This window comes from Aethalodelphis obliquidens, unplaced genomic scaffold, assembly GCF_003676395.1.
Source record: "Aethalodelphis obliquidens isolate GAN/ISIS:26980383/991018 unplaced genomic scaffold, ASM367639v1 scaffold9, whole genome shotgun sequence".
Taxonomy (NCBI): domain Eukaryota; kingdom Metazoa; phylum Chordata; class Mammalia; order Artiodactyla; family Delphinidae; genus Aethalodelphis; species Aethalodelphis obliquidens.
Genome location: NW_020837953.1, coordinates 43000095 through 43062734, shown reverse-complemented (window position 1 = coordinate 43062734; position 62640 = coordinate 43000095). Strand labels below are relative to the sequence as shown.

Here is a 62640-nt window from a genome sequence, read left to right as displayed (position 1 = left end):
AAAAAAAAAAAAAAAAAAAAAAAAAGAATGTATTGTTTGCTCACATATCCCCCGATCCCGGAATGATACTTGGCACAGAACAGACACGCAATAAAATTTTGTTGAATAAATAAGTGAGGGCATTTGTTTAACCATTTCTCTATCGTTGGACATTTAGGTTATTTCCTATTTCTGTTGTCATAAATTACACAGTGCTATGAGCGTCCTGTAAGCAGAACATACGCTGTCCAGCTGCCCCGAACCCCACTGCTCCCATTGCCCCCAATGCTGAGGTCATAGGCTGCTGCTGTTTTTCATCACATGTGCGCTAGGGTTTTTCTTAAAGAAATATTGTTCTGCACCTATTCTCTGTCAAAAACAGAAACATAAAAGTAGGACCGAGGGAGTTGCCTGTTCCTAGAAAAATGGGAGTAAGCAAGCTCCTTGGTGAAGCTGATGAGATCTTGTGTACAAAGTGTCCTTGTCTTGTACCCACTTGCCTTGCCTGTTGGCATATCGCCCTTCTTTACCTGCAGGATCTGAGCGAGTATCCTTCATCTACTCGGTGTGGGAACGCACCTGTGTAACCAACGCCCGGTTGAAGAAGAAGAACGTGACCAGCATCCAGAAGCCAGCATTGTGCACATTCAAGGGTTAACATCATAGACTGGTCTTACCTGTTTGAACTTGGTATAAGTGGAAGCATACGGTATTCATTCTTTTGCAAAAACGTTGTGTTTAGGAGGTTCATCCACGTTGTTGTAGTTTGTCCATTTTCATTTCTGTGTCGTATTCCCCTGCATGGATATACGGTAGTCATCCATTTGACTCTGGATGAACATTTGGGATTTTGTTTCTAGTTTTGGCCTATTACAAACGATGACTTCAGGGACATTTTTTTTTTTTTTTTTTTTTGGGGTACGCGAGCCTCTCACCGCTGTGGCCTCTGCTGTCGCGGAGCACAGGCTCCGGACGCGCAGTCTCCGCGGCCATGGCTCACGGGCCCAGCCGCTCCGCGGCATGTGGGATCTTCCCGGACTGGGGCACAAACCCGTGTCCCCTGCATCGGCAGGCGGACTCTCAACCACTGCGCCACCAGGGAAGCCCATGGGACATTTTTATGTCTTTTGGTAATCACCTGGATACTTTCTGTTAGCTGTATTTCTAGGAATGGAATCGAGAATGTTCTGCTATAAAAGATTCTGCCAAATGGTTTTCCAAAGTGCTTAAGTCTGTTAAAGTTTTATTTTTTTTTAATTTAAATTTTTTTTTTATTTTTCTGCACTGCATGGCTTGCAATCTTAGTTTCCTAACCGCGGATTGAACCTGGGCCCTCGGTGGTAAGAGCATGGAGTCCTAACCACTGGACCACCAGGGAATTCCCTATTTGAAGTGTTTTAACATTGGACATTCATTTAGTTTTGAGTATTATTAGTGTCCCTTTTTCACAGATAAGAAAACTGAGGCTCAGAGAGGTGAGTTAATTTATCTTAGTTCACACAGCTGGTCAAGGCTGGAGCTGGCTCCAGAGACCTCACTCTTCAACACCACACTGTATTGTTTCTCATGGAGTTCCAACCAGATTCCTATACAATGTAGTGTCTGGGACATAGTAGGAGCTTAGTAAGTATTTGTTGAATAAATGGGCCAATGAAAGAACGAATCCCTCAAAGAAAGGGCTGAGGGGTCCTATCAGTGTACTCTCTGGACCAGTGGTTGATTTTTAGGGAACATGACAGTTTGGATTTAGAGTCCCAGAAGTGCTGCCATTGCTTCTGCTTCAACCTTTCGAAGAATTTTGTCTCTTAAATAATAAATCATCGCTACTGAAAAATTAGAAAAATTGATAGGTAAAAAAGATAAATGTCACTCCAAGTCCCTTCACCCAGAGATAGCTACTGTGAACACATGACCAGTTACTTGCATGTAAATAAATACTATTATGCCATGGAAGTCATCAATCTTCTCTTTTGTGATTTCTGTATTTTGAAGCATAGTGGAAATTTCTTTTTCTTTTCCAAAGTTATAAGAAAATTCTTCCATATCTTCTTCTGGTGGTTTTAGAATTTTTGTTTTAAAAGTGTATAAATTTGCTCCATTGGAGCTTACCCTGGTGTACAGCATTCAACATGGGCTCAATTTTATTTTTTTTCACTTAGCTACCCAAATGATCCCAGATCATTTGTTTAAAAGCACATATTTACCTTATTTTAATTATGAAGGTTTTGAAATATGTTTTAATACCTGGCCTGGCCAGTTCCCTCCTATCTTCTTTTTCAGAATTTCCTGGAAAGTTTTGCTTCTTTATTTTCCACTTGAGATTCCATATCAGCTTTTATAAATTTCAGGGGGAAAAGTATATCAGTCTTTTTGTTGGAATTTTATTAAGTTTAAAAATTATACCAGAGGAAATTGGCAACTTTATGACATTGAGTCTTCCTATCCAAGAACATATTTTATAGTCTTCTTTTGTGTTCTTTAGTAGTATTTTGGAGTGCTTATTGTAGATTTTTTTTCACACATTTCTTATTAAGTTTACCTCTTGGTTGTCTTTTTCTTGTTGCTGTTATAGAGACTATTTTTCTATTGTATGTTCTAACTAGGTGGGGTTTTTTTTCATATGTAAGTGCTACTAATTTCTGTATATCATTCTGTACTCTGCTACCTTACCATTATTGTTGGTTGTCATTTTCCTGTTGATTCTCTTGGATTTTCTAGATATACATTTATGTCATCTGCAAAGTAATAACTTTATTTCTCCTTCATTCCAATTTTCATGTCTCTAATTTAAAAATTCTTCCAAAGTTGCACAGGCTAATCCTTTGAATGCAAGATTAAGTAGAGGTGCAATAATGGGTATTCTTATCATGTTCCTAATTTCCTAGATGTGGGAATACTTCTAATATTTCTCCCCACTTAGAAAAATCTTTTTAAAGAAGTATTTGCTGATTTCTCTTTTATTAAATGTTTTATGAAAAATGGATATTAGGTTCTATTAATGCCTCTTCAATAATTTTCTTTTGAGATCTTTAATATGTAAATTCTGTTAATAAATTTCCTAATATCAAAGCCCCTTGTATTCCTGAAATAAATCCCTCTTGGTCATGATGAATAATTATTTTAATATGCTCTTGGATTCTATCTATATGAAGTTCTGGAATAGGCAAAACTAATTCATGGTGGAAAAAAATCAGAACCTCTGGGTAGGGTGGGAGAAAGGATCGATTTGGAAGGAACATGAGAAATCTTTCTGGAGTGATAAGCCAAACATAGTAAAATATTAATTGTAGAATCAATGTAGTGAGAATACAGACGTTCATGGTAAAATTCTTTCAATTTTTCTGTCTGCTTGAAATTTTGTATGGAAAATACCTGATTAGAAAAAACAGTTTAGGATTTCTGCTTCTAACCATAACAGGATAACTGGTAATAGAATTACCTTCCCATGGAAAACAAGTCTAGGCAACCCAGGTCTAGGCAGCCACTAATCTACTTTCTGTTTCTATGGGTTTGCCTGTTCTGGGCATTTCATAGAAATGGAATTAGACAACATGTGATCTTTTTGATTGGCTTCTTTCATTTAACCTGATGTTTTCAAGGTTCATCCACATTGTAGCATGTAGCGACACTTGATTCCTTTTTATAGCTGAATAATATTCCATTGTACGGATATACATTTTTTTTTGAAATTTAAAATAATTAATTAATTAATTTTTGGCTGCATTTGGTCTTCGTTGCTGCGTGTGGGCTTTCTGTAGCTGTGGCGAGCGGGGGCTACTCTTCCTTGCAGACTGCGGGCTTCTCATTGTGGTGGCTTCTCTTGTGGAGCACAGGCTCTAGGTGCATGGGCTTCAGTAGTTGTGGCACTCAGGCTCAGTAGTTGCGGCTCGTGGGCTCTAGAACGCAGGCTCAGTAGTTGTGGCACACGGGCTTAGTTGCTCTGCTGCATATGGGATCTTCCCGGACCAGGGCTTGAACCCGTGTCCCCTGCATTGGCAGGCGGATTCTTAACCACTGCGCCACCAGGGAAGTCCCTATCTATCTTTTTTATTAATAGTCATCCTCTTGGGTGTGAAGTGGTATCTCATTGTAGCTTTGATTTCAATTTCCCTAATGTCTAATAATGTTGAGGATTTAACATACACTTATTGGCCATTGATATATCTTGTTTGTATCTATTCAGGTCATTTGCTCATTCTTCTTTTTTTGGCCACACTGTGCGGCTTGCGGGATCTTAGTTCCCTGACCATGGATTGAACCTGGGCCCTGGCAGTGAAAGCGCCAAGTCCTAACCATTGGGCAACCAGGGAATTCCCAGCCCATTCTTAAATTTGGTTATTTATATTTTATTATTCAGTTATGAGTTCTTTATATATTCTGGATATAAGCCACTTAGATATATGACTTGCAAATATTTTCTCCCATTTTGTAGGTTTTCTTTTAACTTTCTTGATGGTGTCCTTTAAAGCACAAAAATCTAATTTTGATGGAATCTAATACATCCATCTTTTCTTTTGTGCTTTTGATTTTGTGCCTAAGAAAGCTTTGCCTAGTCCAAGGTCATGAGGATTTATTCCTGTTTTCTTCTTAGAGATTTACAGTTTCAGCTCTTACTTTTAGGTCTATGATCCATTTGGAGTTACTATTTGTGTATAATGTAAGGAAAGGATATAAATTCATTCTTTTGCATGTGGAGATACAGTTGTCCTGCTACCACTTCTGGGACAATTATTATTCTTTACCCATTGAATTACCTTGGCATTCTTGACAAAAATGCATTGACCATAAACGTGACAGTTTGGTTGTGGACTCTCAATTCTATTCCATTGATCCATGGATCTATCCTTATTACGTCAGTACCCCAGAGTCCTGATCTTATTGCTTTGTAGTAAGTTTTGAAATAGGGAGTTCTGAGTTCTTTTTTCCAACTGTGTTCTTTTTTTCAAGATTGTTTTTGGTATTCTGGATCCTTTATGTTTCTATATGAATTTTAGGATCAGCTTGTCAATTGCCGTAAAAAAAGACAAGCTGGGGTTTTGATAGGGACTGCACTGAATCTGCAGATCAATTTGACAAGTTTTGTCAAACAACATTGTTGTTGTCAAAACAACATTGTTTTCCTCACCATAAACAAGGGATGTCATTGTATTCACTTAGGTCTTCTTTAATCTCTTTTTAAAATTTAATTTAATTTTATTTATTTTTGTCTGCATTGGGTCTTCGTTGCTGCGCCTGGGCTTTCTCTAGTTGCGGCAACTGGGGGCTACTCTTTGTTGCGGTATGCAGCCTTCTCATTGCAGTGGCTTCTGTTGTGGTGGAGCATGGGCTGTAGGCACGTGGGCTTCAGTAGTCGTGGCACACAGGCTCAGTAGTTGTGGCTCATGGGCTATAGAGCGCAGGCTCAGTAGTTGTGGCGCACAGGCTTAGTTGCTCCATGGCATGTGGGATCGTCCCGGACCAGGGCTCGAACCCATGACCCCTGCATTGGCAGGCAGATTCTTAACCACTGCACCACCACGGAAGTCCCTTTAATTTCTTTCAACAGTGTTTGAAGTTTTCAGACTACATGTTTTGCAACCTTTTGTCAAATTTATTTCTAAGTATTTTATTTTTTTTGATGCTATTGTAAATGGAATTATTTTCTTAATTTTGTTTTCAGATTGTTCACTGTTTGTTATAGAGATACAATTTATTTTTGTATATTGGTCTTGTACCCTGCCACCTTGTTGAATTCATTTATTAGTGCTAATAGTCTTTTTAGTGGATCCTTTAGGATTTTTTTTCATTGAATTATAATTGATTTACAGTGTTGTGTTAGTTTCAAGTATACAGCAAAGCGATTCAGCTATACATACATATATGTCTTTTTTCAGATTCTTTTCCCTTATAGGTTATTACAAAATATTGAGTATAGTTCCCTGTGTCATACAGTAGGTCCTGGTAGGTTAGCTGTTTTATATATAGTCGTGTTGCAGGAAAGAGAGTGGGGCACAAGAGGATGGTCACGTCCCAGGTCTCAGGCGAGTCCTAGGGATGGCTGCCAAAGGTGGGCTCTTGGGTTTGTGCAGGAAAGAATTCAAGAGTGAGCCATAGTAAAGAGAAAGAAGGTTTATTCAAGGAGATACACACTCTGAAGACAGAGCGTGGGCCATCTCAGAAGGCAAGAGAGGCACCAGGGTATGGGGTTGTCAGTTTTTATAGGGGCGGGTCATTTCATAGGCTAATGAGTGGGAGGAGTATTCCAGTTATTTTGGGGAAGGGGTGGGGGTTTCCAGGAATTGGGTTACCGCCCACTTTTTGACCTTATTGGTCAGCCTTGAAACTGTCATGGCATCTGTGGTGTGTCATTAGCTTGCTGATGTGATACAATGAGAATACACTGAGGCTCAGGGTCTAGTGGAGCCGTCTGGGACCTAGGTTGTTCTAATCGGTTTATGTTGTGTCCTTGGGCTATGTCATTCTTTTAAAGGTTATGCCCTGCCCCCTTCCCTCCTGTTTCAATAGAACAAGCTGGGAAGTGTTCCTTCCTCTTCTAATTTTAAGAAGATTTTGTGAAGAACTGGAATTAATTCCTCTTTAAGTGTTTGACAGAATTTACCAGTGACACCACCTCTTTCTGTTGATCATACTTAGAGCTTCTTGGATGTGGATAATGTTTTTTATCAAATTTAGGAAGCTTTCAGCCATTATTTCCTTGAGGATTTTCCTGATGGTTTTTCTCTCTTTTCTCCTCTGGCGTTTCCATTACATGTATGGTAGTGTACCTAATGATGTCCCACTTTTCTTGGAATTCTCTGTTCATTTTTCTTCCTTCATTTTCTCTCCGTTCTTCTGATTGCACCATCTCTATTAGTCTACCTTTAAGTTTGCTTATTATTTCTTCTGTCAGCTCAAATCTACTGGTGAGCCCCTCTAGTGAATATTTCATTTCGGTTATTGTACTTTCCAATCCCATAATTTTAGTTTGGTCTTCTTTTTTAAAAAATATTTTTTATCTCTTTGTTGGTATTCTTTATATGAAATAAGGTCATCACATGTTCCTTTATTTCTTTGGCTCTGAACATATTTATTGTTGCTGCTTTGACATGTTTGTTAAGCCTGACATCTGGGTGCTCTCAAAGGCAGTTTCTCTCGCCTTTTTCTTTTTTTCTTCCTTATGGTCACACTTTCCTGTTTCTTTGCATGTCTCATAATTTTTTTTTTTGTTGCTGTTGTTGAAAATTGGCGATTTTAGATATTACATTGTAGCAATGCTGGATATTGATTCCTCCCCCACTCCTCCCTGGGCCTGTTGCTTGTACTGTTTGCTTATTTGTTTAGTGACTTGGATGGATATTCCAGTAAAGTCTGTTTCCCTTAGTGTGCAGCTCTGACTAAGGGGGTGCAGCCTCGGGATGACTGTTTTTCTTTAGGGCCCTCTGACTTTCCCTCATCTCTCTGCTAAGCTATCTGCCTCTGTTGGTGCTACACCCAACTGTTAGCCTGATTGCAAGGTAGGCGCTTTTGTTTTCAGCAATGTCCTGGGCCACAAATTGCTCCACCAGCTCCTCTAGGCGCAGCTCCTGAAGTATGCATGGCTTCCCTAGACCTCGGGTCCTGCAGCGTGTATGATTTTATCAGCTCCAGCTCCTGCTGTTTGGATGGCATCTCTTGTAGTAGCTTTCCCTTCCAGGCCCCTTGGGTAGTTTCACTGCAGAATGCCTCCAGCCAGATACTTTCCTGTGAATGAAGGGCTTTTAATAGCACCCAGGAGTGCAGATTTCCAGCAAATTTCTTTGGGTGAGGGTTGGGGTAGATGCCATCAAGTCCCACTGGTACAGCAGCAGAGCAACTACTAACCAATTCAGTGAGGCCCTCCCCAACAAGCTCTGGACCTCAAGCCAATGGGGTGAGAGGTGGGGTTTTTCCTTTGGGTGCGCTATCTCAGCCCTATTACCAATAGCTGTTCAGTATATCTGCAATTATTTTGAGCTTTCTTTACTTCTTGCTTCTTCTCTTGTGAATCCCTGTTATGGTTAATAATTCCTTCTGTTGCACTTTTCCTCACACGGTGCAGAAGCTGGGTGCTGGCAAAGCCATGTGGTCTGCAGGATCCTGCCGTGTGAGTACCTGGAACCAGGAAGCAGAGCCCTTCTCTCCTGAGATGTCTTTCCAGTACTCTTACTTTTTTTTTTTTTTTGGTACACGGGTCTGTCACTGCTGTGGCCTCTCCCGTTGCGGAGCACAGGCTCCGGACGCACAGGCTCAGCGGCCATGGCTCACGGGCCCAGCCGCTCCGCGGCATGCGGGATCCTCCCGGACCGGGGCACAAACCCGTGTGCCCTGCATCGGCAGGCGGACTCTCAACCACTGTGCCACCAGGGAAGCCCTTTTTTTAAAAAAAATTAATTAATTAGCTTATTTATTTTTGGCTGCGTTGGGTCTTCCTTGCTGCACTTGGGCTTTCTCTAGTTGCGGTGAGCGGGGGCTACTCTTTGTTGCAGTGCGCGGGCTTCTCACTGCGGTGGCTTTTCTTGTTGCGGAGCACGGGCTCTAGGCGCGCGGGCTTCAGTAGTCATGGCTCACGGGCTCTAGAGCGCAGGCTCAGTAGTTGTGGCGCTTAGTTGCTCCACGGCATGTGTGATGTTCTCGGACCAGGGATTAAACCCGTGTCCCCTGCATTGGCAGGCGGATTCTCAACCACTGTGCCACCAGGGAAATCCCTCCACTACTCTTTCTTGACAATGCTTTGGTGCCAGTGGACAAAGGAAAGACGTTGAAAGGTTCCAGCCCATTTTCACAGAGCAGGCAAAAATTACGAGTTTGGAGCTAAGAGGCAATGCAGTGATAACTGGCAAAAACTCAAATGTCCTTCAGCAGCAGAAGGACAAATATACCACAAATATACCAAATATACCACAAAAGTCGTGGTATATTCATACAATGGAATGTGATACCAGAATAAGAATGAATGAACCGATACATACACCACGGAAGATACATACGACAGTGTTCAGTGAAAGAAGCCAGACATAAAGGAGCACTCTCTGCATGATTCCATTTGCATAAAGTTCAGAAACCAGCCAAATGAGTCTTGGTTGTTAAAGGAAGGATTGTGGTTACCTCTGGTGGATGTATTAAATGGGGGAGGGGGCGGTGGTGATGTGGAGAAGATGCTATTTCTCCTGGTTTGGGTGCTGGTCACTTGGGTGTTTTTGTTTTGGGAAAATTCCTCAAGCTTATCCTTATGATTTAAGCACTTTTACATATGCACATGTATGCATGTATTTATTTATTATAGCTCAGCAAAATTGACTTGAAAAGTGAGAGGATGTTTACACACCCAGGTTCATTGCAGCGCTATTCACCATTCCTCAGTTAGGTTCTCTAACTATCTCCTTCTTACAGGAGAGGAAATGGACATGCAGAGAACAGACATAACTTACCTAAGACCACAGAGCCAGTAAGTGGAGAAGGCAGGATTCAACCCAGGTGGGCTCGCTTCCGAGTGGGTCCTGTTAACCCTGGGCTCCGCTGCCGCTCCCCAGGGGGACTGGAGCATCAGAGGCGGGTCAGGACAGCCGACTGGAATAAGAGGCCCTTTGCCCACCTCGACCAGATGCACAGGAGGAAGCCTGGCCGGGTGTCTCCTATTTTACACTTGAAACTTCAGGCCAAAGACTCCTGTGCAGCTCGCATGAGACCTCTCCCTTGGTGCCCAGCTGCGGGTTCTGTTTGAGCCTGATCTCTGCTGAGCCTTTGGGAAGGCTATCTCCCAAGACTCCCCCTGGTCCCTGTATTCCTTAAGGAAGTAGGTCCCTCCAGCTCCCACTGGTCGTGTTGTGTTTACGTTTAAGAAGCCAGGTCAGGTCACAGGTCAAAATTAATCCAAAAAGAGTGGGAGGCTACCAAACGGAAAATAGATAGCTAGTGGGAAGCAGCCGCGTAGCACAGGGAGATCAGCTCGGTGCTCTGTGACCACCTAGAGGGGTGGGATAGGGAGGGTGGGAGGGAGACGCAAGAGGGAGGGGATATGGGGATATACGTATGCATATAGCTGATTCACTTTGTTATACAGCAGAAACGAACACAACACTGTAAAGCAATTATACTCCAATAAAGATGTTAAAAAAAAAAAAGAGTGGGAGGGAGGAGACAGCGATATGACCAGCTCAAGTCCCACTGACAGAAGTTCCTAAGCTCCTCACGGGCTCGGGACCATGGCTGTCCCGTGGCTGTGCTTCTAGCTGCGCTGTGCACCTTTCTCCTGGGGGTCTTTGTCTGGGCTGGCTTTGAGCACTTCCTCACCACAGGTGTCCCCTCTACTCGGCAACATCCTGCCAGGTTCCGATTTCTGCACTGCATGTTCCTCTACATGGTCACTTTGGTGAGTTTGCACTCAGGCCCTGGCATGGGTTGGGGCACTCTCTCTCTCTCTCTCTCTCTGCCTTGCCCCTCCTTTCCATCTTTCATTTGCCTTCCCTCTCTCTCTTCAGACTCCCCCAAGAAAGACAGACCTTGCTATAAAGCGGACTCTGCATGTCCGGGGTCCTGCATCCACGGATAGGGGGTCGACTGTACGAGATCGAGCAATGAAAATGTTGGTATCATGGCGGTCCTGGAGCCAGTCCTTCATGGACGCTGAGGGACGGATGACAGTCCTCTCTCTTGTGCCTGCGATTCTGTTTCTCTCCTTCTTCTTGTCCTTCATCTCACCTGCCCCCCGCCTCCTTTCCTTCCTTCAACAGCAAATATTTACTGAGTGCCGATCACCAGGCTCATTTCTGAGGATTCCCAAACGGTTCCAGACCCAGCCTCTGCCCTGAAAAGGCTCATAGCCTGACAGAACTTGAACTTCTGACAGAAGTCTGTCAGAAGCCTGACAGAACGAACTTGCTTCGGCCACTGTGTCTCCCCCCTCATGGCACACAGGCGTTTCTCTGCTGCTTAGATTGCAAGCACCTGGAAGGCAGGGACCACCTTATGCATCTCTGCAAGCCTAGCCCCAAGCCCAGGGCCTGGCACCTAGCAGGTGCTTACTTAACCATTTGCTGATCAATCCACCAGGGAATTCACCCAGCATTTCAGAGTGGCCACACCAGCCAGGCTCTGAACAGGGGTTTGGGATTTGGGGTAGGACGGTGCATGCCTAGAACAGCAGATTTGGAAACAGTTTGGCACTAAGAGGCAGGCAACTTGATTTAATCCCAATGTCCCAACCCTGGGTGGAGACCTGATGGCAGCCAGACAGTTCACAATGATGACCTGTGGGGAGAACAACTGTTGAAGGAGGTGAGGAGGCCACGCTCAGCTCTGACAGCCGCTCCCTGGCTGTGTGATCTTGGGCAATTTACTTCACCTCTCTGTGTCTTGGTTTCCTCATCTGCAAAGGGGGAACAATTGCATTGTTTCCATCAGGTTGGTAAGAGGATCAAGATGACAGGTGATAAGGGCTCATTTGTTTGCTGATATTTGGTAAATAAGTAAAATATGTTTCTGTGCTGCTGGAATGTTTCACCAGGGAAACGGATGACTTTCCGAGAAATGAACAAGTCTACGTCATAATTATATGAACATCACTGCCCCAAAGAGACAGGCTGAGGATGTGGTACTAGGACCTCTCTTATTAATCCTGGTCATGCACTTTGCTGGAGGTCAGGCTGTCTCAAGCCAGTGGCTGCAATCCTTATGGAATTATAGGCTAGTTTGAGGCCCTAGGGCTGAAAATGAGGGCCTCAGATGTCCAGGTGGCCCAGAAAACCCGAGACCTTTCCAACCTTCAGTGTTTCTCCTCAAGAGTAGCCCGCAAGCCAAGCATCTCTGATGACAGCTGCTCACGGGACCCTCTGAGATGGGCCATGGAGGGTGAATTCAGCTCATGATGTCCCATCCTCGTCCCCCCAGCACTGAACCCTCCTAGGACAGACGGCTCATCACAAGGTGACTATGATGAGGATGATGATATCCAAGTGGTCACTTGGTTCCAGAAGACAGATAAGTACAGGAAGGATAAGAATTTTAAGGAGAAGGAGACAAAACCTAAAAGCTTCTATGGCCTAGAGATCAGGTGTCTAGTTTTGGTATCAGACAACCTTGGGTCTGAGACCTGAATCTTCACTTGCTAGTTTTGTAGACTAATGTCTTTGAGTCTCTGTTTTCTGCTCTGAAAAATGCGGACAGCAAGAGACGCTTTTTATAGGTGTGAGGTGGAGATTGAATGAGAAATGCATTTAAGGTGCAAGGTACAGTGCTGGGCACTTAGAAAGTACTCCATAAAAATAGATTATTATTAGTATATATATCAAATCTCTGAAGGCAAAGACACAGCATTTCCTAAAATCATTATTGATTTAAAAGCTGTGATGAGTGATTTCAGCCTTACTAAAAGATATAATGACTAATATAACAAATGCTATAGATTTTATTTTATTTTTTGTTTTTGTTTCATTTTTTGACCTCTTCCCAGGGTGTGTAGGATCTTAGTTCCCTGACCAGGGATTGAACTCGCGCCCCCTGAGTTGGAAGCGTGGAGTCTTAACCACTGGACAGCCAGGGAAGTCCCTAGATTTTATTTTAAAGGGCAAACTCTGCTAGAATATTTTGTGAAAGAGTTTCAACATCCATCTAAAGTTCTGGATCTCAGGCGTTCCTAAACTAGTGATGGTCCCCTTTATACTACTACTAATGCATTCTTATAAATAATATCAAAATATTATATTTATAATACTTATATATGCACATTATAACATTTATGCAAATAATCTAGAAATATAATATGTATACATACAATATATTTATAATATTTATATATAAATAATATGTATTTATAATATTATATAATAATATATAATAATCAATCTTCCTTATTTGCCTCTGTCCTAAATTACCAGCTCTGACAAATGTGGACTCACTGTGGGAAAAAACAAACCAAATCTAACTTCCTGGCTATATCTAGTGACCTTTTAGAATGTCGCGCTAAGAGACGTTTATCACCACATTGCATCGTTCAAAATCCCTGAAACTTTTGCTCTTCTAGATGCTGGAAATGGATTCCTCAGATGTGGGCTAAGTGGTGGGGAAAGTAGGTCATCTCCACCGCGTTGGTCACCCTGCTCCTGCCTCAGGCCGGGAAATAGGGATTTTGTTGGGAGTTCCCTTTTGAGAAGCCTAAGCCTTGGCAATGGGGCAGTGGGGACGGGGGTGGGGTCGTCTCCATGGAATGAATGCACTGGGTCATCCCGTAAATCTGGGGCAGGACCCAGTATGAGCTCACACTTACCAGGACCCACCAGTGACACACTCCATATGGGTGGTTGCATCCTCAGGGACTGTAGACTCCATTCTTCTATTTTATAAAATGAGGAAAACTGAAGCTCAGAGAAGGTAATGCTCAAGATCTTTCAGTGAGTCGGTGGTAGTAGAGCTAAGTCTTGAATCCAAATCTGCTGGACTTAAGAACCCAAGCTCTTTCTAGTTTCGTTCTGCATCTTACTTGTTGACAGGCAAGGCACTTGACCTTGGCATGCCTCACTTTTCCCATCTGTGAAATGGAGCTTATAATTGTGTTTGACTTAAGAGGGTCTCTGAGTAGTTTAAGCCAGTTAATAATCCAAATCGCTTGGACCAGTATTGGCATGTTGTAGGAGACTAATAAGTGTCAGCTGTTCTTACTATGTTCACAATTATCCCGTGCTGTTTTCTTTATGACAAAGACGCATATTCCATGCGAGGTCCACGGAAGAGATGATCCATTATGGCTGAAATGCATTTAGTACATGAGATATGATACCATGTAACTATATTTCATGAAATATTCAGATATTTTGCTTGTTTATAACTAGAGTGACCATATTAATTTAAAAACAATGGACTTCTTTTCACATTCGGCAAATATATAGCCTTTGTGCCATTGCCCCTTCCCCCGAGCCCATGGCAGACATCCTTAATTGATCCCATGACTCTTTCCTGTTGAACACAAATGAGACCTAAGGGTCTGTCATAACCCAGAGAGGCAATGATGGTGCTGACCCAGGTGATGGACCGTCTTTGCCGTCTTAGGCTGGGAGCCAAAGAGAGCAAGGTTGCCAGCCAGCTGCTTTGGACATTGGCTTTGATCAGTTCAATGCCCAACCGCTCAGCCCAAACGTGGGCTAGCTCTTTGGCAAATTCATACCACTATTCAACCAAGAGCTTTTGGGAGGAGATTCTGAAAGCCCAATGCTTTATCTGGACATACCCTAGAGCCTGATGAGCCCTAGGTTCATGGCTTTGAGGCAGATAAGAAACTGCAGAAACATCCCCGCAGTTACAAGGGGCAGGAGTCATCCACCATCCAGGTGGATCCTAACCTCTCCTAATATCTCCCGCTCTTTCTCTTACCTCTAACAGGGGAATATACTTGAGAAATTGAGGATTTGCTCCATGCCCAGATTTATTCAGTTTTTGCACAACCGCGTGAGAATCAAGAAGGACCCTGGGCTTGTGGTAACCAACCTGCGTTTTGGAACCATACCCATGAGGCTGTTCCAGCCCAAGGTGGCCTCCCCCAGCCCGTGGCGAGGCATCATCTTCTTCCACGGAGGGGGCACCGTATTAGGGAGCCTGGGTAAGATGGTCCTTGGAGGTTTTGTGAAGGAAGAGCCTCATCTTCATGCAAAGCTCTACCCACCCCTCCCATGGGAACCTTGTTGGAGTCCCTCCAAGGAATCAGCAGCTGGAGGTTTTTATAGGGAGCCCTGACTAAGGGCTTTGGGCTCAAGTCAGCAGGTGGTGTGAAAACGTTCTTTTTTATACTATGATACTCTTGGTCAAGGAGAGGGTGGTGAAGTGGCCAGGGCTGGAGTGGGGTGGCGTTTGGTGTTTATGGCCCTGCAGTGTTGACTCTTCTCCGCTCCCTCACTACTCACCAGCCATTGACCAGTCCTGTCTGTTCTCACCCCACAGTATTTCCCAAACCCGTGTGTTTCTCTCCGGCTCTGCAAGACCCCTGTGATCCAAAGCCACCTTCTCTTGCCCGCATCCCTTTATCCCTACATCCCAGTAACTGCTCTCCCCATGTCACCCCTCACAGTCTAATCCTCACCCAGCAGCCAGAAAGAACCCTTAAAAATACGAGTCGGAAATTGTCAGTCTTGCAGTGAACACTTCCTGTGGCTTTACAGGGTCTTCAGGTGAAATTCCAACTCCTCCCCACAGCTGGTGCTGGCCCTGCAGACCTCTCCGGCCTGGTCACCCGGGTCTCCCACCTCCCACAGCGATTCGCTCTGCTGCAGCCATGCTGCCTGTTCCTCTGGGCTTTGGACACACCAGGCTCCTTCTCACCCTGAATCTCCTACACTTGCTGTTCCCGAGTCTTGCAAAGTTGTGTCTCCCCTCACCGCTGCTTTGCAAGACGGGTGCCCCCTTCTTCATTCTTCCAGTCTGATCTCAAATGTCTTTCCGCAGAGTGGGCTCCCTGGACGTCTTATCTAAAGAACTCTCCCTGCCCACTCTAGTGCCCTACCCTATGCCCGCCCCCCACCTCCATCCCTGACATCATCCTTTAAAGTTTTCTTCATGGCACTTGTCGCAATCTGAACTTATCTCATTCCTCCGGGTGTTTCCTTATTTACCGTCTGCCTTCCCCAACTAAAAGTGGAAATTCCAAGAGTGCGAGAAAGTCTTCTATTTTGCTTGCTACAGGATCCTCAGGGCCAGGCCTGTGGTTTTAGTTTTTGAATGGATGTATGAGTGCATGAATATATAGATGGATGGATGGGCAAATAACTGGGTGAAAGGATGAACCAACGAACAAATGGATGGATGGAGGGATGGCCACACAGGAGAAAAAATTTTTTAAATTAATTTTTATTGGAGTATAGTTGATTTACGATGTTGTGATAGTTTCTTGCTGTACAGCAAAGTGAATCAGAAATACGTATACATATATCCACTCTTTTAGATTTCCTTCCCATTCAGGTCACCACAGAGCATTGAGTAGAGTTCCCTGTGCTATACAGTAGGTTCTCATTAGTTATCTATTTTATACGTAGTAATGTAATATGTCAATCCCGGTCTCCCAATTTGTTCCACCCTCCCCTTCCCCCTTGGTAACTATAAGTTTGTTCTCTACGTCTGTGTCTCTATTTCCGCACAGGAGAAAATTTGCCCTTGTGAAGAGGTGGGCTGTTTGCATTACCTGTTCCCTGAGGTTAGGGTGTACTGCCACCTGGTGGTGAAAATACAACATCTGAATTTGCTGCCCTGAAGCTCTCCCCTTTTCAGAAGTTAATTATGAATCATCTCCCATCTACTGGTCTCACCCTTGTCCAAGATCACTCTTCCCTTTCAGAGACCCCCGGGAGCACCCTCATTCATTGGCTGGGTCTGTACCCCTTCCTCTGTGGAGGGATGACGTTATTTCCAAAAGTAAAACTGGGGCTCACTCAGCAAATGTTTACTGAGCACCTACTTTGTGTCAGACCCTCTTGGAGGCACGGGGGACACTGTGGAGAACAAGAAAGGTCCTCATTGGAGCCCACTCAAATGAGGGGGCTGGACAGTGAAACAAATGAGTAGGCTAATTTCACATCGTGGTAGCACAGAGCGATGGAGTAGAGAATGACTCAGGGAGCAGATTTAATTTTTCCTATCAGAGGACGCCTCTCCAAGAAGGCAAAGTTTGAGCTCAGGATCAACTGATGAGAATGAGCCGGCCCTACAGGGGCCGGGAAAGAGAGCTCCAAGCCTTATGGGAATGGGGTGAGGCAGGTGAGGCACCCTCCGCGGCCTCCGTATTTAAAGGGGCACCCAAAACCACAGTGATCCAGATAAATATATTTTTATGCAATATTAAAAATATCAGCATTGATGCAGAAAACTAAGATGAACAACATACCAACGTTTATATAAAAGCAGGATGCAAGAGAGCTGGGTAAGTCGTGCAAAAGCAAAGGAGGATTCTATTTAAAATTTCGATATGTTGTTCATCACGGACGTTTCTGGCATTAATTTTGATTCCTTAACATATTGCACCAAACTATTATTTATCTCGGATAATGAGTGTTTGGACGCTCCCTTAGTTTTGCGCCCAAGGCGAGTGCCTTGCTTCCCTCACCCTAGTCCCTGCCCTGTTAAGGGAGAGCAAGTGCAAAACCTTGGGTGCTCAAGAGAAAGAAGAATGTCGGGACCACAGAGTGGGGGGCTGAAGTGGGGAAGGTCGGCAGGACCAGGTCGTGGCTAGCAGTCGTCCCCACTCTAGCTGCATACACTTTAGAACCCCCCGGGGGCTTGAGAGTCATAGTCACACCCAGCTCCTACCCCAGGCCGACTGTCAGTCTCTGGGGATGGGATCCAGCATCAGTATTTTAAAAAAGCTCCCAGATGACTTAAGCCAGGTCTGAGACCTCCTTAGGAGCTGCCCACTCTGAATCGTTTTGACCCTTCTTCTGTCACCTCCCCAAACCGTGTTAGCAAAGCATGTACCCGCCCCATTGTTGCTTCTCTCTGCCAGATGGTCAATCACCACCTCCCCTGACACTGGAATTGCCTGGTGGGATTTGAGAAATCCTGTCGCCTGTGCTCCCACCCTAGAGATTCTGATTTGGTTGGTCTGGGGCTCAGCCTGGGCCTCAGAGTGTGTAACCCCACCCCCCACCCCCCGCCCTGTACTTCTATAAACAGCCAGGGTTGAGAACTGCTGAGTTAGACGTGGTTCATTTGGTACAGATTCTGTGTCTGGCACTGTGCCCGTGTGGTCGATGCATTAATGATCAGGCTGCTCTCTGAGAACCTCAGACATACTGCTTGACTCATAGAAATGGCCCGTGCGACCACTGCTTACTTCTTAATAACATCTGTACATATATATAATTATTGTTCATATTTCAGGGCAGACACGCCCACCTTCCCTCATCTTGGCTTTGTCGGTTTCAAATCACCAAGCCTTCTAGGTCCACAGTTTCCTCTACTGTAAAAGAAAACGTTGCAGCTGGGGAGCCCCAAGGCACATCTGAGCCCCGATATTCAGGAGATTGGGGTGGACTCAGGCGTCTGACTTGGCTTTTTGTGTTGTCCCGGCAGAGGTGGCCAGAGTCACTTCACAGGAGCCAAGAATAGGAAGAAAGGGAAGATGTCACACTCAGTGCCAGCACTGTTGGTAGCTCTTCTTGGGGGCTGGGGAGCAGTGCTGGGCCCCGTGGGGCACCGACCTCCCTACAGGTGGCTGCTGATGTGTCGGTTTTGTCTTGCAGACATGTACCGCGCCCTGTGTGGTTTTCTATCCCAGGAGACCGACTCTGTGCTGCTGTCGGTTGGGTGAATTGTTGGAGAAAGTCGGTGGGTGTTACCTGGGTGACAGAAGGGAGGGGAGAGGCCTTGGATGATTTGCAGAACAGAGGGAGAGGAGGTCCTAGGCCCCGAGAGACACTCTTGCACATGCATCCACGGAGACAGGCGCAGCATCGTTCAAAACAGCCCAGACCCGAAACAACCCAAATGCCCCTTGACGGGGAGTGCATGAATCAACTGTGATAGTCAGTGGTATATTGCACAGCTATTAAGGCGTTATGGGATATGACATAGCTGTTCAAGTAAGGCATACCATACTGTGGATGAATATTGACAGTATAAAACTCAGTGAAAAAATTTTCAAAAAATTACATAAAGCCAGATAATTTGTCTACAAAATTAAAAACAATTAAAATCATAATAATACTTTTAAGGAATATACATAGATACAATGGAACTATGTAAAAAGGAAAGAAAAGGAGTGATGGATACAGGATTCAAGGTAACCGTTCTCTCAGACTGGGAAGGCAGCGAGGTGGGATGGTGGTGGGGGTATTAAGGGCTTGTCTGACGGTTCTGGTCAAGGTCCTGGCTGTGGTTTGGGGCGATGATGCTGTAGGTGCTTTTTGTTGAAACTAATACCTTCAAGTCCCAGTCTGGGTTTAGGCTGGGTTCGAGTCCTGGCACGTGGGTTCAAGTCCCAGTCTGAGGTGCACGGTTTCAATTAGGCCTGGGACAAACTTTAAAATATTTGTTTCTAGGCTTTTTTTTTTTTTTTTTAGCTTGGGGCCATTTTGACTTAAAAAATAACTTTTTAGCTTTCCTTTAATGTTATTTGAAATAACTGAACAAAAAACTCGAATTAATTAATGTTTAAACGTGTCTTTGGGAACTAAATAAATATTAATATTATTAATATTAAAAAACCCCTAATACCTAATGGACTTATGAACTAACTAGCTAACAAATTAACTGCTGGCCATGCAGGGACCAGTGCTGGGAGCGTCTCAAGAAAACCATGACTCAGGGCACCTGAGGTTTTTGAAAAGAGGAGAGGGGGAGCTTTTTAGTGGATGGAGGGGGCCGTGGGTACCACTCACCAGAATTCCGGGTCTTAATCCAACAGATTACAGCAATTCACAGGGAAACAGTTTAGAGAAGGCAAGTGAGAGGAACTAAAAACTGCCCTTTTAGGTTCAACCTCTAGAACAAGCCCCCTCATACAACTTACTTAAAGTAACTTCCTTAGCATCTCTGGTTTCCTTGATGAGACTGAGGAAGACAGCATCTTTCCAGTATCCATCAACGTACCTCCCAGCCGGCTGAGCCTTGTGTCTGAAATTCCACCATCAGCGTTTCCGCCAGACCCTACATCTCTGAAGGGTGATAATAAAAACATCTCTTGAACACATAAAGGTGTTAATAAGCACCTCTGTTAATACCCTGTAGGAAATTGTTGAGGATATTGTTATTCTAGATAGTTGAAAAGACCTAGCACGCAGGCCAGACTGGTTTTGATCGACAGGCTGGTGGAGGAAGAAAGGCAGGTAAGGTTCTGCACGCTGCCAGGAGGCTGCAGGTGGATGATGCCTGTGAGGAAATGCCCCGAGAGCACTGTACAGGGGGAAATGGTCAGGAGCTGGGTGCCCCCTGATTCCTCATCAAGACATAATGGGGTTTCTTAAGTAAGCTCCTGGAGGAGATCAACCTTTCAACTGTTTGGTTCTGCAGAGCCTTCACCCCTGTGGTGGATGGGCAAGAGAGAGTCCAAGGAGGCATGGGCATTTCTGCTTCCTTCCGGCAGGTCTGCGGTGTGATCTGCGGAGACAGTGCTGGGGCAGGGATTGCGACCTTGACCTCTCAGACCTTGGTGGGCAGATCCGGTCTTCCTCGGATCAGGGCCCAGGTCCTGATTTATCTCATTGTCCAACTCATTAATTTTCGGCTGCTATCCTTTCCGCAGAACCAACACGTCCAGTTCCTCACCTGGAAGTTCATGATGCGTGTTCAAATACGTGTTTATCGACTTCTCTGGTGGGATGCCATCTTGAGTGGTGCTTTCATTCCCCCGGAAGTCTGGAAGAAGTACCGGAAGTGGGTCAGCGCGGACAACGTACCCAGGAGTTTCAAGAAGACAGACTACCAACCCGTGTTTCCTGCCCCTTTCAATGAGGCTGCCTATCTAGAAAACAATCCCTTGCTGGATGTGGAACATACACCCCTCATGAAGGATGAAGAGACCATTGCCCAGCTTCCTGAGGCCTTCCTGGTGAGCTGTACGACATCCTCCGTGATGACATCTTTCTCTATAAGAAGTGCTTGGAGGACCAGGGGGTCCCCGTGACATGGTTCCACGTGGAGGATGGCTTTCACGGATCTCTGATATTATGTGATTGGAAGCCTTTCTCTTTCCCATGCTCCCTGAAAATTGTGAATGCTATAGTCAGTTGTATAAAGAGCACACTGTAACCCTGGGGCCCTGAGTAGGGCATAGCAAGTATGGTCTCTACTACATGCTGAGTCCTTTGATGAATTGTATTTTATTGATTAAGGAGATGCTAAGTCAGGGCTTACCCTGCAGGGGAAGAATGAGAAGTAAGCTAAGAATAGTCTTGCCTAGTGTTTGAGAAAATCCAAACTGTATCTGTTTCCTTTCAGTGCCAACAGTGTTCAATTCTGGATCTAGCAACATTCTCTAACACTCTCATTCGGGTGAAATAAATAGTCAATGGAGAAAACAATGCCTTTAAAATTTCTCAAAGCTCTAACACACAAGGCCTCTGCAGAATGAATGCCAACAGCTGGCCATACTGTCCGTCGTGGGTATATACCCATAATGCCGAAGCATTGCTTGGGGTCAGGTGTCTGTTGGAGGAGGGGGCACCTAATTGCTCCTGGGGCCAAAGGTCACCAGCCAAATTCCTGCAGATTGATTACAGATTGGTTCCAGTTGGCCTGAGAAATGCTGCTGCAGTGGATCTCTGCCCTCAGTATAGCCACATTTGGGCTGGACTAAGGGGAAGTTTTGGAGGAGATCACTGGAGAGGGAGATGCAAAAAGAAGCAAGAGGAAGGCGGTGAGGAAAAGGGTGGGCTCTGGGGGCTGGGGACTTTTCCTGGGCTTAAGTCTTTAATCTGAATGCCAAAATTAGATCACTGGTTACCAAGAGGCAGGGTCTCAGAGGCAAGGCTGTCTTGGGAATCTCTGGGTGCCATCTGGGATACGGAAACTGCATTCTCTAAAGCAGTAAGGTGTCAGTTTTCCTCGGTGCACTTATATATTGGTCCCACTTTTACAAAGAACCTTGCCTTCACTTAGCCCACACCACTCTCTCTGCTCACAGAGCAAAGGAAGAGAATAATTGTATTGCATGCTGGGGGCAGTCCACATTAGCTTTTGCATTGGGCCTGTGTTTGCTAGATACATTTGTAGTAGCACTGGGCCTCTCTGCTGCCTAGTCCCACCCAAGTGCTAAAGTTGGAGAATCTCTCTTCTCTGCAACCAGAGCATTTCTTGGTGCCAAGGACCTCACCTATGCCTGATGGAGGAGGGAGTCTTGGATCCTTGCAGAGGGGACAGATATCTACATAAGCAGTTTGGACTGGGATCCTGGGAGCATGGACAGGCATCATGATCCATGTGTTATATGCAAGCAGCTTTGATGGAAAAGTTTGTTAATTATCTATTGCTGTGTAACAACACTACCATGAACTTAGTGGCTTAAAACAACACACATTGATTATCTCACAGTTTCTGTGGGTCAGGAGTCTGAGAATAGCTTAGCTGCAATCAAGGTGTTGGGGTTGTTGTTTCATCTGAGGCTCGACTGGGGAGGGATCTACTTCCAAGCTCAGTCAGGTTGTTTGCAGAATTCAGTTTCTTGAAGTTGTAGATGGAGAGCTTCAGTTCCTTGCTAGCTGTTGGCCAGAGGCCTCTATTGGCTCCTAGAAACCACTCACAATTTTTTGCACGTGAGTTTTCCCCACATGGCTGCTTTCTTCCTTAAAGTGAGCAAGGGAGAAAGACTTAAGCAAGCTAGCCACTAAAATCTAAAGTAATTTAATCACAAATGTAATCACATATATGCCAACACCTTTGCCTTATTCTGTTAGTTAGAAGCAAATCACAGGTCTTGCCCGCACAAGGGGATCACACAAGCATGTGAACACCAGGGGGTGGAGATCTTGGGGGCCACTGTAGAGTCTGTCCACCACATAAGGTGTCTCCAGAAGGGGATGGGAAGAACAGTCAACACAACTTCTCTGCCTAAGAAATACATTGGCTTGACTTTCTGGAGCTAGTGATGATAGTTATGGGCTGTACATTGAGGCTCTTCCCCATAAGGTCCCCCAGGAGAGGTCCTCTCATCTCTCCCCAGTCCTAACTCCCGTCACATCACCATCATCTGGTTTCCCCAGGGGGCAGGAATCTGGACCTTCCTCTAGTCTCTTCCCAGTCTATTTTTATGATAAACTCTATGCTCTTGCATTAGTCAGGGTCCAATCGGGAGAAGGAAATCACACCACTCGTCTTCTTTTTTCCTTTGCAAGTCTTTATTAGCCTCAAGTACAATAACATCTTCTGAAGACATTTTCTGCCTTCAAGGATCTACCTAAAAATTACATCCAGGAACACTTATAGGAAATTGTGGACACACAAAGTATCTGGACAGCTAAATGTACCACAATAGAAGATTTGTTAAGTAAAAAGTCAACATTATTGATGTTTTTTAAGGGCTGAACAAAGACATAGGGCTCTTCTAGTCTAACCGATCATTAAAAAAATTTTTTTTATTGTAAAATAGTTGATTTACAATGTTGTGTTACTTTCTGCTGTACAGCAAAATGAATCAGTTATACATATACATATATCCACTCTTTTTCATATTCTTCCCATATAGGTCATTACAGAGTATTGAGTAGAGTTCCCTGTTTTATACAGTTGGTCCTTAATAGTTATCGATTTTATATATAGTTGTGTGTCTATGTCAGTCCCAATCTCCCAATTTATCCCTCCCCTCCTCTCCACCCTGGTAACCATAAGATTGTTTTCTATATCTGTGACTCTATTTCTGTTTTGTAGGTAAGTTCTTTTGTAGCATATTTTTGGATTCCACATACAATATCATATGATATTTGTTCTTCTCTGTCTGACTTACTTCACTCAGTATGATAATCTCTAGGTCCATCCATGTTGCTGCAAATGGCATTATTTCATTCTTTTTATGGCTGAGTAATATTCCATTGTATATATGTACAACATCTTCTTTATCCATTCCTCTGTTGATGGACATTTAGGTTGCTTCCATGTCCTGGCTATTGTAAACAGGGCTGCAATGAACATTGAGGTGCATGTCTCTTTTCAAATATGGTTTTCTCTGGGTATATGACCAGGAATGGGATGGCTGGATCATATGGTAGCTCTATTTTTAGTTTTTTAAGGAACCTCCATACTGTTCTCTATAGTGGCTGCACCAATTTACATTCCCACCAACAGTGTAGGAGGATTCCCTTTTCCCCACAACCTCTCCAGAATTTATTGTTTGTAGATTTTTTGATGATGGCCATTCTAACTGGTGGGAAGTGACACCTCATTGTAGTTTGATTTGCATTTTTCTAATAATTAGTGATTTTGAGCATCTTTTCTTTTCTTTTTTTTTTTTGGCCATCTGTATGTCTTCTTTGGAGAAATGTCTATTTAGATCTTCCACCCATTTTCTGATTGGGTTGTTTGTTTTTTTGTTATTGAGCTGCATGAGCTACTTGTATATTTTGAAGATTAATCCCTTGTCTAACCCCATCATTTTGCAGTTGGGGAAACAGCTGCTCCAAGAGTGAGATGATTCACCCAGGATCACCCGGGGATACTCGAGGCATGAATGGGGGAGTGGCAAGAGTGTCTGAAAAATCAGGCGAAGTATAGCTTGCACAGGCTTTGTAGGCCATGTAAAGAAGTTTAGAGTTTAGCTTAAAGCCTTTGGGATACTAATGTTTTTAATCGCAGAAGCAACATGATTAGATTTATATTTTAGAAAAAGTGTCCTGGAGGAAGTTGGGAAACATGTTGCAAAGGACTGAATGGTTAGTTAAAATGCTACAACAATCCCCCATCCCTTCTGCTCTCCACAAAAGCAAAAACAAACAAACAAAAACATATACACACACACACACACACACAAACCCCCAAACAATCTACTAGAACGGAACAAGGGATGGAGGAATGGGATGACAATATTGGCTGGAGGGCTAGAGAAGAGAGAACAGAGTTGCATCTTATTAAGGAGGTAGAAGGAGACTCAACAGCAGTTTGTGACCAGAGTAGATGGGGGAAAGTGTCGAGGGGTGAGCATAGTGCGTAGCATGAAATGACTAGGCACATGGACACTGAATCCAGTGAGTTACTTAACCTTAATGGAGCTGGTAAGCATGTAGTTTAGAATACCTTAGTGAGACATAAATAAAGTGGGGGGTGGGACATGAACCCCTCAACAATCAAGGAGGCAACCATCCTAGTGAAATTTCCAGGGGTTCAACTCCAAGATAAGAGAGAAGTTGCTGCCCTTGTATCACCTACTATGACAAATGCACAATGCTCATTAGGCATTTCTGGATTTGGGGGAGGCAACATGCTCAGCTACAAAACTCCTCATAGCCTATTGCCTTTTTTGAGTGGAGACCAGAGCAAGAGAAGGCTCTGTAGCAACTTCAGGCTGTAGTAGAAGCTGCTCTGTCACTTGGAAACCCTACCGCATATGACCAGCCAGTTACTGTCAACCTGTATCCTACAACTGTTGTAGGTCCCACCTGGCTGACCCCAAAATCGTAAGCCATATTTTCTTTCCAGGGGCACCGTGTGTTCCCATGGGGCCATACTTCTTGTGTGGAAGGTGCATATTAACTTGCGTCCCTCCCCAAAATACAGTGACTTGTACCTCCCAAGAGGTGAAAAACCTCATATGAGGTCTTCGAGTGTTTAAGGAAACATCACCTTGGCTCTAACATACATTCAGATAAGCCCTGTCTCCCTGCCCAGGGTTATTGCAGATGATAAAATTGCTTTCGTTTCCCTCCTTGTGGGATGAGGCAGAGTTTGCACAGTTGTTAATACATCCTGCTGTACCTGGATTTATGCTTCAGGTCCAATAGAAAAATCAATACAAAACTTAAGAGAAAGCCACTTGCCTTTCCAAGGTAAATCCTGATGGTTTATCAGAGTTTTTCACCTGCTGCATCTGCTACATGTTAGCCTGATCCTAATTCTTGGGGCCCTGTAGAAAGTACTGCTAATCAAATACTATGTAAGATAAACTAAAGATTTCCCCCCTCCTCCCAGCCTCTGTCAGGTTAATTGGAGTGGCTGAAGGAGAGGCATACTCATGGAAAAATTTGCCAGAAGCCAAGACCATGTGGAAATGAGGAAATATTTTTGGGAGACGATTCTCCATGGGTCTTTCATGTTTCTGTACTTCTTGTGAACAGGCACTGGTAGCTTTTGATCCAGACTGTCTTTTCAAAGACATTTGTAGAGTAAACAATCCTGGAGGACAGAGGTAGTGTTCCGCACCCCCCAACTGTTTCCAGAAGAGGGCAGCTTTGTTCACTATCTGGTATAATATAATAATGGGGAAGTCTTAGGCTGGCATGTAAGGAGCTTAGAAGTTGTCGTTCCATTGTAACAACAAGGCGAAGCTGGACAAGCTGAAAATTAACAACCCTTCTTCTTAGATCCATCAGGGAAGTGAGGACACCGGGAAAACCACTGCCTTCCCCAGCCCTCACCCCCCTCAAAAAAGTTGGTGAGACATACAGGCACATGCAGAGGATTACAACTTACTGGAGCAGAAACCGAGGAGCAGAAACTTCCATAGGAACCAGTGCCAAGGTAGGAAAACCTGAACTGTAACTGTTCATTGCTGGAGGACAAGGCTGGGGGTTAAAAACTGCAGGGGCGCCTGTCACTGGGAAGCCCCCACACTTCTGTGAGTTTTGTCTCCAGGAGTTCTATCAGATTCTCACAGTGAATATTGGAGAAAAATTCCCCTCATGCTTCTGGCATGCTTCCAGAGGGGAAAAGGAACCCTTTTGAAATATGTCAGAGCATTCTGTTTTCCTTAACAAGGCCCGCTCTCAGGAGAACCTATTTTGCCAGGTCCGAGTCTGCTAGAGAATCTATTTTATCAGAGCCTAACATACCTGGGGAAGGGAAATACCCAACCCCAGCCCTCTGCAGCCATCTTGTCCCATGTAACGTGAGGGGAGGGGAATTTGGGGTTGAGGAGCATTGGTGAAGTTCACAGCCCTGGATGCACAAGCTCACTAAGATACTGAGACCTAATCATAGGACTATACAATGCTTCCTCTCCCCCCATACCTTACTGCTACATTACTAAGAGCATATGTACCATCATTCATTCTGTTCAGTACATCATGTCTACCCTTCAACAAAAAATTACAAGGCATACTAAAAGACAAAAGCCACATGTTGAAGATACTGAATAAACATCAGAACCAGAGTCAGATATGGCAGGAATGTTGGAATTATCAGACTGGCAATTTAAAAAAACCAAACAACTGAGGCTAATATGCTAAGGGTTTCAATGGAAAAAGTAGACAACATGCAAGAACAAACAGATAATGTAAACAGAGGATAAAAATTCTAAGAGAATAAAGAAAAAATGCTAGAGACCAAAAACACTTACAGAAATGAAAATTGCCTTTGATGGGCTCATTAGGAAACTGAACACAGCTGAGGAAAGAATCTCTGAGCTTGAGGATATGACAGTAGAAACTTCCAAAACTGAAAAGCAAAGAGGAAAAAAAAAACAAAAGACAGAATATCTAAAAACTGTGGGACAACTATAAAAGATGTAACATATTGGGTTGGCCAAAAAGTTGGTTTAGGTTTTCCTTATGGAAAAACCCAAAGGAACCTTTTGGCCAGCCCAACATATGTAACAGGAATACTAGAAGGATAAGAAAGAAAGAAAGGAAAAGAAGCAATATTTGAAGCAAAAATTTCCCCCAAATAATGTCAGACACCAAACCACAGTTCCAAGAAGCTAGAGAACACCAAGCAGGATAAATGCCCCAAACCTACACCTAGACAGATCATAGTCAAACTTCAGAAAATCAAAAATAAAGGAAAAAGTCTTTAAAGAAGGAAGAGGGGAAAAATGCCTTACCTATATATAGAGGAGCAAAGATAAGAATTACATCTGATTTCTCCTCAGAAACCATGCAAGCAAGAGGAGAATGGAATGAAATATTTAAAGAATTAAGAGAAAAAACCCATCAACCTAGAATTCTGTACCTGTTGAAATTACCCTTCAAAGGTGAAGGAGAAATAAAGACTTTCTCAGACAAAGAAAAAATGAGGAAATTTGTTGCCAGTAGACCTGCCTTGTAAGAAATGTTAAAAGAAGAGTTTTTGTTTGTTTGTTTGTTTGTTTGTTTTTGAGAGAAGGAAAATGATACATGTCAGAAACTCAGATCTACATACAGAAAGGAAGAGATTAGGAGAATGAATAAATGAAGGTAAAATACTTATTTTTCTTTTCTTAGTTGATCTAACAGATAACAGTTTGTTCAAAATAATAAAAGCAATAATATATTTAATTACTTGTGCTTATGTGTAAGTGAAATGAATGACAGCAATGATACAAGGGACAATAGAGAGTAATTAGAAACATTTTGTTATTGTAAGGTACTTGCACATGGAACATTCACCAACATGGTCTAGGTCCTGGGCCATAAAACACACCTTAATAAGTTTAAAAGAATAGAAATCATACAACATTTGCTTTCAGACCACAATGGAATTAAACTATAAATCAATGATGGAAAGACAGCTGGAAAGTCCCCAAATACTTGGAGATTAAAGACGCACTTCTAAAGAATATCTGAGAATGGTGGGACAACTGTAAAAAGTAATATATGTGTAATGGGAACACCAGAAGGAGAAGAAAGAGAGAGAGGGAAAGAAGCAATATTTGAAGTAATAATGACTAAAAAATTTTCCAAAATCCTTTGACATGGGTCAAAGAATCAATCTCAAGGGAAAATTTTTTTTAAAAAACCATTGAATTGTACCCTTTGTTTTTATTTTTTAATAATTAATTAATTAGGTTACACTCAGGCTTAGTTGTGGCAGGTGGGCTCCTTAGTTGTGGCCCGCTGGCCCTTAGATGTGGCATGTGAACTCTTAGTTGCGGCATGCATGTGGGATCTAGTTCCCTGACCAGGGATGGAACCCGGGCCCCCTGCATTGGGAGTGCAGAGTCTTAACCACTGTACCACCAGGGAAGTCCCTCAATAGAAATTTTAAAAATATTTTGAGCTAAATGAAAATGACAATACAACATCAAATTTGAGGGACGCAGTGAAAACAGTGCTTAGAGGGAAATTTATACCATTGAATATGCATATTAGAAAAGACGAAAGATCTAAACTCAATAATCTAAGATTCCACCTTAGGAAACTAGAAAAGGAAGAGGGAATTATGTCCAAGGTAAGGAGAAGAAAAGAAATAATAAAAATTAGAGCAGAAATAAGTGAAATTGAAAATAAGAAATCAACAGAGAAAACAAAAAACTGGTTCTTTGAAAAGATCAACAAAATATATAAGTCCCTAGCCAAGCTAACTAAGAAAAAAAGAGATAGGACACAAGTTCCTAACATCGGAAATGAAAGAGGGGACATTATTACAGATTCCATTGACACTAAAAGGATAATAAAGGGAAATTACGAACTACTATATGCTGACTGATTTGATAACCTTGATGAAATGAATGGAATTCCTTAAAGACACAAGCTGCAAAAAACCCCCACACAAAAAAATAGGCGATCTGAATAGGCTATTGATAGATAGAAATTGAATTAAATTAATTGAATTAAATTAATAAACTTTCAAAATAGAAAGTACCAAGCTCAGATGGGTTCACTGGTGAATTCTACCCAACATTTAAGGAAGAAATTATACCAGTTCACTTCCAGAATATAGAAGCAGAAAGAATACTTCCTAACTTGTTCTGTGAAGCCAGCATTACCCTAATACCAAAACCAGATAAAGACATTACAAAAATCCCCCTAACCCCACCCCAAACAATGGACTACTATCTCTTATGAACGTAGATGAAAAAATTGTCTACAAAATATTATCAAATTGTATCAAAAATATATTAAAAAATTATGCACCATAATAGAGCGGGATTTTTCCTAGGTGTAGACGCTAGCTCAACATCTGAAAGTCAATTAATGCGATCCATCAGGTTAACAGGCTAAATAAGGAAAATCACGTGATCATATCAATAGATGCAGAAAAAGCATTGGACAGAATCTAACACTCATTCATGATAAAAACTCAGCAAACTAGGAGTGGAGGGGAGCATCTTCAACTTGATAAAGGACATCTACAAAAAACCTACAGCTAACATTACACTTGATGGTGAGAAACTTGAAGCTTTTCTGGTAAGATCAGAAAAAGGCATGAATATCCCTTCTGACCACTGTTATTTGACATTGTACTGGAAGTCCTAGCAAATGCAGTAAGATGATAAAAGGAAATAAAAGGTAATTTGTGACCGCCTGGAGGGGTGGGATAGGGAGGGTGGGAGGGAGGGAGACGCAAGAGGGAAGAGATATGGGAACATATGTATATGTACAACTGATTCACTTTGTTATAAAGCAGAAATTAACACACCATTGTAAAGCAATTATACCCCAATAAAGATGTTAAAAAAAAAGGAAATAAAAGGTATATAGATTAGGAAGGAAGAAACAGAACTGTCTTTGTTCATAGATGCCATGATCATCTATGTAGAAAATCTGAAAAAACTGACCAAAAAACCTCCTGGAACTAATAAGTTATTATGGCAAAAATGCAGGATACAACATTAATATATAAAAGTCAGTTGCTTTCCTATATACCACAATGAACAAAGAGGAATTTGAAATTAAAAACATATACCATTTAAATTACTCCCCATGGGACTTCTCTGGCCATGCAGTGGTTAAGATTCCGCCTTCCAATACAGGGGACACGGGTGCGATTCCTGGTCCGAGAAGATCCCACATGCTGCAGAGCAATTAAGCCTGTGCACCACAACTACTGAGCCTGTGTTGTAGAGCCCGTGAGCCACAACTACTGAGCCCGTGTGCCACAACTACTGAAGCCTGCATGCCTAGAGCCTGTGCTCTGCAACAAGAGAAGCCACTGCAGTGAGAAGCCTGCGCACCGCAACGAAGAGTAGTCCCTGCTCGCTGCAACTAGAGAAAGCCTGTGCACAGCAATGAAGACCCAATACAGCCAAAAATAAATAAATAAACAAATAAAAAATGTTTAGAAGACTAAATAAATTACTCCCCCCCATTTTAAACCTTTTTTTTTTTTTTTCAGTACGTGGGCCTTTCACTGTTGTGGCCTCTCCCGTTGTGGAGCACAGGCTCCGGACGCGCAGGCTCAGTGACCATGGCTCACGGGCCTAGCCGCTCTGTGGCACGTGGGATCTTCCTGGACCGGGACACGAACCCATGTCCCCTGCATCGGCAGGCGGACTCTCAACCAGTGCGCCACCAGGGAAGCCCAATTTTTTTTTTTTCGTAAATATAAGCTTTGACATGAGAATGATACCATTTATTTTTGCCCTCTTTTCAACCATACAAATATTTATGGAGTGTCTGTGGTATGTCAGATACTGTCCTGGCTCTGGGATATAGGACTGAGTAAAATCAGACTGACTATATTGATTTTCCTTTGTTTTCCAGAGTTTACATGAGCTATGTGGTTACTAAGGAGCGTGACTCTCTACTTCTGTCAATTGGGTAAGAGAGAGAGTGCACTGGGTGAGATGCTGATGGGCAAGGAATGCATGGCAGCGAGGAGGGGTCTCAAATCTTCTTGTTTGGGTTTCATGCTGAGTTGAACTGACCTCCATACCCTGGAGTCAACCGCAGCAGACCAAATCATCAAGAAAAGGAGGAAATTAGGAAGGAATAGTTAGGTCAACTCAGAAAGAAAAGAGTAAAGAAGAGGGATTATTTCCTACCTGGTAGTAACAACATACTACAATGCAAAGACATAGTCACACTAGCAGCATGATGCCAACACAGGAAATGACAATAGGCCCGCAGGGCAGAATAAAGGGCTCAGAAACAGACTTGTTAGGTGATTGGTGATACCCCAAGTCAGTGAGGAAAAGATGGATTGTTTAGGAGATGGTGTTGCGGCATCTCATTCAAGGCAAGGGGAGACATAAGGATTGGCTGGCACCTTACACTACAGACACTGTATAGAGGCGGAATCCAGACGGCCTCAGAGCCAAAGCAGGAGAGGTAAAACTATAAATCTACCAGAAGAAAATGTAGAAAGATATTTCTATGGCATAGAATTGGCAAACAACTTAAATAACATACAAAAAGCATAAATCACGGGGTGAAAAATGGTATGGATTGGATACACAAAACTTAAGAATTTCTGCTCAAAAGAGACACCATAGAAAAGTCATCAGAAAGATGATAGTCTCAGAGAAAAATCATATGATGTCTGAAAGTAACAAGAGATGTCCAGAAAACACAAAGGATTCCTGAAACGCAGCAGAAAAGACAGAACACACCTGCTTAAAAATGGGTAAAGGATGTCAAAAGGCAACTCACAGAATGGGAAATATAGCTGCTATGTGGATATGAAAAAGTGTTCCAATCCACTATAAATAAAAAAATGTAAATTAAAACAACAGTCAGATGTGCCTTTGTAATCTGTCAGGTGGGCAAGAGTGAGAGAGGGCAGTTGCTGCTGAGGATGTGGGGAAATGGAAATCTTTGCTTGCTGCTGCCTAGGGAGCTGGAGGCATCTGGGAGATTCTGGCAAGTATTTTTTTTTTAATTAATTTAATTAATTTATTTTTCGCTGCATTGGGTCTTCGTTGCTGCACGTGAGCTTTCTCTAGTTGCGGCGAGCGGGGACTGCTCTTTGTTGCGGTACGCAGGCTTCTCACTGCGGTGGCTTCTCTTGCTGAGGAGCACGGGCTCGAGGCGCGTGGGCTCAGTAGTTGTGGCGCGTGGGCTCAGTAGTTGTGGCTCGCGGGCTCAGTAGTTGTGGCGCACGGGCTTATTTGCTCCACGGCATGTGGGATATTCCTGGACCAGGGCTCAAACCCGTGTCCCCTGCGTTGGCAGGCGGATTCCTAATCACTGTGCCACCAGGGAAGGGAAGCCCTTTCGCAGTATTTAGTCTGTTAAGCATGTGTCTACCCGAAGGCCCAACCACCCCTCTGCGTGGGTATTCCCGATAAACTGTCACCCAGTGCTGTGACATACATGGCATACATCAGAGTGCATACAGAGACAACCTGTTTCCACCACTAGGAAAACAATGAGTAAAACGGCTTGCATTGATATTGTGGAATACTGTTTAGTAACTACAAAGAACACACAAGATGTAGACACAGCAACGTAGATCTTAAAAACTCAGTGAGAATTAAAAAAATATAACAGACAGAATGAAAACAACAACATAAAATTTATGTTAATTAGAAAACACACAAACAATACAATGTGTTTTATAAGACATGTATATTCACAGACATGTATCAAACATACTTGGGCGGGTGCCTATGGGATAGGAAATAGAAATGGGGAATAGAAATAAAAGGAAGTAAATTAGTAAAACAGGAGTGGGACCGCATAAGGACTGATAATGGTTTGCTGTGAGCATGAGCTCCAATTGAAAACATTCGCTAGATGGAGCAAGCAGGAAGCTGAGCTCGGTCAGGGGCACCGGGCTTTGAGCAGGATGGCCAGCCGTAGGGGGGAACCTGGGGCACGTGAATGGGATTGCATCAGTTATGGGATTAATCAGGGGTTCTCAGAAACTGCTTGGTCCAACTCCCTTATTTTCCAGGAAGGCGTCTGTGATCTGGCGAGTTATGGGTCCTCAGAGCCATGGGTGGCAAAGGTAGGACCAGAAGCCACAGTTTCTGCTGCCCCCTGAGCGCAGGGATTTTCCTTCTGCACTTCATCTCTTCGGCCACGGGGAGGCGCCTTCACAAGGGCGGAGGCAGCAGGGTGTCTGGAGGCAACTCTCTGTGTCCAGATTCTTAAGGAGGGTGGATAGATTAGCCACATAGATAAAACCTTACCTGCTGCTCCGCCCCTCCCTGCAGGCGACGCAGCTTCCCCTGCAGCACTTCCGCTCTCGGGGAGGGAGCCGGAGGGGGCTTTGGAGGCCGCGCGCAGGCCTGTTCGGCTGCGCGCGGCGTCGCTCTTCTAGTAGAGCGGCAGCAGCAGCCGCGGCGGCCCCAGGGGCTCACGCCTCCCGCAACACCTCGGGGGAGCCGAGCGCGCCTCTCCTGCGAGCCCAGCACCCCCAACCTGCTCCCGGCGCGCAGCTGAACCGCCGCGTGGGACTCGCCGCCCAACATGGATTTCCTCCTGGCGCTGGTGCTCGGGTCCTCGCTCTACCTGCGGGTGGCCGCGGACTTCGACGGGAGGTGGCCCAGGCAAATAGTGTCGTCCACTGGCCTGTGTCGTTCTGGTGGGAGGATTGACTGCTACTGGGGCTGGGCCCGCCGGTCCTGGGGACAGTGTCAGCTGGCTTCCAGGAATGAATGCAGTAAAAATAGGAAAACAGAATTAACAAAGGCTAGAGGAAGGAAAAAGGATAGAATAAAAGCCCATGTATTTTAACGATCAGTCAGCAGTTGATAGAGTTGGTACCCAGAAGCACTGGGAATGGAATACAGATAGGTGTCTCCACCAGTATCCAGTATTAGGATCCGGTATTAGGAGGCTCTGCAAAGAAATCAGTGTGAGAATTTTTTGTATCAAATTTGTATATTATTATTTTTGTATTCATTGAATATCAGTATTAAAAGTCATTACCATAAAACCCCACAAAAAAACCCATATCTGCTCAAAAAAATAACCGGCAATGGTGAGACGGGCTAATAATTCTCCACGGAATATAAGCAAAGCAATCAATGGTATCCATTGACGTAATAGGCACGCAGAGAACATCTTTGCTGACCAATCCTTACTGAGACGTGGCACGGTGGAAAACATCCTGGCTACACTATCCATGCAGGGCAGGGTTCAAGTCCTGGTTCTACCGTAAAACGCAGGTGGCTCTGGGCAATGATCCACTTGGCTCAATAATGTTTACAGAATACCTGTCACCCGCCAGATACTGTCCTGTCATGTGGAATACACCTGTGAATGAAACAGACAAAAACTCCTTCTTGCTTCTGAGAGGGTTCCCATCCTAGTAGGTTCCTGCACGGTTGGTGCAGCCATCCCAAGTCTGGGATAACTTCTTAAGCTTTAGGCGTGGACCTTGAGTATCTGGAGGTGTCCCCTCCACCAGACTCTTATGGGATACATGGCAATGGTTCCGATTTGCGTGGCTGCAAGTGACCCTAACCACAAATGCTTTACAAATGTGGTCCCAGGAGTTGACTTCTCTGTTTTTTTTTGGCCATACGTGAAGCTTGTGGGATTTTAGTTACCTGACCAGGGATCGAACCCAGGTCCCCTACAGTGGAGGTTCTGGGTCCTAACCACTGGACCACCAGGGAATTCCCAGGAGTTGAGTTTTCTTTTCTTACTTGACAACACCTAGTTTCATGAAGACGTTTGCTTCCCCAAACCTGCAACTTCATTAACTTGGACACACTTGTTTCCTCCTAGGTTTTGGCCAGCTTGCCCGGGGCTCACCCAGCCCTTTGGGGTACGTTTTGCAGCCATCCCCAGTCCTCTGACTTGGGGCCAGTCAGTCCTCTTCTTTTGTTCCAGTCAAACAGTTCTTCTTCTGATGTTTCTCCTTGCCTGTTTCCTTTGAAGAAAGACACCTCTGTTAAGTCATTATTTGAGCCAGAAGCATGCAATTTGTTGGCCCTGATCACTAGACTTCCACCATGGGAGGTAGACGGTTGGTTCTGGGAGTCTAGTTTAGGATGAGAAAACAATGCCTAACATTGTACATGTTCAGTTAAGTGTCAGAGTCATCAACTGACATCATCGTTAAACTTGGACTTGCCCTTAAATTCATTAGGATATTTATTGTGTTTATATTAGCGAAACCAGACAAGTTCCAGGGAGTTTTAGATGTTCCAGGGTCTCTCTCTCTCTCTCTCTCTGTTTATTCAGATGGAAAGTGCAGGACCTTCTATAGCCCTGGTCCTTACTCCTAGTCCCTCCTTCTAGCACTTTTCTGTTGTTGTTAGGGGTCTTCCATGTCCTCTCCTTCCTTTCCAGCCTCCAAATTCTTGTCCTTCCCCCCTCCCTGTCCCGCACACCACCCTCCATAGAGTTGGGTCAACAGGGATAAGTTAGTATTTATAATTTTAATAATTGTAATAATAATTCAAGTATGGAAAGACAACTTCTGAGAGGGATTTGAAACATAGTAACAGTTCCTTTTAAAATTATAGCATCTTTTAAATAAATGAAAATGTATGTGGCAACCTGATGTATAAAACAGAGAGAAGCAGAGTTGTCGGGTTGAAGTAGAGAGAGGAGGTCTATCCACTTAGCCTCTCCCTTGAACTCATGGTCTATAGTCACCAAAAACATCTGGACAAGCTGAAGCTAGTGGCACTCAGTTCCATTTCTACTTATGGAAGAGCAAAATTCTTTTCTGTTTAAGTCTTAGGTCCTTGTCTTTGGGTTTTCACTGCAACTACTTTCTCTACAACCATCTAATCACGTACTGGCCAAGAGTCCCTGTGCTCTGCGCTTAGATCCCGGGTCATCTCCCTCTTCACTCCTTCATGGATGGAAAGAACAGACACAGCCGCACTTGAGACTTGACTGCCACTTGGTGGCAGCATACTCAAAACAATAGGTTTACATTTCCAAGAAGCACTTGTTTTGAAGGTTAATGCTTTAACCTCAAACTAGTGGTAATAGCGGCAAGATGATAGATGAAATGGGACACAAAGCAGACAAGTTTTGGCAAATGAGACAGTGTATAGAGGAAAGAAAATTTCATCACCTGAGGAAGGAGCCAATTTTGATGAAGGGAATCCAGGTGACTATGGGGCAGCATACAAGCGTAACAAAGAAGGCAAAAGGTCATAGATAAGTTTCTGATTCACAGTTTTGTTCAAGATCAGCCATGTGCGCTGTGGGTTATTACACTGATGCAACAGTAGCCCCAAATACTACCAGGCAAGGTATTCTGAAGGTCACTGAACAGAAAGGCTCACAGACCGAATTAAGATGGTCTAATCACAAGGCTTAAGTCCATTTAAAAAACAGCAAGAAGCAAGGGGAAAAGTGATGAGTAAATTAGCCCATGTAAAGTAAGGTGCCAGGGGGTGGAAGGGTCATACCTGCTCCATATAGGAAGAGGCAATATTAACATGTCCTCTCTCCTCTGTTGCATGCACCTTCCCCTCTGTTGGTGTGTTTAAGAGGACTAGAGTGGTTCCAACAGATGGAGCGTGTCTGGAACCAACACACATGCTTACTTCATCAGAGAGACACTGGAGCAGGTACACCTGGCCACAGCAGCAGTTCACCTATTAGCCTGCTGGGTATCTGTGAATTTTATCTGCATTCTTTGGGAGACGATGCCTAGGGCCAGAATGGGGCCATACTGGGTGTTACCAATGGTTGGCCAATTTAGGATGACATGGCTATCAAGGTACACGTGGCATGCTCATGACTTCTGACTTAATCTTTCCATTACTTTCTTTCTATAAGTGGTACTCTTGTTTGTTTCACCAAATATTGTTTCATAAATACTCTATTTTTAATATTGTGTGCTGTCACTATCTTACTGTATATCTTAATGCATGATATAATTTCTTTCTTTTATTTTAACATCTTTATTGGAGTATAATTGCTTTACAATGGTGTGTTCATTTCTGCTGTATAACAAAGTGAATCAGCTATATGCATACGTATATCCCCATATCTCCTCCCTCTTGTGTCTCCCTCCCACCCTCCCTATCCCATCCCTCTAGGTGGTCACAAAGCACCGAGCTGATCTCCCTGTGCTATGCGGCTGCTTCCCACTAGCTATCTACTTTACATTTGGTAGTGTATATAAGTCCATGCCACTCTCTCACTTCGTCCCAGCTTACCCTTCCCCCTCCCCGTGTCCTCAAGTCCATTCTCTACATCTGTGTCTTTATTCCTGTCCTGCCCCTAGGTTCTTCAGACCATTTTTTTTTTAGATTCCATATATATGTGTTAGCATACGGTATTTGTTTTTCCCTTTCTGATTTACTTCACTCTGTATGACAGACTCTAGGTCCATCCACCTCACTACAAATAACTCAATTTCGTTTCTTTTTATGGCTGAGTAATATTCCATTGTATATATGTGCCATATCTTCTTTATCCATTCATCTGTCGATGGACACTTAGGTTGCTTCCATGTCCTGGCTATTGTAAATAGAGCTGCAATGAACCTTGTGGTACATGACTCTTTTTGAATTATGGTTTTCTCAGGGTATACGCCCAGTAGTGGGGTTGCTGGGTCATATGGTAGTTCTATTTTTAGTTTTTTAAGGAACCTCCATACTGTTCTCCACAGTGGCTGTATCAATTTACATTCCCACCAACAGTGCAAGAGGGTTCCCTTTTCTCCACACCCTCTCCAGCAGTTATTGTTTGTAGACTTTTTGATGATGGCCATTCTGACGGGTGTGAGGAGATACCTCATTGTAGTTTTGACTTGCGTTTCCCTAATGATTAGTGATGTTGAGCATCCTTTCATGTGTTTGTTGGCAATCTGTACATCTTCGGAAATGTGTCTATTTAGGTCTTCTGCCCATTTCTGGATTGGGTTGTTTGCTTTCTTGATATTGAGCTGCGTGAGCTGCTTGGATATTTTGGAGATTAATCCTTTGTCTGTTGCTTCATTTGCAAATATTTTCTCCCATTCTGAGGGTTGTCTTTTCGTCTTGTTTGTGGTTTCCTTTGCTGTGCAAAAGCTTTGAAGTTTCATTAGGTCCCATTTGTTTATTTTTATTTCCATTTCTCTAGGAGGTGGAACAAAAAAGAATCTTGCTGTGATTTATGTCATAGAGTGTTCTGCCTATGTTTTCCTCTAAGAGTTTTATAGTGTCCAGTCTTACGTTTAGGTCTTTAATCCATTTTGAGCTTATTTTTGTGTATGGTGTTAGGGAGTGTTCTAATTTCATTCTTTTACATGTAGCTGTCCAGTTTTCCCAGCACCACTTACTGAAGAGGCTGTCTTTTCTCCATTGTATATTCTTGCCTCCTTTATCAAAAATAAGGTGACCATATGTGCGTGGGTTTATCTCTGGGCTTTCTATCCTGTTCCATGGATCTATATTTCTGTTTTTGTGCCAGTACCATACTGTTTTGATTACTATAATTTCTTTCTGTGTCTCCAAACTCCGTTTATTCATGATCTGTATTTGATACTTCCTATGTGTTTTGTCTATGTCTTGAGCTACCAGCTTACTTTACTTCTATGCTTAACACTTATTATGAGTTTCATTCATCCTGTTTTTCTTTCTTTCTTTTTAGGATTAGAATTGAATATTCTTAAGTAATAAAGCAAGCACCCATTACCTCAGACTTCTGCTTTCCCATCTTTACAATGAGTAAGAATTTTTGCCCCATCTGTCTCTCAGGAATGCAGCTTCAGGTATTTTCAAGAACCATATGATTGGAAATCATTAAAGTGTGAGTGGGTCAAGAGACGCAAAGGGAGAGATACTCGGGGGTTGCTATAAGCTTTGTGATATGTGGACTGTGGTGGTTTGTTGACAAGGGATGAACTTGGCCTTGGAGTCAGATTTGAATAGACTTGGATTTAAACAAAATTGGATTTGAGTTGAATTGAATTAGAACCCCAGCTCTGTCTGCCACTGAATGTGGGCAAATTGCTTAATTAAATGCAGCTTCTGTTTTTTCGTCCATAAAAATAGAATTAATAGTGTTTATGTTTCTGGAACTCTCCCTACCCAGCAGTCAAGTGCTCTTTGGGACCTGGGATAACATAGTGGAGACAGAGGCTGTAGAATCTGAAGAGATTGGAGTCCAAGATGGTTTTAAAGAAATAAACTTCACACAGATGTCATGTGTGTTTTCTCCAGACTTTTTGCAATTCCATCCCCTCTCATTTCCACCAGCACATGTAACCAACAATACACACAACCAAAGCAGCAAGAGAACGAGTTGTCTATATTACCCTTGTGAAAAAAATGAATACACAGAAACCTCAATTAAATAGAGTCAGGAGACCAGAAGGGGAAGCTCTCACACCCTATGATGATAGTAGAGCCCAATAAGAAGAAGAAGGAGTGCTTTTCTTTCCTGGCAACAAGCCATAGACTCTTTGTTTACTATAGCCTTCCCAACTTCCTTTTCCCTGCTGTAAAATTTTGAGTTCCCTTTCCCTTGTCGTATGGAGTTTTTCTCATGGCTCACCGTGGTTACAGACCCTGAGTTGCAATTCTTTGCTGATCCTGAATAAACCCACTTTTGCTGGGGAAATAACTGGCAGGCTATTTATTTTGGTCAACAGTTTGGTGGCCAGTACGGGGATCCAGAGAATACCCCTGATGATTCCAGGGCTGGTGGGTAAACTGGTGCAGTCCCCACACTGAGCCCATTGTCGCTCTCTGCTTTTGTCACCAAACCTGGAGGTGGAATGCTACTCTTTCTCCTGAATCTGAGCTTCCTCCTTCTTTGTGTTTGGAACCTCTCCAGTTTTAATTCGAGATCTATTTTAAGATTATGTCTTTTCTGGTTAAGGTCTTGTTCTGTATGCAAGTACTTGTTTGGCACTTGGGTCTGATTTTGAAATCAGACTATTTCATTGGAACTGGCTAGCCTTTGACCCATTCCTTCAGGAACAGGGGCTGTTTCATTGGAACTGTGCCGGTTCAGCCTTGGGCCCATCCCTTTGGAATAGGAGCTGGTCTATGGGAACTGGGCTTAGAAACCTTCAGCCTGGCTCCTCAAGGACCATGTTGTTCCCTTAGAACTGGCTGGTATTAAGCCTACAGTTTGTTTGAGGTATTTGAGCCGCTGGAGTTGCACACTATTTCTCTTATTTGAGTTGTTTAAACTGTTTTGAGATGTAAGCTATTTATGCTGTTTGAAAATTATTCTCTTTCTCTAGAGAAAGTCTTCTGAGAAATGGGATCCCAGTTATCTACATATTTTGAGGGTACCCTCCCTGCAGGTACTCTAGCCTATTATATATTTAATAACCACCATCCTTCCTCATTCACATTTCTAACTAAATGGACTGACCTAGCCAAAGGCAATTTAGACTATCAATGGCTATTACGGGGATGTTGTGAAAACCTCAAAATTACTTTTCTTAAAACTGAATTGAGGACTTCCCTGGTGGCCCAGTGGTTAAGACTTTGCCTTCCAATGCAGGGCATGTGGGTTCAATCCCTGGTCGGGGAGCTAAGATCCCACATGCCTCACAGCCAAAAAACCAAAACATAAAACAGAAGCAATATTGTAACAAGTTCAATAAAGACCTTAAAAATGGTCCACATCAAAAAAAATCTTAAAAATAAAAACTGAATTGGACTACCATAGCTCTAAAATTTCCAAAACTGAATGGAATGCCTATTTCAGTTGGTATTTTGAGGATTCCATATGTTATCAAAACCCAAAATTGCCTCTCTGCAAAATAAGATTTTAAGATTAACTGAGGCAAACAAACAATTAAAGAAAGATAAATGGCGTCTAAAGTCTCAGGCTCCATTTCATTGGCTTTTAAATCTCAGGCCATACCTCCAGCGCCATCTTCCTCATTCCCTTCTATGCTGCCTACATCTCCTCTATACCCTCAGCTCCCATTACTAATTCTCTCAGCCAGCCCTTCTTTTTCTCTGAAACTCTTCCCATTCCATTTTCCTGTGAATTTATCAGAGCGTGTCCTTTTTCTAAAAAACATTTTTATTTTTTAAATTGAAATATAGTTAATTTACAATGTTGTGTTAGTAACGTAATATTTTATTAATTAACTGCCAAACATACATCTTTGATACTTTTTTATTCTAAATTTCTTGACTGCATACTCTTTTTTTTTTATTAATTTTTATTGGAGTATAACTGCTTTACAATGTTGTGTTAGTTTCTGCTGTGCAGCAAAGTGAATCAGTTATACATATACATATATCCAGTCTTTTTTAGATTTCCTTCCCAGTTAGGTCACCATACAGCATTGAGTAGAGTTTCCTGTGCTATACAGTAGGTTCTCATTAGTTATCTATTTTATACATAGTAGTGTATATATGTCAATCCCAATCTCCCAATTCATCCCACCCTCCTTACCCCTTTGGTAACCATAAGTTTGTTCTCCACATCTGTGACTGTTTCTGCTTTGCAAATAAGTTCACTTGTACCATTTTTCTAGATTCCACATATAAGCGATATTATATGATATTTGTTTTTCTTTCTGACTTACTTCACTCTGTATAACAATACATAGGTCCGTCCACGTCAGAGCGTGTCCTTTAAAATGAAGCCTTCCAAGGATACAGAGGCTAACCCCTTAATTTCTTATACTCCCAGGACTAAAGCTGAACTCCAACCTTAGTCAAAGATTTTCCCAAAGTAACCAAAGATCCTCACAGATTTGCTGAGGAATTAAATATAGTTATTCAAATTTATCAATCTGGTTTCTCTGACTTATATCAGCTAGTTCATATGCTTGTTGGTGAAGGCCAGGCCAAGCACTGGATGGAAACCACTAATGGCGAATATCCTGAAAGGTCTGTAAGTACAACCAAAAGGCCAGCCCACTAACTTACATGATCAGGCTCAGGGAATTACTAGGCAACTTCACTGGGCAATTCCTGGAGATTTTCCAAAGCCTGTGGATTGAAACCATATTTAGACTTCCTCACAAAATTCTGATGAACCCGTTCATGACCATTACAATGGATGTCAGATGATTTTAAAAGAAAAGTCTGGTCTTCCTTCAGATATTGATTCCACCTGGATAGCTTTTAACCCTGTGTTTGTTGATGTGCTGAACTGGGACCTTTTCTTTCTAGTAAAAAGGATCAGGATGGAATGGAAACTATGTCCATACCAGGTTTAGTTAAGTTGTCAAACCAGCTCTCTCTCATTCTAGATGAATCACCTCAAAGGAAGACTACCAAAATTCTTAATCTTCAACACCAGCAAATGAAGGCACCCCCCCTCCTCCCCAAACCCAAAGGCTTCTAGTTTCTGCTATTATTGCAAAGAGCCAGGGCATTGGAAAAGAGATTGTTATAAATGTGTTTCAGGCACTTTCAGTCTTCTAACCAGACTTTCCAGTGTCCTCCCGGTTCTCAATAATGGGGCTCTGAGGAACTACAGGGGCTCTTTCCAGTCCCTCATCTTAATCAGCCTGGAGAACATTTCTCCAAGTTGAAGATGAATCTCTTCCAGTTCTAACTAACAGTGGAGCCACACTCTCAGTGCTCAACCCCACTACTATAAAACTCCCTGCCGTGGAGTCCTCAAAGAGTTCCAGTAGTGGAGATCTCTAATAAATCTGAAGAGGTTCCTGTCTGTGAACCTATTCCCTTTGGTTTAGCCCTTTGAGAGATGCACACCCTGTTCTCCTTAGTTCTTCTACCACTTTCCATTTATAAGGCCAAGACGTTTCAGACAAGTACCATGCCAACATTTCTTTCTCCCCAAAGGGGGGAATAATTCTAGGAATTGACAGTAGTCATAAAAGCATCCAACCAGGTAAATTAAATGACCCTTTGATATCTTTTATTTGCTGTCTCTGATGGTACTAGAGCTGATTCTGGAAACACTGCTCATGTGTCCCTAGTGCATCAGCTACCAAGGCAAAACCTCCAACTGATTTTGACACAAGGCACAGCACATCTCCCATAAAAATTCAAAACGGTCTCTTCGAACCTCTTTCCAGAATTAATCAATACTCAATAAATAAGGAGCACTTCAAATCCTAACACCCATAATTTATTACAACTCTCAAGGCCTCATTATCTTGCACTATTCCCTGTTAATATTCCTATTTTACTGGTGAGAAACTTAAGGACCAAGGATGGAGGTTTTTCAGGGACCTCCACTCAATAAACATCATTGTTATCACTTGAAACCCTGCCGTTCCTACCTCCCCGACACTACTGACATCTATTACTACCGGAAGCAAGTTCTTTACTATAATTGATTTATGCAGTACATTCTTTCCTATTCCAGTTGGTAGGGTTAGCCAATACCTTTTTGCCTTCACCTGGCATGGACAGCAATGCACCTGGACAGTAATGCCTCAGGGTTTTACTGAGAGTCCTTATTTCTCACAAGTCCTGAAGGCTGACCTATGATATAAACCTCCCTAGGAGTTCTATGGTATTGCAGTATGTGGAAGGTTTCTTTCTTTTTTTCTTCTTCTCAAGCTTCCTCACAGGAAGACAGCATCTGCTTGCTAAGGCTTTTAGCCATAAAGAGATATAAGGTCGCCAAAGGAAAATTGCAGCTTGACCAAACCCAGGTTCAACATTTAAGGTTTATGATATCAGAACAAGGGATACACCTAGATCCAGACAGACTTCATGGTGTTTTAAGTTCCCCCAAAGCCAAAACTAAGCACCAATTGTGAGATTTTCTTGGGCTGGTTGGTTATTGCTGAAATTGAATCCCAAATTTCTCTCATGGTAAAAACTTTGTATGTTTTACTAAATAATAACAACCCCAACTTATTTTTTAATGGGAAAACCAGACAACATAGCTTTCAAGGTCTTAAAGGAAAGTTTGATGAACCCACCTGCCCTTTGACATCCCAATTATCAGATTCCCTTTTCCTTTTTGTATATAAAAAGGAAGGGAGGACTTCCCTGGTGACACAGAGGTTAAGAATCTGCCCGACAATGCAAGGGACACAAGTTCGTTCCCTGGTCTGGGAAGATCCCACATGCTGCGGAGCAACTAAGCCTGTGCGCCACAACTACTGAGCCTGTGCTCTAGAGCCTGTGAGCCACAACTACTGAGCCCATATGCCACAACTACTGAAACCCACATGCCCTAGAGCCCGTGCTCCAAAACAAGAGAAGCCACCAAAATGAGAAGCCCACACACCCCAATGAAGAGTAGCCCCCACTCACCACAACTAGAGAAAGCCCGCGCACAGCAACAAAGACCCAATGCAGCCAAAAATAAATGAATAAATAAACTTATAAAATAAATAAACAAATAAAGGTCTGAGCCTTTAGAATGGGCTATCCTGTATATTTACAAAAAAAAAAAAAAAAAGGGAAGGGAATGCCCTTGGGGTACTCACCCCAAAACATGGAGACCATCACAGATCCCGGGGCGCTGGGATACCCCTTGCCTTGGAGCTATTATAGCCACTGTGCTTTTGGTTAGGACCATGGAGAAAATTGTGGGATTCCCTTTAACCATTTTCATACCTCATGCATTAGAAGCTCTCCAGAATTGCCATCACACTCCACATTTCTCTTTCAGCCTCCTCACCTCCTATGAGGTCCTTTTGTTAACTGCTCCTCACATAACTCTTTTGCGTTGTAATAACCTTAACCCTGCTACTCTTCTCGCCTCTGTCACTGAGGAAATCACTCACAAGTGCTTGATGCTAATGGATCACATTCTGACTCCTTGTGGTGATCTACAAGAAGCTTCTGTGGGTAACACTGAGTTCTCATGGTTCACTGATGGTTCTTATTTAAAGGTGATGGTATTGTGCTAGGGATGTTATTACAGCTCCTTTTGATGTTGTTGAGGCAGCATCTTTACCTGTGGCTGCTTAAGCCCAACAAGCTGAATTGCACAGTTACACAGGCTTGTACTTTAGCCAAGGACAAAACTGCCAATATTTATACTGATAGTAGTTATGATTTTGGAGTAGCCCATGATTTTGGAATGTTGTGGGAACAACATGGTTTCCTTTCTTCCTCAACCTGGGCACTCCGTCTGTCATGGTTGTTAGTGAGAAGGGGCAGTTGAGGATGGCTGGCAAAGGAAACCCACTAGCCTTCCTAGCTTGAATGTTTCAAACCTTTCATTTTCTAGAAACTCACCATGGCTTACGCTCTCATTTTTGCAAGGAGAGTGACTCAGTGGTTCTAGCAGTTGGGTGATTAAGGGGAAGATGGGGAGGTGCTGGGATTCCAGGAGTGCCGGGGCAATGTGGGGAGGGAGGCTGGGGCTGGGAGGACAGCAGGAGCAGGGGACGGGCTGTGAGAATCCAGTGAGCAGGAGGGCAAGGAAGAGGGAGAGGAAGGGAGAGACAGGGAGAGGCAGAGATGGGGCACTCCTTCCTGCGGGTGGCCCTTAGGTATGTTTCAAGGTTGCCTTTTGAGCACTGCATCATCTGGAAACTGGATGGGGTCGGGGGGTGGTCTTCATGAAGCAAATACAGTGCAGAGCTTCACCACCAGTGCACATCTCTTCATTGAGCAGAACAGCCTTGCACATTCCGGACTCTCAGCACCTCCCTCCACTAAATGCCCACAGTGCCCTGTGCTGTAAGCCCGACAACTTCAAACACTGCTACATCATTTCCAAGTGCTCCCGAGAGGGAGGTCCACCCTGGTGAGAGCCACAGAAGGAAGCAGGAACAATTAAAAGCCACTCTCTCTCTTAACCAATCTGGGAGTGTCACCCCACAATCTGGAGCTCGAAGGGGCAGGAGAGACCGGGGACGGGCCCTCCCTGGGTCTCCACACCAGGCAAACTGGACACATGTGAGGAGCATACTGAACACTGCAGTGGTGTGGGCTCGCCCTCCTGCCCTGCCGCCTGACACGTCGTCACCAGGGCCAGGGAGGCTCCTCCTGATCCAGCACTTCCTGAAGTTTCATTTAAATGCCACATGCCATAAAGGAATACCCAGGGCCAACGTCTTCGTGGGAAGACAGCCAGTGGAGTAAGTAAAAATGACAGGAGTCAGTCCCGGATGAGAGAGAGACCTGGGGAAACTCTTCACTCTACAATTCTTGGCTCCAAAACTATTTCTGCAACGGGATGGAAATCTTGAGCCAGTTGTTGGCCACTGTGTGCCCTACCGTTCTGCTTGTGCTGAAACAAGAGATCATCAGTAGAATGTACCAGCAAATCCCTGCGAGAAAGTTATCTTATGACTCCAAGGGAGATGGCGTTTTGGAGTTGAAAGCGTTGTTGTCCCAGCCTGAACCTAGGGTAGCTTAGAACAGGGAGCATCAGAATAGAAATGGTTGACAGAAGATTTGTTGAGTCCATAAAGTATTTCCTTTTTTTAAAAAAATTAAATTAAAAAAAAAAGTGAGGCCAGCACGTAACATGGTGAAATTTCTTGCCAACCCCAGATTTCTGGAATCTCTTGAAAGATGAGGCGGCCTAGCGCTGCCAAGCTGGCAGAGCCGCATGAACAGGGAGCCATGGTCTGGAGTGGGCGTGGCTGATCGAGAGGGACCGTATGTTAGCTGCTAGCCCCTTCTGCTATTTAAGTCTTCAAGATCCTCCCACAAAACTTGTGAGCATGGCAGAATTACTTAGAATCTACACCCAAGCAAGCCTTATAAAGGAATAAAAACAGGTGTGAGTCAGGGAAGCAGCCTCAGGTAGGTTCAGAAAGCTGGGGATCACGTTGGCGATAGCTAAGCTGTTGACATGTAGGTGGATGCAGGGCTCTTGTGGTCACAGACTGTCCCCGCAGTTGGCATTGAGAGAGTGGGAATAGCATGCCACTTTCTGAGCCTACGTGCCCGGCACTGAAGGCTTTACGTTTGTCACCTAGTTTAAGCTTTCTACCTTAACGTCACCTGCCCAGCCTTCAGAAAAAGAAGTTAATGGAAGAAATCTGGGCTGAAGGATGTTAGACACAGGTGTTTTTGGCTCTGTGGTGAGTGGAAACTGTGTTCCTTCCTTTCCCGATATCACAGGATGCTCAAGCATAGGTTTCCGGTGATAGTAAGAGACTTCATGGTGGCTACCATCCACTTCTTGAAGTCCTTGAATACATATGGGGCAGATCCAGCCTGGGTCATGGTCTGTGGTGACAGTGTGGGTGGGGGCGTGGCAACAATAGTTTGTCAAAACCTTGTGGACAGTTCTGATCTCCCCAAGATCCGTGCTCAGATCCTGATCTATGCCGCTCTCCAAGCCCTGGATTTCCAGCCTCCTTCTCATCAGCAGAACAAGGACGTTCCACTGCTCAGGCAGAACTTGGCCTTCTACCGTTGGTGTGGTTACCTGGACATCAGCCCCTCCTGGAAAAGAACCGTATTGGAAGGAGCCCACTTGCCTGCCGAAGTCTGGGAAAAGTACAGAAAGTGGTTGGGTTCAGAAAACATTCCGGAGAAGTTTAAGAAGAGAGGCTACACGCCCCATGAGCCCCTGAATGAAACTGCCTATCTGGAGACAAACATCATTCTAGATTTGACGAACTCACCCCTGATTGCAGATGATGAAGTAGTGTCTCAGCTCCGCAAAGCTTGCATCGTGAGCTGTGAGTGTGATATTCTCCAGGACCATTCGCTGTTGTACAAGAAGAGGCTGGAGGACCTGGGAGTCCCAGTGACTTGGCACCACATGGAGGATGGTTTTCACGGGGTGTTGGTCACCCTTGACCTGGGCTGCTTGTACTTGCCCTGCTCCACGAGGATTCTGAATGCTGCAGTCCATTTTATAAAAGAGTTGTGACCATCTTTCCTTCCTGCTGCAGTTGCAAGAGTGTGAATTCCACCATCATCCGGTTCCCATTGGGGCTCCTTGTTGCCAATGTAGGTGATGCTGAGTAGGGCTGGGGAGAGTGTTGAGGATGCCATCTCCTCTTGCTTCAGGTTCTAGAATCCTAGAATGCATGTTTCTGATATCTAGAAGGAGAGCAGTAGAAGAGACAGGTTTGGGAGGAGGGTGGGGCTCTCTAGCCATGTTCACTGTAGGGAAAATTTGAGCTGACATTCTTCAGTGACCGTTTGCAAGAGTGAATGAGCATATAAAGACTGCTCATGGCCTCCCCGAGGGAGAGTCCAGGCTGCTCAGGCTGACCAGGCTGTGGGCAACAAGAGTGTCTACTTGGCTGGGCCTTGGAATAACCCAGGAACGTCATGTGCAGTCTCATGGGCCTCTTCCAATCTGGCTCAGAGGACAGGGCTCTGATGTCCTAGTGCTGGATGGACATGGAGAAACTGGTTTCACCCTCTTCCTCTGGGTACATGGTGACACTTCTCCCGCTGTTCCTCTTCCTCTGAGTTCAGAGTCTCAACTGCTGAGCTGGAAGAGTGAAGATGGATTGGGTAGGTTTTTCATGTTGGTGGACACCTAGTGGCAGATGAAGACTGGAGCCACCTGATTGATTGGCAGAGCTCTGGAGCTCTGGGAGTCAAAGTCAGGCTTCCAACCAAGGCCCTGGAAGCAACATGTTCGAGGAGCGGAGTCCAGAGGGAAGCTGAGTCCTGAGTCAGGGACCCATGAAGACAAAATCCGGCCAAACTCAACCATGTCCACAGTGGAAATCAAAGGAGGCCCCAAAGAACTGAAGATGTATTAGTGAGAACTGTATCTGTTTTAAGACACAGAACCAACTCAAACTGGCCCAAATCAAAGAGAGAATGTATTGGCTAATGTAGCTACAAATTCCAGGGATAAATCGGGCATGATTTGATCCAGGAACTCAAAGAGTGTCACCAGCTGCCTTCTCTTCTTTTCTCTAGTCTATGCTCTTCTGTGTGAACTTCACCTTCCTCTCTCTATATTGTGGCCCTGAGTACCTCCATGCTTGTATTCTTCCAGAGTCAAATCCATTATTATGAACTTGCCTAATTCTCAGCAGTCGCAGTGGAAATCGCATTGCAACTCGATGACTTTCTTGGCTTTCTGAGTGGTGTATCTAGTTGCTAAAACCAAGAGGATGGAATGTTATGACTCACTAGCCCCAAGTCCCATGTCATCCCTGGGGTGGAAGGTGGGGTCAGCTCCACCTGGTGCTTGGATGGGCATGGAGGATGGAGTGAGTACTCCCTCACATTAACACTTACTCCACTATACAGGCTAAACTGAAGCCTGAGTCAAGGTCCTTGGAAGTGGCAAGAGATGTCAAGGACCACTGGGCAAGTTGACCACCTGCCACTTAGGAATAAAAATTCCTTTGAAGGGGATGGCCCAGGCTCTCATGCTGGCCCCATCTGGCCTTCAGGAGGCTCTGCTCCTGGTTGGCCAGTGGCTTTTATAGGCCCATATCCAAGTTTACTGCACAAAGGACCCCATGTTTGCCCTTACCTTGCTTTCAGTTGAAAGTTCATGCTGAAACATGGGACAGAGAGGAATCCCATTGGGTGGCTTCTTGGTCCATTCACAGCAGGAAGACTGGCTTTGTTGGAGAAATAGGAACACTCACTGAAAGCACACACTTTGGTGGCCACTCAGCTGTTGGGGAGCACTGTCCCTTCTGAGACAGGCCTCCGAGTTGAGTCTGGGTGGGTTCCCCTCCTGGATTGCTGTGTGGATTCACCCCTGCCTCTGGAGGTAGGTAGAGGGACATGAGCTGACCTTCTGGGAATTTGGGTGGTCAGCCCTCCTACAGAGGGGTGGTGTGGAGTGGGTGAGCCACAGGAAGATGGTGCCCAGTGGAGATGAGTGGGTTACACTTTAGTGTCTGGAAGAACTGTTGGGTGGGCTCATTTCTGAAGCTGCTTCCTTCTGCAGATCATGGGAGAAATAAAGCACGTTCACCCCCAATGGCTGGTTTGATCTGGAGACCCAATGCTGATCTCTTCTCCTTTCCCGATTCATTGCTATCCTTCTTGCAGCCCGTCATGAGGCTCAGGGAACGGAAAAGGGATAGGAATAAATGTTCACTGAGAGCCAGCTGCATGCTAGGCTCCATACTGGGCTGTTTCAATCTACCACCTCATTGTGATGAGAAACAGATGTGCTGGGCTGCTGCCTAAGCATTTTATAGTATGACAGCCCTGCTCACATCCAGAGTCTGGACATTTTGATAAAGACGAGCTTAGGATTCCAGCCACAAGTTCCTGCTTTGCTTTGCCCTGGTCACCTTTTAAAATAACCACTTAGAGTTGAGCCTGTGAAAAGTTAGTGACCTCCACCCCAGTCACCTTAGAAGGAACAGATGCTTGCTTGCTGCCCTGCTGGCCATATCCTGCTCACTCATGACCTGGGACAGAGGACTCTCCCCACCGCTCATTAATAATAATAAATCTTGTTACTTTACCTCCTTTGTGTGAGTGTATTGAAACTGCACCTTCAGTTGAAATGACCCCTGGGTTTTTGCTTCCCCAGAGCAGGAGTTCAGATACGGGGTGGGGGAGCTCCCTGCTGACCCCGTGTGGGTGGCTTGTGCCCCCTCATTCATCAGGTCATCATCTGCATAGTCTTAATTTAATACACCAGCTACACCAGTCCCCCTACCCCCCCACCATATGTGCCTCACATGAATCCTACAAAGTGGGTATTCTTTTTAAAATTATTTATCTATTTTATACATATTAGTGTATATATGTCTTTTTTGTTTGTATTTGCTTGTTTGTTTTTTTTTGCGGTACATGGGCCTCTCACTGTTGTGGCCTCTCCTGTTGCGGAGCACAGGCTCCGGACGCGCAGGCTCAGCGGCCATGGCTCACGGGCCCAGCCGCTCCGCGGCATGTGGAATCTTCCCGGACCGGGGCACGAACCCGTGTCCCCTGCATCGGCAGGCGGACTCTCAACCACTGCGCCACCAGGGAAGCCCAGTGTATATATGTCAATCCCAATCTCCGAATTCATCCCACCCTCCCCCAAAGTGGGTATTCTTAAGCCCACTTTACAGATGAGGAAACTGAGGCCCAGAGACATTAATAACAATACTCATTTCCTGACCCTTTCCAGTCAGCCTCAAGGCCAGCTGATTCAGTAGTTTACCCAAGGCTGTGTAGTTGACCGGGCACTGAGCATTGCAGCCCTGACCTGTCTGACAACAAACCTTTTCTGCTGAGCCCATGGTCCATTAGCTCTCTTCTTTCCTATCATTCCGAATTAAAATGAGAGACACGACTGAGCCACATGACCTTATGTGAGTCATTTCCCGTCCAGCTGGTGTCAGCCTCCCTCTGATCTGAATTAGATTGATAGCGTCAAGTCCCTTTGCCATCATTTTTTGTTTGTTTTGCTTCCTTGACTGTAGCTTTCTCGAAGTCTGAATGGCTTTGAAATTGGTAACTATAGCCCACTCCAGGAATGCACAGCTGATGTGCCCCCACTAATACGGCTCAGGAGAGATGGATACCCCCATACCTTTAAGCCCAGGTGCTCTGGGAGTGTTTTTGTTTTTTTTTTTTGCTCGCTGTTGTGGCCTCTCCCGTTGCGGAGCACAGGGTCTGGACGCACAGGCTCAGCGGCCATGGCTCACGGGCCCAGCCGCTCCGCGGTGTGTGGGATCTTCCCGGACTGGGGCACGAACCTGTGTCCCCTGCATCGGCAGGCGGACTCTCACCACTGTGCCACCAAGAGAAACCCTCCAGGAGTGTTTTCTCAGTAAGTTCCCAGGACTTTCTCTGGAAAGATCTGCCAGTTAACCCGGGACAAGTACCATCAGATAGAAAATAACGTGTTGCATCCCAGATTGCTTTCTTTTGTCAGAAGGCAATCGAGGACAAGATCTTAGGGCAAAGTAGAAAAAAACTGTGTCCTCCTCAGGGTACTCCTCACCCCCACCCAGGAACTCCTTGACTGTCTGACCCCAGACCTTGTCTCCCTTTACGCCTGCATCCTCTGCTCCAGAGTGCCTGCTTGCTCTCTCCTCCTGTCCTAGTACAGGTTAGGCTCCACTGCAGTGACAAATGGCCCCGCAGTCTCAGTGGCTTATGACAGTAAAGGTCTATTTCCTGCTCAATTACCTATTACATGACCCTCAAAGGTCAGCGACAGCTCTGCTCCACATTTGTCTACTCCTGGATACAGGCTCTATTTGAAATATGTCCAGTCTCATGGGAGAGGCAATAAGAACCTGGCAAATCACACACTGGCTCCCCAAGCTTCTGCTCAAAAGTGATGCTCACCTTTTCTGCTCACCTTTCGTTGGCCAGAGAGTAAGTCCTATGACCAAGCTTGATGTTGACAGAACAGGGAGGCATAATCCTCCCCGGAGAGGGGTGACAGTTACTTTTGGACAACATTACAGCTTTCCACACTCTCATTCATAATATTTTCATTTCCATCCTACCTTAAAAATTAATTTTAAATTACGTAGGTGATACACAAATATATTCTCCTTTTATTTATTTATTTATTTTGGCTGTGCCACGTGGTTTGCGGGATGTTACTTCCCAGACCAAGGAGAGAACATGTGTCCTCAGCAGTGAGAGTGCAGAGTCCCAACCACTGGACCACCAGGGAATTCCCTTTTTTAAAAAAATTCTCCATTTAGAGATAAGGCTAAAGTCCCTTTTGACCACCCTCCCTCAACTCTATTCCTTTTTATTTGGATTCATCCACTGTTACCTTTTTTAGGGGGTGGAGGGTAGGTTTTCCAACCCTTCAAAACGTGTTTCTATGCTTTCACATATGCAGATATGTACCCACAGAAAATATAGAGTATTATTTTGTGGGATGACTTTGACATATATTGTGTATAACAGATACTATTCTGTACATGTTGTGCCACTTGAGATTTTTTTTTCACTCAACAACGTATCTTAGAAATCTAGCCTAGTAAACAGCATAGATATATCTTGCTCTTTTTAGCTACTGCATGGTATTCCAAGGTATGGCATATTTCAATTCTTAGCCATTCCCTAGTGGTGGACACATTTAGTCTCTTTCCAGTTTTTCACAAACAATTCTGTAGTGAACATTTCTGCACATGCCCCCTTCTGCACTTGTGATTCTCTGTGATAGGTTCAAGAAGGACTTTTGACCCTGCACAATTTTACATGTTGATAGATGCTACCAAGAAGCCTGTCCCATTCCCTTTTTTTCCTAGCAGGTCTCAGCTTCAGGGGAAGTAGTTGGATCGTAACCACCAATGCCAAAAGCAAAAAGAAAATTGATTGGCTTGACAACAGGTCGAGTGGGATGGAGTTGGCTGGCAGGTCTGTATTTGAAAGAGAAAATTTCTTAACTCAAATGAACCTTTCCAAAAATCAGTTGAGGAGTTTGGGCAGGCTGCAATATTGCTGGTATGTTGCCTCTAACATCCTTGTCTCCATCTAACAAAGCAAAGGATGCCAGAGTCAGCAGATTGGCTCCTCGTTCCCAGGTTGTCAAGGCTTGCTCTTGGCTAGAACACCCCTACTCCAACATTGTAGCTGGTTTCTTGCAAATTGCTGTGCAAGGTTGAATCAATTAAGGCAGTGCCTGGGGCTCAGTTTTCAAAGCACTTATCGTAGGAAAAACCCCACAAGAGTCTGACCTCCTTACAGTGAAACAACTTCCTGCTATGTCATCACCAAAGGATAGAACAGTTTTAATTTTAAGTTAAAGAGACATATTCTGGGTTTGTTATTGCTGCTTGTGCAAAGCTGCTTCTGCAAAGCCGCTTCCGGGAGGCAGAGTGATGGAGGACACACGGTCTGGAATCAATTAGAGGCCCAATATTTACTTAACCTCCTAGTCCCTCAGTTTTCTTGCCTTGAAATGGGGATAATCATATTGAATGCATAGGGGTGTTTGTGTCAAGCAGGCTGAATCGATGTAAGTTGTGATTAGGCATCTGCTGTTCAACAGATACAGTTACAGAGGTGCTGGTTATCAGACTCACAGCATATCCGCTGATGGGGATAACAAGCTGCTTTTGTGTTCAGGAATCCCCTCTTCAAAGAGAATCTAGAATTGTTCCCTTTGGGATATTTCTGCCCCAATTTCCCAAATTTACTCCTCTAATATAGGGAAAGGAATGGATTTTGTTATTAAAATAAACTTGGTTTAGGCATGAAGCGAAGAGAGGGTTGAGCATTTATTGATTCCTTATATGTGATAGGCATTTTATGAAGTGCTTTGTAGGTGACATTTCACTGAATTCTCATAATCTTCTCTTATGAAGTACATGATATTTACTCCCAATTTACAGATTGGGAAACCAAGGCTGGCTTAACCCAGGAACTTGGCCAAAGTGAAACAGCTGGTAAGAGGTGGGACTGGAAGTGGAAGCCAAGTTTGTCTGAGTACCCAGCAACCCCCCACCCCATCCCGTTCCTTGTGCAATAACCCAAAGCTGATTGCCCACCTTTAAGAAGTATTTCTAGGATGTACTAGACCAGGAGAAGAGAAGTCAATTCATTATCCATCTTTGAGGTCTCACCATAGAAGGGTGCCACCTTCTGTGGAACTAGACCCTCGTCCTATGGGCACAGAGTCTGCTGTAGCTCCTCAGTGTGGTGCTGAGCACACAGTATTGTGATTATTCAATGACCAAAAGTGTCTGCTCCTAAACTAGATTAACGTGATCCCCAGTTTCTAATATGCACAGGTGATTGGAAAAGCAAGTGACAATCATCTCTGATGGAAGATAATATCATCCTAGACTTTACCATTTAGTTTTTCAGATACCAGGCATACAAGAAGAGAAGCGCTAGCAATAGAAACCCACAGAAACAACCGTTAAAAAAAAAAAAGGAAGCCACTGTAAAATAGCTCTGTTTATTATGTAGATAAAATAGCTGTGCTGAGAATTTCCTAAGATGATTGAATGATTAAGTATTAAAAAGTATTTTATACTTTTCAACATACTTATCTTTATATACTTTTTTAATATATTTAGGGCAAAATCCTTAAACCATAAAATATTGACACAATAGAGGTGATCAACAATGCCACATCTTGGTTCTCTAAAAGGACTGATAAAATTGGTCAGTATCTGATGAGACCAATAAGGAAGAAAAGGAAGAAGCACAAAGAGTAAATACTAGGAATAAAGAGGGACTTCAGCACAGATCCTAGAGATATTAAAAAGATGATAGGACATTATGAACAACGTATGACCCCAAATTTGAAATTTAGATGCAATGTGTAAATTCCTAGAAAAATACAACTCACCAAACTGACAAAAAAGGAAAGAGAAAAATCTGATTAGTTTTGTAACTAATAAAATATACTAAGTCCACAATGAAAAGCCTTCAAACAAAGAAAAACAAAAGAGAAATCTCCTGGCCCTGATGCCTTGACTTATTTAATATTCATGGATGAAATATATTAATCTTATGTAAACTTTCCTAGAGAATATAAAAAGTAGGCATATTATTTTATGAGGTTAACTTAATATTTTAAAAATTTTTATTTATTTAGTTTCCTATTAGTCATCCATTTAATACACATCAGTGTATACATGTAAATCCCAATCACCCAATTCATCACACCACAACCCCTACCCCCTGCCGCTTTCCCCCCTTGGTGTCCATATGTTTTTTCTCTACTTCTGTGTCTCAATTTCTGCTCTGCAAACAGGTTCATCTGTACCATTTTCTAGGTTCTACATATATGCGTTAATATACGATATTTCTTTTTCTCTTTCTGACTTACTTCACTCGGTATGACAGTCTCTAGATGCATCCACGTCTCTACAAATGACCCAATTTCGTTCCTTTTTATGGCTTAGTAATATTCCATTGTATATATGTGCTATATCTTCTGTTGATGGACATTTAGGTTGCTTCCATGACCTGACTATTGTAAATAGTGCTGCAATGAACATTGGGGTTCATGTGTCTTTTTGAATTATGGTTTTCTCTGGGTATATGCCCAGTAGTGGGATTGCTGGGTCATATGGTAATTCTATTTTTAGCTCTTTAAGGAACCTCCACACTGTTCTCCATAGTGGCTGTATCAATTTACATTCCCACAAACAGTGCAAGAGTGTTCCCTTTTCTCCACACCCTCTCCAGCATTTGTTGTTTGTAGATTTTCTGATGATGCCCATTCTAACTGGTGTGAGGTGATACCTCATTGTAGTTTTGATTTGCATTTCTCTAATAATTGGTGACATTGAGCAGCTTTTCATGTGCCTCTTGACCAACTGTATGTTTTCTTTAGAGAAACGTCTATTTAGGTCTTCTGCCCATTTTTGGATTGGGTTGTTTTTTTAAAAAATATTGAGCTACATGAGCTGTTTATATATTTTGGAGATTAATCCTTTGTCTGATGATTCATTTGCAAATATTTTCTCCCATTCTGATGGTTGTCTTTTTGTCTTGTTTATGGTTTCTTTTGCTGTGCAAAAGGTTTGAAGTTTCATTAGGTCCCATTTGTTTATTTTTGTTTTTATTTCCATTACTCTAGCAGGTGGATCAAAAAATATCTTGCTGTGATTTATGTCAAAGAGTGTTCTTCCTATGTTTTCCTCTAAGAGTTTTATAGTGTCTGGTCTTACATTTAGGTCTCGAATCCATTTTGAGTTTATTTTTGTGTACGGTGGTAGGGAGTGTTCTAATTTCATTCTTTTACATGTAGCTGTCCAGTTTTCCCAGCACCACTTTTTGAAGATACTGTCTTTTCTCCATTGTATATCCTTGCCTCCTTTGTCATAGATTAGTTGACCATAGGTGTGTGGGTTTATCTCTGGGCTTTCTATCCTGTTCCATTGATCTATATTTCTGTTTTTGTGACAGTACCATATTGTCTTGATTACTGTAGCTTTGTAGTATAGTCTGAAGTCAGGGAGCCTGATTCCTCCAGTTCCGTTTTTTTGCCTCAAGACTGTTTTGGCTTTTTGGGGTCTTTTGTGTCCCCATACAAATTTTAAGATTTTTTGTTCTAGTTCTTTAAAAAATGCCATTGGTAAGTTGATAGGGATTGCATTGAATCTGTAGATTGCTTTGGGTAGTATAGTCATTTTCACAATACTGATTCTTCCAATCCAAGAACATGGTATATCTCTCCATCTGTTGGTATCATCTTTAATTTCTTTCATCAGTGTCTTATAGCTCTCTGCATACAGATCTTTTGTCTCCCTAAGGAGGTTTATTCCTAGGTATTTTATTCTTTTTGTTGCAGTGGCAAATGGGAGTGTTTCCTTAATTTCTCTTTCAGATTTTTCATCATTAGTGTATAGGAATGCAAGGGATTTCTGTGCATTAATTTTGTACCTTGCAACTTTACCAAATTCATTGATTAGCTCTAGTAGTTTTCTGGTGACATCTTTAGGATTCTCTATGTATAGTATCATGTCATCTGCAAACAGTGACAGTTTTACTTCTTTTCCAATTTGTATATCTTTTATTTCTTTTTCTTCTCTGATTGTCGTGGCTAGGACTTTCAAAACTATGTTGAATAATAATGGTGAGAGTGGACATCCTTGTCTTGTCCTGATCTTAGAGGAAATGCTTTCAGTTTTTCACCACTGAGAATGATGTTTGCTGTGGGTTTGTCATGTATGGCTTTTATTAAGTTGAGGTAGGTACACTCTATGCCCACTTTCTGGAGATATTTTTTTTTTTTATCATAAATGGGTGTTAAATTTCTCAAGCTTTTTCTGCATCTGTTGAGATGATCATGTGGTTTTTACTCTTCAACTTGTTAATATGGTGTATCACATTGATTGATTTGTGTATATTGAAGAATCCTTGCATCCCTGGGATAAATCCCACTTGATCATAGTGTATGGTCCTTTTAATGTGTTGTTGGATATGTTTGCTAGTATTTTGTTGAGGATTTTTGCATCTATATTCATCAGTGGTATTGGTCTGTAGTTTTCTTTTTTTGTAGTATCTTTGTCTGGTTTTGGTATCAGAGTGATGGTGGCCTCATAGAAGGAGTTTGGGGGTGTTCCTTCCTCTGCAATTTTTTGGAGAAGGATGGGTGTTAGCTCTTCTCTAAATGTTTGATAGAATTCACCTGTGAAGCCATCTGGTCCTGGACTTTTGTTTGTTGGAAGATGTTTAATCACAGTTTCAATTACATTACTTGTGATTGTTCTGTTCATATTTTCTATTTCTTCCTGGTTCAGTCTTGGAAGGTTATACCTTTCTAAGAATTTGTCCATTCCTTCCAGGTTGTCCATTTTATTAGCATAGAGTTGCTTGTAGTAGTTTCTTAAGATACTTTGTATTTCTGCGGTATCTGTTGTAATTTCTCATTTTTCATTTCTAATTTTATTGATTTGAGTCCTCTCCCTCTTTTTCCTGATGAGTCTGGCTAAAGGTTTATCAATTTCTTCTCAAAGAACTAACTTTTAGTTTTATTGATCTTTGCTATTGTTTTCTTTGTTTCTATTTCATTTATTTCTGCTCTGATTTTTATGATTTCTTTCCTTCTGCTAAGTTTGGGTTTTGTTTGTTCTTCTTTCTCTAGTTGCTTTAGGTGTAACATTGGATTGTTTATTTGACATTTTTCTTGTTTCTTGAGGTAGGCTTATATTGCTATAAACTTCCCTTTTAGAACTGATTTTGCTGCATCCCATAGGTTTCGGATCGTTGTGTTTTCATTGTCATTTGTCTCTAGGTATTTTTTGGTTTCCTCTATGATTTCTTCAGTGATCTCTTGGTTATTTAGTAATGTATTGTTTAGCCTCCATGTATTTGTGTGTTTTACTTTTTTCCCCCTGAAATTGATTTCTAATCTCATAGCGTTGTGGTCAGAAAAGATGCTTGGTATCATTTCAATTTTCTTAAATTTACTGAGGCTTGATTTGTGACCCAAGATGTGATATATCCTGGAGAATGTTCTGTGTGCACTTGAGAAGAAAGTGTAATTCACTGTTTTTGGATGGAATGTCCTATAAATATCAATTAAATCTATCTCGTCTATTTTGTCATTTAAAGCTTGTGTTCCCTTATTAATTTTCTGTTTGGATGATCTGTCCATTGGTGTAAGTGAGGTGTTAAAGTCCCCCACTATTATTGTGTTACTGTAGATTTCCTCTTTTAGAGCTGTTAGCAGTTGCCTTATGCATTGAGGTGCTCCTATGTTGGGTGCATATATATTTATAATTGTTATATCTTCTTCTTGGATTGATCCCTTGATCATTATGTAGTCTCCTTCCTTGTCTCTTGTAACATTATTTTAAAGTCTATTTAATCTGATACGAGTATTGCTACTCCAGCTTTCTTTTGATTTCTGTTTGAATGGGATATCTTTTTCATCCCCTCACTTTCAGCCTGTATGTGTCCCTAGGTCTGAAGTGGGTCTCTTGTAGACAGCATATATTTTATTTTATCTATTTATTTATTTTGCCATACGTGGGCCTCTCACTGTTGTGGCCTCTCCCGTTTTGGAGCACAGGCTCTGGACACGCAGGCTCAGCGGCCATGGCTCATGTGCCTAGCCGCTCCGTGGCATGTGGGATCTTCCCAGACCAGGGTACAAACCCGTGTCCCCGGCATCGGCAGGTGGACTCTCAACCACTGCGCCACCAGGGAAACCCGACAGCATATATATATGGGTTTTGTTTTTGTATCCATTCAGCGAGCCTGTGTCTTTTGGTTGGAGCACTTAATCCATTCACATTTAAGGTAATTATCGCTATGTATGTTCCTATTATCATTTTCTTAATTTTTGGGGTTTTTTGTAGGTCCTTTTCTTCTCTTGTGTTTCCCACTTAGAGAAGTTTTTGTTTTGTTGTAGAGCTGGTTTGGTGGTGCTGAATTCTCTTAGCTTTTGCTTGTCTGAAAAGCTTTTGATTTCTCCATTGAATCTGAATGAGATCCTTGCTGGGTAGAGTAATCTTGGTTGTAGGTTCTTCCTTTTCATCACTTTAAGTATATCATGTCACTCTCTTCTGACTTGTAGAGTTTCTGCTGAGAAATCGGCTGTTAACCTTATGGGAGTTCCCTTATATGTTATTTGTCGTTTTTCCCTTGCTGCTTTCAATAATTTTTCTTTGTCTTTAATTTTTGCCAATTTGATTACTATGTGTCTCAGCATGTTTCTCCTTGGGTTTACCCTGTATAGGACTCTCTATGCTTCCTGGACTTGGGTGGCTATTTCCTTTCCCATGTTAGGGAAGTTTTCGACTATAATCTCTTGAAATACTTTCTCGGGTCCTTTCTCTCTCTCTTCTTCTGGGATGCCTATAATGCGACTGTTGTTGTGTTTAATATTGTCCCAGAGGTCTCTTAGGCTGTCTTCATTTCTTTACATTCTTTGTTCTTTATTCTGTTCCGCAGCAGTGAATTCCACCATTCTGTATTCCAGGTCACTTACCCGTTCTTCTGCCTCAGTTATTCCGCTATTGATTCCTTCTAGTTTAGTTTTCATTTCAATTATTTTATTGTTCATCTCTGTTTGTTTGTTCTTTAATTCTTCTAGATCTTTGTGAAACAGTTCTTGCATCGTCTCGATCTTTGCCTCCACTCTTTTTCTGAAGTCCTGGATCATCTTCACTATCATTATTCTGAATTCTTTTTCTGGAAGGTTGCCTATCTCCACTTCATTTAGTTGTTTTTCTGAGGTTTTATCTTGTTCCTTCATCTGGTACATAGCCTTCTGCATTTTCATCTTGTCTATCTTTCTGTGAATGTGGTTTTTGTTCCACAGGCTGTAGGATTGTAGTTCTTCTTGCTTCTGCTGTCTGCCCTCTGGTGGATGAGGCTGTCTAAGTGGCTTGTGGAAGTTTCCTTATGGGAGGGATTGGTGGATGGTAGAGCTGGCTGTTGCTCTGGTGGGCAGAGCTCAGTAAAACTTTCAGGTTAACTTAATCTTAATAATAAAATCCCACAAAAACTGAGGAAATGAAAACTGCAGGCTATGAAACTCTTACTCATGTATACAGAGACAAAAAAATTTTCTAAAAAATATTTGGCAAGCAGAATCCAGAAATATTAGAAAAAGGATACTGTATCATGATCATATATACTAGAGTTTATACTAGAAATGTAAGATCAGTTTAACTTTGCAAAATTAATCAATACAATTTATCACATTAATGGATTCAATGAGAGAAAGTGTGTGATTATCTTAATAGATGCAAAAAATCAAACATTTATTTATGGAAACTGTCTAAGCAAATTTAGAATAGAAGGAAACTTCTTGAACTCAATAAATGGCATTTACAAAAACATCATACTTAATGGTAAACATTAAACATTTTTCCTTTGGTATTAGGAACAGGACAAGAGTTGCTCACTACCATTTTTAATCAACATTGTTCTGGTGGTCTTAGCCAATGCAAAAGACAAGTATAAAACCAGTTAGGGTTGGAAAAGAGGAAATAAAATAGGTATTATTTGCAGATGCTATACTCTCAAAGAATCTACAGGGAAATTATTAGAATTCATAAGATAATTAACAAGGTTGATGGATATAAAGTTATTGTTTTAAAAAATTAATTGCATTTTAATATATAGGGAAGAATCAGAAAATGAAATAAAAAATAATTCATTTAAGTAGCATAAAATACAAACTACATAGGAATAGATGATATCAAGAGAGTGAAAAGACAACTCACAGAATGAGAGAAAATATTTGCAAATCTTATATCTGATAAGAGATTAATAGCCAGAATATAAATAACTCCTACAACTCAAACACACACAGAGATACACACACACACACAATTAAAAAATGAGCAAAGGACTTGAATAGGCATTTCTCCAAAGAAGATATACAAATGGCCAATAATCACAGGAAACGATGCTGAATATCATTAGCCATTGGGAAAATATAAATCGAAACTACAATGAGATACCACCTCACACCCATTAGGATAGGCTATTACAAAAAAAAAAAAAGAAAGAAAGAAAGAAAGAAAAAAAAGAAAAATAATGTGTTGGCAAAAAATGGAGAAACAGGAACCCTGTGCATTGCTGGTGAGAATGTAAAATGGTGTGGTTGCTGTGCAAAATAGCTTTGTGGTGCTGGTTCCACTCTTAGGTGAATACTTGAAAGAGTGTAGCTCAAACAGCTATCTGTAAACCAGTGTTCACAGCAGCATTATTCACATAGCCAAAAGGTGGAAACAATCCAATTGTCCATCAACAGATAAAGTGTGGTATATATATACACACAGTAGAATATTATTCAGCCATAAAAAGGAATGAAATTCTGACATATGCTACAACATGGATGAACCTTGAAAACATTTGGTTAAGTGAAATAAGCTATAAGGTATCTAGAGTAGGCGAATTCATAGAGACAAGAAAGTAGAATAAAGGTTACCAGGGCTTGAGGGAAGAAGGAATGAGGAATTATTGTTAATGGGTACATAGTTTTTGTTTCAGATGATGAAAAAGTCCTAGAAGGTGTGGACTAATGTAAACAAACACTCATACACTGTTGGGGGAGGATGTAAATTGATATAACTCTTTGGAAAATAGTTTGGCATTATCTAGCAAAGTTAAGACACACATACCCTATGACCCAGAAACCCCACTCCTAGGTATATATCTAAGAGCAGAGGTTTTCAAAGCATAGTCCACAGACCCCCAGAGATCCCCAAGCTCCTTTTAGGGGATCTTCAAGGTCAACACTATTTTCTTTTTTTTTTTTTTTGGTGTGTATGACTGTTTTTTTATTGGGGTATAGTTGTTTTACAATGTTGTGTTTGTTTCTATTGTACAGCAAACTGAAGTAGAGTTCCCTGTGC

General features: G+C 42.9%; 2 protein-coding genes across 2 annotated transcripts; both read left to right on the top strand.

Annotated features, from left to right (window-relative positions):
* The first annotated feature begins 10178 nt into the window (after positions 1–10178).
* LOC113621477 (arylacetamide deacetylase-like 4) lies at positions 10179–20694 on the top strand. Its single transcript, XM_027108306.1, is given in 6 exon segments — positions 10179–10191; positions 10194–10345; positions 14347–14563; positions 18189–18252; positions 19957–20501; positions 20504–20694. Coding segments are annotated over 6 exon segments (1182 nt in total).
* A 12944-nt stretch (positions 20695–33638) lies between these two features.
* LOC113621476 (arylacetamide deacetylase-like 3) lies at positions 33639–47831 on the top strand. The gene is made up of 4 exons (XM_027108305.1): positions 33639–33831; positions 45222–45285; positions 46755–46763; positions 47072–47831. Exons 1-4 carry the CDS (start codon positions 33639–33641, stop codon positions 47829–47831), a joined length of 1026 nt encoding a protein of 341 aa, XP_026964106.1.
* The last annotated feature ends 14809 nt before the right edge of the window (positions 47832–62640 follow it).

Bases quoted from the DNA above. Each gene is read 5' to 3' on its own strand.
- LOC113621476 (XM_027108305.1), top strand. From the start codon at position 33,639: ATGGATTTCCTCCTGGCGCTGGTGCTCGGGTCCTCGCTCTACCTGCGG. The intron at 33,832-45,221 runs GTAAAAATAGGA...TTCATTTTCTAG, and splicing joins GGCTTCCAGGAATGAATGCA to AAACTCACCATGGCTTACGC.